Here is a 52,913-nt window from a genome sequence, read left to right as displayed (position 1 = left end):
CCCTAACCCTAACCCTAATTTTTTTTTTTTCCCTAACCCTAACCCTAACCCTAACCCTAACCCTAACCCTAACCCTAACCCTAACCCTAACCCTAACCCTAACCCTAACCCTAACCCTAACCCTAACCCTAACCCTAACCCTAACCCTAACCCTAACCCTAACCCTAACCCTAACCCTAACCCTAACCCTAACCCTAACCCTAACCCTAACCCTAACCCTAACCCTAACCCTAACCCTAACCCTAACCCTAACCCTAACCCTAACCCTAACCCTAACCCTAACCCTAACCCTAACCCTAACCCTAACCCTAACCCTAACCCTAACCCTAACCCTAACCCTAACCCTAACCCTAACCCTAACCCTAACCCTAACCCTAACCCTAACCCTAACCCTAACCCTAACCCTAACCCTAACCCTAACCCTAACCCTAACCCTAACCCTAACCCTAACCCTAACCCTAACCCTAACCCTAACCCTAACCCTAACCCTAACCCTAACCCTAACCCTAACCCTAACCCTAACCCTAACCCTAACCCTAACCCTAACCCTAACCCTAACCCTAACCCTAACCCTAACCCTAACCCTAACCCTAACCCTAACCCTAACCCTAACCCTAACCCTAACCCTAACCCTAACCCTAACCCTAACCCTAACCCTAACCCTAACCCTAACCCTAACCCTAACCCTAACCCTAACCCTAACCCTAACCCTAACCCTAACCCTAACCCTAACCCTAACCCTAACCCTAACCCTAACCCTAACCCTAACCCTAACCCTAACCCTAACCCTAACCCTAACCCTAACCCTAACCCTAACCCTAACCCTAACCCTAACCCTAACCCTAACCCTAACCCTAACCCTAACCCTAACCCTAACCCTAACCCTAACCCTAACCCTAACCCTAACCCTAACCCTAACCCTAACCCTAACCCTAACCCTAACCCTAACCCTAACCCTAACCCTAACCCTAACCCTAACCCTAACCCTAACCCTAACCCTAACCCTAACCCTAACCCTAACCCTAACCCTAACCCTAACCCTAACCCTAACCCTAACCCTAACCCTAACCCTAACCCTAACCCTAACCCTAACCCTAACCCTAACCCTAACCCTAACCCTAACCCTAACCCTAACCCTAACCCTAACCCTAACCCTAACCCTAACCCTAACCCTAACCCTAACCCTAACCCTAACCCTAACCCTAACCCTAACCCTAACCCTAACCCTAACCCTAACCCTAACCCTAACCCTAACCCTAACCCTAACCCTAACCCTAACCCTAACCCTAACCCTAACCCTAACCCTAACCCTAACCCTAACCCTAACCCTAACCCTAACCCTAACCCTAACCCTAACCCTAACCCTAACCCTAACCCTAACCCTAACCCTAACCCTAACCCTAACCCTAACCCTAACCCTAACCCTAACCCTAACCCTAACCCTAACCCTAACCCTAACCCTAACCCTAACCCTAACCCTAACCCTAACCCTAACCCTAACCCTAACCCTAACCCTAACCCTAACCCTAACCCTAACCCTAACCCTAACCCTAACCCTAACCCTAACCCTAACCCTAACCCTAACCCTAACCCTAACCCTAACCCTAACCCTAACCCTAACCCTAACCCTAACCCTAACCCTAACCCTAACCCTAACCCTAACCCTAACCCTAACCCTAACCCTAACCCTAACCCTAACCCTAACCCTAACCCTAACCCTAACCCTAACCCTAACCCTAACCCTAACCCTAACCCTAACCCTAACCCTAACCCTAACCCTAACCCTAACCCTAACCCTAACCCTAACCCTAACCCTAACCCTAACCCTAACCCTAACCCTAACCCTAACCCTAACCCTAACCCTAACCCTAACCCTAACCCTAACCCTAACCCTAACCCTAACCCTAACCCTAACCCTAACCCTAACCCTAACCCTAACCCTAACCCTAACCCTAACCCTAACCCTAACCCTAACCCTAACCCTAACCCTAACCCTAACCCTAACCCTAACCCTAACCCTAACCCTAACCCTAACCCTAACCCTAACCCTAACCCTAACCCTAACCCTAACCCTAACCCTAACCCTAACCCTAACCCTAACCCTAACCCTAACCCTAACCCTAACCCTAACCCTAACCCTAACCCTAACCCTAACCCTAACCCTAACCCTAACCCTAACCCTAACCCTAACCCTAACCCTAACCCTAACCCTAACCCTAACCCTAACCCTAACCCTAACCCTAACCCTAACCCTAACCCTAACCCTAACCCTAACCCTAACCCTAACCCTAACCCTAACCCTAACCCTAACCCTAACCCTAACCCTAACCCTAACCCTAACCCTAACCCTAACCCTAACCCTAACCCTAACCCTAACCCTAACCCTAACCCTAACCCTAACCCTAACCCTAACCCTAACCCTAACCCTAACCCTAACCCTAACCCTAACCCTAACCCTAACCCTAACCCTAACCCTAACCCTAACCCTAACCCTAACCCTAACCCTAACCCTAACCCTAACCCTAACCCTAACCCTAACCCTAACCCTAACCCTAACCCTAACCCTAACCCTAACCCTAACCCTAACCCTAACCCTAACCCTAACCCTAACCCTAACCCTAACCCTAACCCTAACCCTAACCCTAACCCTAACCCTAACCCTAACCCTAACCCTAACCCTAACCCTAACCCTAACCCTAACCCTAACCCTAACCCTAACCCTAACCCTAACCCTAACCCTAACCCTAACCCTAACCCTAACCCTAACCCTAACCCTAACCCTAACCCTAACCCTAACCCTAACCCTAACCCTAACCCTAACCCTAACCCTAACCCTAACCCTAACCCTAACCCTAACCCTAACCCTAACCCTAACCCTAACCCTAACCCTAACCCTAACCCTAACCCTAACCCTAACCCTAACCCTAACCCTAACCCTAACCCTAACCCTAACCCTAACCCTAACCCTAACCCTAACCCTAACCCTAACCCTAACCCTAACCCTAACCCTAACCCTAACCCTAACCCTAACCCTAACCCTAACCCTAACCCTAACCCTAACCCTAACCCTAACCCTAACCCTAACCCTAACCCTAACCCTAACCCTAACCCTAACCCTAACCCTAACCCTAACCCTAACCCTAACCCTAACCCTAACCCTAACCCTAACCCTAACCCTAACCCTAACCCTAACCCTAACCCTAACCCTAACCCTAACCCTAACCCTAACCCTAACCCTAACCCTAACCCTAACCCTAACCCTAACCCTAACCCTAACCCTAACCCTAACCCTAACCCTAACCCTAACCCTAACCCTAACCCTAACCCTAACCCTAACCCTAACCCTAACCCTAACCCTAACCCTAACCCTAACCCTAACCCTAACCCTAACCCTAACCCTAACCCTAACCCTAACCCTAACCCTAACCCTAACCCTAACCCTAACCCTAACCCTAACCCTAACCCTAACCCTAACCCTAACCCTAACCCTAACCCTAACCCTAACCCTAACCCTAACCCTAACCCTAACCCTAACCCTAACCCTAACCCTAACCCTAACCCTAACCCTAACCCTAACCCTAACCCTAACCCTAACCCTAACCCTAACCCTAACCCTAACCCTAACCCTAACCCTAACCCTAACCCTAACCCTAACCCTAACCCTAACCCTAACCCTAACCCTAACCCTAACCCTAACCCTAACCCTAACCCTAACCCTAACCCTAACCCTAACCCTAACCCTAACCCTAACCCTAACCCTAACCCTAACCCTAACCCTAACCCTAACCCTAACCCTAACCCTAACCCTAACCCTAACCCTAACCCTAACCCTAACCCTAACCCTAACCCTAACCCTAACCCTAACCCTAACCCTAACCCTAACCCTAACCCTAACCCTAACCCTAACCCTAACCCTAACCCTAACCCTAACCCTAACCCTAACCCTAACCCTAACCCTAACCCTAACCCTAACCCTAACCCTAACCCTAACCCTAACCCTAACCCTAACCCTAACCCTAACCCTAACCCTAACCCTAACCCTAACCCTAACCCTAACCCTAACCCTAACCCTAACCCTAACCCTAACCCTAACCCTAACCCTAACCCTAACCCTAACCCTAACCCTAACCCTAACCCTAACCCTAACCCTAACCCTAACCCTAACCCTAACCCTAACCCTAACCCTAACCCTAACCCTAACCCTAACCCTAACCCTAACCCTAACCCTAACCCTAACCCTAACCCTAACCCTAACCCTAACCCTAACCCTAACCCTAACCCTAACCCTAACCCTAACCCTAACCCTAACCCTAACCCTAACCCTAACCCTAACCCTAACCCTAACCCTAACCCTAACCCTAACCCTAACCCTAACCCTAACCCTAACCCTAACCCTAACCCTAACCCTAACCCTAACCCTAACCCTAACCCTAACCCTAACCCTAACCCTAACCCTAACCCTAACCCTAACCCTAACCCTAACCCTAACCCTAACCCTAACCCTAACCCTAACCCTAACCCTAACCCTAACCCTAACCCTAACCCTAACCCTAACCCTAACCCTAACCCTAACCCTAACCCTAACCCTAACCCTAACCCTAACCCTAACCCTAACCCTAACCCTAACCCTAACCCTAACCCTAACCCTAACCCTAACCCTAACCCTAACCCTAACCCTAACCCTAACCCTAACCCTAACCCTAACCCTAACCCTAACCCTAACCCTAACCCTAACCCTAACCCTAACCCTAACCCTAACCCTAACCCTAACCCTAACCCTAACCCTAACCCTAACCCTAACCCTAACCCTAACCCTAACCCTAACCCTAACCCTAACCCTAACCCTAACCCTAACCCTAACCCTAACCCTAACCCTAACCCTAACCCTAACCCTAACCCTAACCCTAACCCTAACCCTAACCCTAACCCTAACCCTAACCCTAACCCTAACCCTAACCCTAACCCTAACCCTAACCCTAACCCTAACCCTAACCCTAACCCTAACCCTAACCCTAACCCTAACCCTAACCCTAACCCTAACCCTAACCCTAACCCTAACCCTAACCCTAACCCTAACCCTAACCCTAACCCTAACCCTAACCCTAACCCTAACCCTAACCCTAACCCTAACCCTAACCCTAACCCTAACCCTAACCCTAACCCTAACCCTAACCCTAACCCTAACCCTAACCCTAACCCTAACCCTAACCCTAACCCTAACCCTAACCCTAACCCTAACCCTAACCCTAACCCTAACCCTAACCCTAACCCTAACCCTAACCCTAACCCTAACCCTAACCCTAACCCTAACCCTAACCCTAACCCTAACCCTAACCCTAACCCTAACCCTAACCCTAACCCTAACCCTAACCCTAACCCTAACCCTAACCCTAACCCTAACCCTAACCCTAACCCTAACCCTAACCCTAACCCTAACCCTAACCCTAACCCTAACCCTAACCCTAACCCTAACCCTAACCCTAACCCTAACCCTAACCCTAACCCTAACCCTAACCCTAACCCTAACCCTAACCCTAACCCTAACCCTAACCCTAACCCTAACCCTAACCCTAACCCTAACCCTAACCCTAACCCTAACCCTAACCCTAACCCTAACCCTAACCCTAACCCTAACCCTAACCCTAACCCTAACCCTAACCCTAACCCTAACCCTAACCCTAACCCTAACCCTAACCCTAACCCTAACCCTAACCCTAACCCTAACCCTAACCCTAACCCTAACCCTAACCCTAACCCTAACCCTAACCCTAACCCTAACCCTAACCCTAACCCTAACCCTAACCCTAACCCTAACCCTAACCCTAACCCTAACCCTAACCCTAACCCTAACCCTAACCCTAACCCTAACCCTAACCCTAACCCTAACCCTAACCCTAACCCTAACCCTAACCCTAACCCTAACCCTAACCCTAACCCTAACCCTAACCCTAACCCTAACCCTAACCCTAACCCTAACCCTAACCCTAACCCTAACCCTAACCCTAACCCTAACCCTAACCCTAACCCTAACCCTAACCCTAACCCTAACCCTAACCCTAACCCTAACCCTAACCCTAACCCTAACCCTAACCCTAACCCTAACCCTAACCCTAACCCTAACCCTAACCCTAACCCTAACCCTAACCCTAACCCTAACCCTAACCCTAACCCTAACCCTAACCCTAACCCTAACCCTAACCCTAACCCTAACCCTAACCCTAACCCTAACCCTAACCCTAACCCTAACCCTAACCCTAACCCTAACCCTAACCCTAACCCTAACCCTAACCCTAACCCTAACCCTAACCCTAACCCTAACCCTAACCCTAACCCTAACCCTAACCCTAACCCTAACCCTAACCCTAACCCTAACCCTAACCCTAACCCTAACCCTAACCCTAACCCTAACCCTAACCCTAACCCTAACCCTAACCCTAACCCTAACCCTAACCCTAACCCTAACCCTAACCCTAACCCTAACCCTAACCCTAACCCTAACCCTAACCCTAACCCTAACCCTAACCCTAACCCTAACCCTAACCCTAACCCTAACCCTAACCCTAACCCTAACCCTAACCCTAACCCTAACCCTAACCCTAACCCTAACCCTAACCCTAACCCTAACCCTAACCCTAACCCTAACCCTAACCCTAACCCTAACCCTAACCCTAACCCTAACCCTAACCCTAACCCTAACCCTAACCCTAACCCTAACCCTAACCCTAACCCTAACCCTAACCCTAACCCTAACCCTAACCCTAACCCTAACCCTAACCCTAACCCTAACCCTAACCCTAACCCTAACCCTAACCCTAACCCTAACCCTAACCCTAACCCTAACCCTAACCCTAACCCTAACCCTAACCCTAACCCTAACCCTAACCCTAACCCTAACCCTAACCCTAACCCTAACCCTAACCCTAACCCTAACCCTAACCCTAACCCTAACCCTAACCCTAACCCTAACCCTAACCCTAACCCTAACCCTAACCCTAACCCTAACCCTAACCCTAACCCTAACCCTAACCCTAACCCTAACCCTAACCCTAACCCTAACCCTAACCCTAACCCTAACCCTAACCCTAACCCTAACCCTAACCCTAACCCTAACCCTAACCCTAACCCTAACCCTAACCCTAACCCTAACCCTAACCCTAACCCTAACCCTAACCCTAACCCTAACCCTAACCCTAACCCTAACCCTAACCCTAACCCTAACCCTAACCCTAACCCTAACCCTAACCCTAACCCTAACCCTAACCCTAACCCTAACCCTAACCCTAACCCTAACCCTAACCCTAACCCTAACCCTAACCCTAACCCTAACCCTAACCCTAACCCTAACCCTAACCCTAACCCTAACCCTAACCCTAACCCTAACCCTAACCCTAACCCTAACCCTAACCCTAACCCTAACCCTAACCCTAACCCTAACCCTAACCCTAACCCTAACCCTAACCCTAACCCTAACCCTAACCCTAACCCTAACCCTAACCCTAACCCTAACCCTAACCCTAACCCTAACCCTAACCCTAACCCTAACCCTAACCCTAACCCTAACCCTAACCCTAACCCTAACCCTAACCCTAACCCTAACCCTAACCCTAACCCTAACCCTAACCCTAACCCTAACCCTAACCCTAACCCTAACCCTAACCCTAACCCTAACCCTAACCCTAACCCTAACCCTAACCCTAACCCTAACCCTAACCCTAACCCTAACCCTAACCCTAACCCTAACCCTAACCCTAACCCTAACCCTAACCCTAACCCTAACCCTAACCCTAACCCTAACCCTAACCCTAACCCTAACCCTAACCCTAACCCTAACCCTAACCCTAACCCTAACCCTAACCCTAACCCTAACCCTAACCCTAACCCTAACCCTAACCCTAACCCTAACCCTAACCCTAACCCTAACCCTAACCCTAACCCTAACCCTAACCCTAACCCTAACCCTAACCCTAACCCTAACCCTAACCCTAACCCTAACCCTAACCCTAACCCTAACCCTAACCCTAACCCTAACCCTAACCCTAACCCTAACCCTAACCCTAACCCTAACCCTAACCCTAACCCTAACCCTAACCCTAACCCTAACCCTAACCCTAACCCTAACCCTAACCCTAACCCTAACCCTAACCCTAACCCTAACCCTAACCCTAACCCTAACCCTAACCCTAACCCTAACCCTAACCCTAACCCTAACCCTAACCCTAACCCTAACCCTAACCCTAACCCTAACCCTAACCCTAACCCTAACCCTAACCCTAACCCTAACCCTAACCCTAACCCTAACCCTAACCCTAACCCTAACCCTAACCCTAACCCTAACCCTAACCCTAACCCTAACCCTAACCCTAACCCTAACCCTAACCCTAACCCTAACCCTAACCCTAACCCTAACCCTAACCCTAACCCTAACCCTAACCCTAACCCTAACCCTAACCCTAACCCTAACCCTAACCCTAACCCTAACCCTAACCCTAACCCTAACCCTAACCCTAACCCTAACCCTAACCCTAACCCTAACCCTAACCCTAACCCTAACCCTAACCCTAACCCTAACCCTAACCCTAACCCTAACCCTAACCCTAACCCTAACCCTAACCCTAACCCTAACCCTAACCCTAACCCTAACCCTAACCCTAACCCTAACCCTAACCCTAACCCTAACCCTAACCCTAACCCTAACCCTAACCCTAACCCTAACCCTAACCCTAACCCTAACCCTAACCCTAACCCTAACCCTAACCCTAACCCTAACCCTAACCCTAACCCTAACCCTAACCCTAACCCTAACCCTAACCCTAACCCTAACCCTAACCCTAACCCTAACCCTAACCCTAACCCTAACCCTAACCCTAACCCTAACCCTAACCCTAACCCTAACCCTAACCCTAACCCTAACCCTAACCCTAACCCTAACCCTAACCCTAACCCTAACCCTAACCCTAACCCTAACCCTAACCCTAACCCTAACCCTAACCCTAACCCTAACCCTAACCCTAACCCTAACCCTAACCCTAACCCTAACCCTAACCCTAACCCTAACCCTAACCCTAACCCTAACCCTAACCCTAACCCTAACCCTAACCCTAACCCTAACCCTAACCCTAACCCTAACCCTAACCCTAACCCTAACCCTAACCCTAACCCTAACCCTAACCCTAACCCTAACCCTAACCCTAACCCTAACCCTAACCCTAACCCTAACCCTAACCCTAACCCTAACCCTAACCCTAACCCTAACCCTAACCCTAACCCTAACCCTAACCCTAACCCTAACCCTAACCCTAACCCTAACCCTAACCCTAACCCTAACCCTAACCCTAACCCTAACCCTAACCCTAACCCTAACCCTAACCCTAACCCTAACCCTAACCCTAACCCTAACCCTAACCCTAACCCTAACCCTAACCCTAACCCTAACCCTAACCCTAACCCTAACCCTAACCCTAACCCTAACCCTAACCCTAACCCTAACCCTAACCCTAACCCTAACCCTAACCCTAACCCTAACCCTAACCCTAACCCTAACCCTAACCCTAACCCTAACCCTAACCCTAACCCTAACCCTAACCCTAACCCTAACCCTAACCCTAACCCTAACCCTAACCCTAACCCTAACCCTAACCCTAACCCTAACCCTAACCCTAACCCTAACCCTAACCCTAACCCTAACCCTAACCCTAACCCTAACCCTAACCCTAACCCTAACCCTAACCCTAACCCTAACCCTAACCCTAACCCTAACCCTAACCCTAACCCTAACCCTAACCCTAACCCTAACCCTAACCCTAACCCTAACCCTAACCCTAACCCTAACCCTAACCCTAACCCTAACCCTAACCCTAACCCTAACCCTAACCCTAACCCTAACCCTAACCCTAACCCTAACCCTAACCCTAACCCTAACCCTAACCCTAACCCTAACCCTAACCCTAACCCTAACCCTAACCCTAACCCTAACCCTAACCCTAACCCTAACCCTAACCCTAACCCTAACCCTAACCCTAACCCTAACCCTAACCCTAACCCTAACCCTAACCCTAACCCTAACCCTAACCCTAACCCTAACCCTAACCCTAACCCTAACCCTAACCCTAACCCTAACCCTAACCCTAACCCTAACCCTAACCCTAACCCTAACCCTAACCCTAACCCTAACCCTAACCCTAACCCTAACCCTAACCCTAACCCTAACCCTAACCCTAACCCTAACCCTAACCCTAACCCTAACCCTAACCCTAACCCTAACCCTAACCCTAACCCTAACCCTAACCCTAACCCTAACCCTAACCCTAACCCTAACCCTAACCCTAACCCTAACCCTAACCCTAACCCTAACCCTAACCCTAACCCTAACCCTAACCCTAACCCTAACCCTAACCCTAACCCTAACCCTAACCCTAACCCTAACCCTAACCCTAACCCTAACCCTAACCCTAACCCTAACCCTAACCCTAACCCTAACCCTAACCCTAACCCTAACCCTAACCCTAACCCTAACCCTAACCCTAACCCTAACCCTAACCCTAACCCTAACCCTAACCCTAACCCTAACCCTAACCCTAACCCTAACCCTAACCCTAACCCTAACCCTAACCCTAACCCTAACCCTAACCCTAACCCTAACCCTAACCCTAACCCTAACCCTAACCCTAACCCTAACCCTAACCCTAACCCTAACCCTAACCCTAACCCTAACCCTAACCCTAACCCTAACCCTAACCCTAACCCTAACCCTAACCCTAACCCTAACCCTAACCCTAACCCTAACCCTAACCCTAACCCTAACCCTAACCCTAACCCTAACCCTAACCCTAACCCTAACCCTAACCCTAACCCTAACCCTAACCCTAACCCTAACCCTAACCCTAACCCTAACCCTAACCCTAACCCTAACCCTAACCCTAACCCTAACCCTAACCCTAACCCTAACCCTAACCCTAACCCTAACCCTAACCCTAACCCTAACCCTAACCCTAACCCTAACCCTAACCCTAACCCTAACCCTAACCCTAACCCTAACCCTAACCCTAACCCTAACCCTAACCCTAACCCTAACCCTAACCCTAACCCTAACCCTAACCCTAACCCTAACCCTAACCCTAACCCTAACCCTAACCCTAACCCTAACCCTAACCCTAACCCTAACCCTAACCCTAACCCTAACCCTAACCCTAACCCTAACCCTAACCCTAACCCTAACCCTAACCCTAACCCTAACCCTAACCCTAACCCTAACCCTAACCCTAACCCTAACCCTAACCCTAACCCGACACCCTAACCCTAACCCTAACCCGACACCCTAACCCTAACCCTAACCCGACACCCTAACCCTAACCCTAACCCGACACCCTAACCCGACACCCTAACCCTAACCCGACACCCTAACCCTAACCCGACACCCTAACCCGACACCCTAACCCTAACCCGACACCCTAACCCTAACCCTAACCCGACACCCTAACCCTAACCCTAACCCGACACCCTAACCCTAACCCGACACCCTAACCCTAACCCTAACCCGACACCCTAACCCTAACCCTAACCCGACACCCTAACCCTAACCCTAACCCGACACCCTAACCCTAACCCTAACCCGACACCCTAACCCTAACCCTAACCCGACACCCTAACCCTAACCCGACACCCTAACCCTAACCCGACACCCTAACCCTAACCCGACACCCTAACCCTAACCCTAACCCGACACCCTAACCCTAACCCTAACCCTAACCCGACACCCTAACCCTAACCCTAACCCTAACCCGACACCCTAACCCGACACCCTAACCCGACACCCTAACCCTAACCCGACACCCTAACCCGACACCCTAACCCTAACCCTAACCCTAACCCTAACCCTAACCCTAACCCTAACCCTAACCCGACACCCTAACCCGACACCCTAACCCGACACCCTAACCCGACACCCTAACCCTAACCCTAACCCGACACCCGACACCCTAACCCGACACCCTAACCCGACACCCTAACCCTAACCCGACACCCTAACCCGACACCCTAACCCGACACCCTAACCCGACACCCTAACCCTAACCCGACACCCTAACCCGACACCCTAACCCGACACCCTAACCCGACACCCTAACCCTAACCCGACACCCTAACCCGACACCCTAACCCGACACCCTAACCCGACACCCTAACCCGACACCCTAACACTAACCCTAACCCTAACCCGACACCCTAACCCGACACCCTAACCCGACACCCTAACCCGACACCCTAACCCTAACCCAACACCCTAACCCTAACCCTAAACCCTAACCCGACACCCTAACCCGACACCCTAACCCTAACCCGACACCCTAACCCGACACCCTAACCCGACACCCTAACCCGACACCCTAACCCGACACCCTAACCCGACACCCTAAACCCTAACCCGACACCCTAACCCTAACCCGACACCCTAACCCTAACCCGACACCCTAACCCTAACCCGACACCCTAACCCTAACCCGACACCCTAACCCTAACCCTAACCCGACACCCTAACCCTAACCCGACACCCTAACCCTAACCCGACACCCTAACCCTAACCCGACACCCTAACCCTAACCCTAACCCGACACCCTAACCCTAACCCTAACCCGACACCCTAACCCTAACCCGACACCGTAACCCTAACCCGACACCCTAACCCTAACCCTAACCCTAACCCGACACCCTAACCCTAACCCGACACCCTAACCCTAACCCTAACCCTAACCCTAACCCGACACCCTAACCCTAACCCTAACCCTAACCCGACACCCTAACCCTAACCCGACACCCGACACCCTAACCCGACACCCGACACCCTAACCCGACACCCGACACCCTAACCCTAACCCTAACCCGACACCCTAACCCTAACCCTAACCCGACACCCTAACCCGACACCCGACACCCTAACCCGACACCCTAACCCGACACCTGACACCCTAACCCGACACCCTAACCCTAACCCGACACCCTAACCCGACACCCTAACCCAACACCCTAACCCTAACCCTAACCCTAACCCGACACCCTAACCCTAACCCGACACCCTATCCCGACACCCTAACCCTAACCCTAACCCTGTACCAACACCCTATCCCACACCCTAAACCTAACCCACACTCTTCACACCCTCAACCCTACACTTACCTTTTGAGGTACATACCTGCATCATCTTCAATTTCGGCTCTTCACATGCATAACAAAAGACAGGGGAGTAATATTTAAACATGGGACCAAGACCCATTACCTGTATAACAGGAATATAAACACTCTGAACACATTATTTAAATGACTCGCATCACCAAAATATCTCTCCACCACATTTCCAATGGATAAGAGTGGAAGACACGTTTGTGATACATATTGTAACATAGTAGTCTAATACCGAACAGTAATCTGGCTAATTATATACACAAGATATATTTAAACCACAAATAGTTCTACAAATTCCAGTTTCTACAATCGTTTCAATCTTCACAAAGGTAGGATTAACAGCACATTTTTCCGTAGGATCCGAGGCATGGCGCAAAATGACAGTACAAATGTCATGCTCATCATTGACAATGAAAATCTTAATTATGACTGTCGGAAGAAAGGTCAGCATGGTTGCTCTAACAGATTTTTCAGTGTTCCAATACAAGTTCTACCCAAATCCATAAAGAAAGACATACGCATAGGAAACTACACATTGAAAGCAAGTCTATTCAGATAAATATTGGACATCATCTGTATCAATATTTAAGGCATAAACAACTTCAAACATTCTTCAAATTCACAGAATGACAACAAGAAAGTATGGCTACACACAGTCCGTTCAGTTTTATAAACTGCCAATGAATAACCTCCCATGGAATTTAAAGGCTGGTGACCATTTCAAATGTCATTTTCAATTTTTAATAGCTTTGATCTATGAGCAAAACTGTAAGACAGAAAATTAAACAAGTATGACCGAAATAAATGAAGTAAATCCTCAATAGATATGAAAACATTCCATGGTAGTGAAATCAATTCACATAGTTATTAGGACTTTAATGCACAGACATATCTCCAGATTCAATGTGATCAGAATTCATATCTGGCAAAGATACAAAAGCTGATTTTAACACTCATATTATTTTTCTTTGTACCCCTAAAAAGAAAAACAACCTTCAAAAGCAAAATCGAACTTGGAGACTCACATTTCCCTATGTCATATGTCAGTATACAAAGCAACAGCATATCAAACTTTGCAATACTACCATGAACATACGCATTTAACTGAAATTGGCTGAAATACCCCAAAATAAACACATACTTCTAGACTCAGTGTTTCACAGGGCAGATAACATTCAATTAATGAAACTGAGAGGGTAACAGACAGGAAGGCCAGGGGTCTCCAAAGGGAGGAATTAGGCTGCAAATGTCAGACATTTTTTCTCTCTCTCTCTTAAGAGGCAGGAGGAAACAAGCTAGTGCTATCTTTTTTCCCCTTCTCTACACAAATTTAAAAAGAGGTTTTCTCTAAAAAATCTGTGTTCCTATAATGACACCTGGTTCCACCTGAACTTAACTTTTCTCAAACCATGAGCGAACCAATGCATTTTTCTTTTGGAAATGTTTGCTTTAAGCTATGTGAATGTACTATGTATTTACCCTAGACTCTATCTTCAAGTAGGTTCTGCCTAAAGGCTCAAAACTGACTTGACAAACCAATATGCTTTATTCATACACTGTCCTCCTAATCTATGGGAATGAAGCTATATATTTGCTCATGTCAAATGTTTTATGGCGCAGGATGACTCACCCGGTGCCAGGGTTATCTCCATGTAGCTTGTGGGTGAGGGGCCTGCTGCCATTCCTTTCTCTAATTAGTAGACTGCTAGTAGCTATATAACATCTAGCTAAAGACGAGCAGGGGGAGTACTCTCTTGCATTGGCAGGTGGGTTCTTTACCACTAGCACCACCTGGGAAGCACCAAGACACATGAACATCAGTGGATTTTGGGATCCACGGGGCATATACAGAACCATTCCTCAGAGAAAACTGAAGAAGGACTTTAACATCTCAAACAAAACATAAGTAGACGTGTTCACAACCTTGACGTAGCAAGGGTTTCTTCAATCTGACAAGTGCCATGGACCGATGAAGCACTATGTGAAGAATACTTCAAAGTCTATTCGGCAAACACAGCATAAGTTGGCTATATTTAGTCCTCAAGTGAATGAAAATGTCATTAATAGTGGTCATTTCAAATAGGTAGCGTGGGAAGCTGTTTACACTTATTCTGATTCGCGGTATACCACATTCACAAATTTCAGTGGCATTGGTGCAAAATCTATACATTTCTCAGTGGAAGCTTCTACATGGACTGTTGGGATCAGAGCTCTAACTCATACAGGCATACTTTTACTTGTAAAATGATCCTGCATGATAATCAAACAAAACACTGGATGAACACCTAGACAGTGTTTGAGCTCTGCACTAAATGATTTTAAAGCTAGTTGATGGAATGTACTGATGAGGAAGACTATGAACGAGTCACGTTCTTCAACTTGGTCAAACTGCTGATAGTCATACAAGTTAATGAAAAGTTAAGCCTGTTGTCATTAAATCGGTTCAAAAGAAATAGAATAATAAAACAAAGTAGTAAATCTTGTTTTCTTAATAAACATTGTATTATTTCTGGACAGCTTTGTTACTGGCATTAATAGAATACCTTAAATAATAACTTGACACAGTGAAACGGATCCACATCTTTAATTGATGCCATTGCTGTTTGATACTATTGCTTGAATGAACAGCATGATTCACACTGGCCAACAAACAGAAGCAATCTAAGTGTTCATGGCAGCCAATTCCATAAACAAACTGTGGTATACACACAATGCAATATGATTCATCCCTTCAAAGTCGGTCATTCTGACAATGCTACAATGTGGACGAACCTTATGGTCATTATATTAAGTGAAATAAACCAGACCAAAACGGGACAAACGTTCTGTGATTCCACTAGTATGAGATAGCCAAACAAGTCAAATCCAAAGCCAGAAAAAGCAGAAAGTGATTCCCAGGGATGGAAGACAGTTCATGTTTCATGGACCCCACCCAGTTTCCCTTGGGGAAACTGACTTCCCATGACATCGCCAAAACCAATTATACAAATAACTGAAAGCCATATCCAATCAAATGAATGTAGACATAATTTTACAGTGTACACCAACCTCACTCAAACTTCTCGATAGACAAAAGCCAAAACTGTATCTATGGTACCTCAGCTTTGCTTAAAACTGTATCTACAGTACCTCAGTTTTGCTTATGAAATTTAACAACAAAAAAAACCACTAAAGTCTATCCAAAAAAGGATATAAAACATATATAACATGAACTTTAAAAAATTAGAAGTTTAAACTGTGAAAAACCTTATTCACAAAACTTAAACACAAACCACATAAAAATACATTTACAAAATACATATCTGATCAAGGATTGTACTCCAACTATAACAAAAAATCTGGAACAAACAACCTCATTAAAAATGTATAAATCTGAACACCTGGCCAAAGAAAATATAGAGATAGTAAATAAGCATGTTAAAAATACTCAAAATCATATATCATTAGGAAATTACAAACTAAAACAACAGTGAAGTAGCACTGCACATCTGTTAGATCCAGTAAACTCAAAAAAGGGCTGGGGGGGGCACTTCTCTGGTGGCTCAGTGGTAAGGAATCTGCCTGACAATGCAAGAGACTCAAGTTCGATCCCTTACCCAGGAAGATCCCACAGGCCACAGAGAAACATAGCTGGATTTTTCCACAGCTAAACAAGGCTCACCTGTGACCCGAACACTACACATCTAGTACTTAGCAAACAGCTTTGAAAAAGTGTCCAGGCAAAAACTATCACACAATTATACACAACAGCTCTACTTGTAATAGCTAAAAACTTTCAAATATCACGATGTCTTCAGTAGATGACTGTGTCAACAAATGGGGATACTTCCAAAGTGAAGGGGGGCAAATGCTACCCCAAAATATACCGCTTCAGCATGAGAATTAGTTGGACCTAATTAACTTTTTTTTTTAAGAGGACACATGATCATCTCTGAAACCGAAGTTCAAGACGGCTCTTCTGTGAGTCACATTTACCAGAGAAATCTCATTTCAAAGAAATCTTCTGTATATACCAGATAGAAGGATGACAGTCTGTGAAACTATTTTTTATCAATAGGGAAAGCTAAGACGTAAATCTGTACAACAACCAAACCCTTCCTTTCCTTTGGTTTTATTTTTTTAATATTTATTTGTTTTTTATTTGGCTGTGCCAGGTCGACCTTCGTTGAGGCAAGCCAGATATTTAGCTACAGCATGCAAACTCTTCGTTGTGGCATGGGAGATCTAGTTCCCTGATCAGGGATTGAACCTGGGCCTCCTTCTTTGGGAGTGTCCAGTCTTAACCACTGGACCACCAGGAAGCCCCGGTTTTGTTTTTAGATGAAGATAGTACCTAAGGTGATATCTTGGGCCACTTCAGTCACTGGCTCAGTTTCCTGAGTTTCTCCAAAGCACACACAAGGTACACATTATTAAACTGGTTGGCAAAACAAGTAAAGGTAGTTCATACTACAACACTGTATGCTTACAAAGATCTAAATGGTAAATGGCATGTTATTTATTTTTATTTACTATGGGGAAAAAAGAATGCAGTATTCGTACATGTCACAACATGAATAAACGTTAAAACCATCTTTAGTGGAAAAAATCCATATAGAAAAGACCACCCAGATCCCATATTCACCATGTCTGCTTTAAATCCATCAAGTTTGTCCAAATACCTGAAAATCTCAGTAACACTCTAAAGAAAGAAAAAAGGATGAGGATGGAAAAAAAGATATAGTCATACAATTGAACAATTGCTGAAAGTGGAAGTGGGGTTGTGGATTACATTATAATGGAGAAACCATATGATTTCCTGACTTTGAAGGTTATGTGCTGGTTCTGCAAGAGAATGCACCCATTTTGGATAAAACACATAGAGCATTTCAGATGATGCGGCAAATGTGAGTACTTTTTCCCATTGCTAGGAGTTTTCTGTACATTTTAAATTACCAGAAAGTAAATTATGTTTCAAAACAACCATGTCAACACCACAAAAGAAAATTAGATCAGACAGGCATGAAACTTTCTTATACAGACCAACACTTACCCAGACGAGGTTCAAGGGAAGCAGTGATGCTCACTGCCATTGTAGGAGTCCACATGGAATGAAGAAGCACTGTGGAAAGTCTATTAGTAACCACCATGTCTTGGGTCCTCTGCATGACCTACTGCAGGAGAAACAGATTTTACAAATAAACTTTTCCACATAACTTCACAAAAAGTTGTTAGACTATATTCAGTAAAGCTGAATAATTTTGCATCAATTTACAATCATATAAAATATTATAATTTACAATCCCAATCAATATGCAAAAATCAGTTGCGTTTCTGTACACTAATAACAATCAGAAACAAAATAAAGAAAATCCCACTTATATTTGCATCAAACAGAATAAAACATCTAGCAACAAACTTAATCAAGGACATAAAAGACCAGTAGTCAGAAAACTAGAAAGCACTAATAAAGAAACCAAGAAAACATAAATACACAGAAAACTCTTCCACGCTCATGCACTGGAACAATGAGGAATTAAAGTGTTCATTCCAGCCAAAGCCATCAACAAATACACTGACTGCAATCACAAAATAATATTCAATGGCATTTTTCACAGAAATAGAAATATGCCTAATATTAGGCTGCTAATAATATTGAACAGGAGTTTAAACAGCCAACAAGACTGAGAAAAAAGAACACAGCTGGAGGTATCTTCCTCTCTGACTTCAAACTACATCACAGAGCTGTAGTAACCACCACAGTGAGGAACTGGCACGAACACAGACACACGGACTCGAGGAAAGAACAGAGAGCCCAGGAGTGAACCCACATGTACTGGTCAGTTCATGAAAATCAAACCAGGAACGAGTGAAGAGGAAAGGACAGTCTTCTCGAGAGACAGTGACAGGAAAACTGGCCACCTACACTGAAGAACATCACTGGTCACCCTCTAGATCATCTAACAGAAATCTAACTAAAAATCCACCATTTTGCACATGGAGCTCTTTCCCCCCTGAGTCCTCTGAGATGGACCTCCGCTCAGCGCTCAGCTGGACACAGGAAATGTCTACTTCACCCTCATTTTTCCCTCTTGCAGCACCTCCCTGCTGGCGGGCACTGAGACGACCCCGCTCCTCTCAGCCTGGACGCAGCCCCGTTATCCAGAAGCCAGAGCCCTGACGGCCCTGAGGAGACAAACCTCCCGCCAGTTGGTCACCAATCCGAGTCTGAAGGCAAAGTGTCCTGTGCCCGCGGGTCAGAGGAGCGTATGGTGCCCACTGTGGGCCGCCAGAGAAGATCGGGCAGCCCCGCGCTCACAGAGCCCAGAGGGCTCAGCCAGAAGCAGCTGTGCTGTGAGCACTCAGACTGGAAGCCCAAACTGAAATGGAGCAGAATATCTCCATGACCCTCCTCAAAACAAGTCTAAGGAACAATTAGAGCCTAAGGAACACATTTGAGTCAGTTCTAATGAAGTGGATGGATCTAGAGCGTATTAAACAGGGAAGTCAGTCAGAAAGAGAAAAATATGGAATCTAGAAGGACGGTACTGACGAATCTGTTCACACAGCAGCAATGGAGATACGGACATAGAGAACAGACTTACAGACAAGGGTGGGGAACAAGAGGGAGAGGGTGGGATGGATGGAGAGAGTGGCATGGATGCATGTGCACCAACATCTGTAAACAGACAACCAATGGGAATTTGCGGTATGACTCGGGGAACTCAAACTGGCGCTCTGTAATAACCTAGAGAGGTGGGAATGGGTGGGACGTGGGACGGAGATTCAAGAGCAAGGGGACACACATACACCTACGGTTAATTCATGTTGATGTACGACAAATGAAACCAATATTGTAAAACAACGATCAATCAACTAAAAATAAATAACTTAAAAAAACATATGGAATGAAATGAACATAAACACAAACTTTACAACACTGTAATTCAATTTTACAAACTATAAAAATTTTAGAAAACAACAAAAGACCTACATGACCTTTGGTCTGGTAATGAGTTCTAACACACAACAAAAAAGCCAACTTACCAAATTATTAACATAAATTACTTAAAACATTGACTTTTACAATTTTATACAATTACTCTGTGAAGGACCTTACTCGAGAGAACCAAAAGACAAACTGTTAAACGAACCACTGACCACCCGCCCTTGACAGGCCACAGAGAAGAGGAAACGCTTGCAGGAGTCGTCTTACAACAGGAGTTCCTGGTAAGGAGCCAGGAACTAACCAGCTACCACCAACCAGGATTCTGGAGAGGTCAAAAGGAGATGGGAGACTCCAGTCCAGAGGTCCTACCAACCTCCCAGGATCCTCCTCGCTGGAATCCATCTCAGCTGAGGGACGCGTATGCCCCCAGGAAGGATCCCAATTCAGAATGACGGGCAACAGACAAACCAGAAACTAACCCAATGACCATAAAACCTGAGACTGTGAGCCGCGTGGCAGAGCAGTTGTCTCCGTTTCCCTCGCCCTCCCGCCCTCCGCCCCGGCAGCCCTTCCCAATAAAGCCTCTCACTTGGACAGCACTCCGGCCTCGGACAACTCACTTCCAAGTGTCAGACAAGAACCCACTCTCAAGCCCCGGAAGGGATCCCCTTTCCTTCATCAAAACCAATATCCAAGAGAAAATATCTTCAAAATGCTGTCTTGTGGAGAAGGAAATGGCAACCCCTCCAGTATTCCGGCCTCAGAAATCCCGGGGACAGAGGAGCTTGGTGGCTACAGTCCAACAGCAGGGCATTTCTGAGGGGAGGAAACAGCCCCAGGAAAGCTGAGGCGCTCGCCAAAGGCCCCAGAGCTTTTGATAGCACAGCCAGAACTGTGGCTGAGGATTCCCAGCTGCCAGGCCTCTTGATCCTGGCCTCTTTCACCACATACATGTGTGGAAAACTAGAATCTAAAATATGCCCTGGTGGCTCCGTGGTCAAGAATCCGCCTGCCAGTGCTGGAGATGCAGGTGTGATCCCTGGTATGGGACAATCCCACATGCTATGGAGCAACTAAGCCCGTGTGCCACAACTGCTGAGCCTGTGCTCTAGATCCTGGAAGCCACAGCGCAGAGCTCACATACTGCAACTACTGAACCCGTGAGCCTGTGCCCCACAACAAGAGGAGCCACTGCAGTGAGAAGCCCGCACACCACTAACTATGGCCCATGCTCACCAAAACTAGAGAAAAGCCCACACACAAAGACCCAACTCAGCCAAAAATAAATAAAATCATTTTCCTAAAAAATGAATATCTGACAAAGAATCTGTACTCAAATTGTCCAAGAACGCTAGAGCAAACAAGCCCAATCATAGTTGATAAAGACTGAAATAGACACCTGGCCACGGAGGGTATACTGATAGTAAACGATCAGACAAAAACACACTCAAGACACTGGTGGGATGCATGCACAGCCCCCTTTGGAAGACAGTCTTGACAGTTTTTTCAGCAACCCCATCGGACAAGCACTGAATTCTATACATAACAAGTGGTGGAAGTCAGGTATCTTACCATTGGAATGTGACGTTACAGATACACAAAAGGAAAGGTTACAACATCCATGTCATGGTGGATCAGGTTGGAGACATCATCACAAATTACCTTTAACTGAATATGTTCAAAGGTAAGCTGGAATACATGTATATATTTCCATGTATTGTCAGCTGAGTATATGTAGCTCCTACATGTATGTTTTAAATATCATTCTGTAATAAAAAGGAACAGGAAACATCCCTGGTGGCCGGGTGGTAAAGAATCTGCCTACCAATGCAGGGAACACGGGTTCAATCCCTGGTCCTAGAAGATTCCACAGGCCCAGGGACAGCTAAGCTCCCGTACAACTATTGAAGCTCGCATGCTCCAGAGCCCAAGTTCTGCAACCAGAGAAAGCACTGCAATGAGAAGCCATGGGACGGCAACTAGAGGGTAGCCTCTGCTCACTACAACTAGACACCTAGCAACAAAGACCCAGCATAGTCAAAAATAATTTAATGTTAAAAAAAAAAAAAAAGGACAGAAGTTCTTTAAAGAAACGACTGAAGACTAGGGGTGAGACAGTAAATATATAAGCCAGGCTAATCTTAAATTATGAGAAAGTAAAGAATGTAAAGACAACTATCAAGCTGTCCAAACTGATAAAAATGAATGATTACACAGTTGTATCTGTATACACTAGCAAATAACAATCTGAAAAGGAATTTAAAAAAACAATTCCCTTTCAATAATGCCAGCATTAATAAAATACTTTGCCACGGATGTAATGAGGATGACAAGACTGCCACACTGGAAATTATACAATCCAGGGCCAGTGACAAAGCTTGATTGCTCAGGGCTTTTGTGTCATAAAGTTTTATTAAAGTGTAAAAGAGATAGAGAAAGCTGCTGACATAGACATCAGAAGGGGGCAGAAAGAGTACCCCCTGCTAGTCTTTAGCCAGATGTTATACAGCCACTAGCAGTCTGCTAATTAAATAAAGACAACGTATCAGAAAATAGCACCAGGCCCCTCACCCACAACATGCATGAGATAACATTGGCAGCAGGTGAGCCATCCCAGGCCATAAAATGATTGACATGAATCTTGAAGAAAGGCAGATTTCCAAGCAAATATATAGTTTCATTAACGTAGATTAGGAGAACAAGGTATGAGGAAAACATACTGGTTTGTCAAGTCAGTTCTGAGCCTTTAGGAGGAACCGACTTGAAGACAGAGTCTAGGGTAAATACATAGCACATTAACATAGCTTAAGACAAACATTTCCATAAGAAAAATGCATTGCTTAGCTCAAGGTTTGAGAAAAGTTAAGTTCAGGTGGAGCCAGGAGTCGTCATGGCAACACAGGTTTTTAAGAGAAACCTCCTTTTAAATTTGTATCAAGAAGGGGAAAAAATGTAACACTAGTTTGTTTCCTCCTGCCTCTTAAGAGAGAGGTAAAAACGTCTGACACTTGCAGCCTATTCCCTCTGTCTGGAGACCCCTGGCCTTCCTGCCTGTTACCCTCTGAGGCCTTTAGGAAGCAATACACAAGCTGACCCTAACATACACGTGGAGTGACAAGGGACTCCAAGGAGCCAAAACAATCACATGAGTCAGCAGTTCAAAGGTCCTCCAGTGTGCTGTGTTAAGTCGCTTCAGTCATGTCTGACTGTCCGAGCCCGCCAGGCTCCTCTGTCCATGGGAATTTTCCAGGCAAGGATACTGGAGTGGGTTGTCGTGCCCTCCTCCAGGGGATCTTCCCAACCCAGGGATCGAATTCCTGCATTGGCAGGTAGGTTCTTTGCCACTAGCACCACCTGGGGCTGCTGCTGCTGCTGCTGCTAAGTCGCTTCAGTCGTGTCCGACTCTGTGCGACCCCATAGACGGCAGCCCACCAGGCTCCACCGTCCCTGGGATTCTCCAGGCAAGAATACTGGAGTGGGTTGCCATTTCCTTCTCCAGTGCATGAAAGGGAAAAGTGAAAGCGAAGTCGCTCAGTCGTGTCCGACTCTTAGTGACTCCATGGACTATAGCCTACAAGGCTCCTCCGTCCATGGGATTTTCCAGGCAAGAGTACTGGAGTGGGGTGCCATTGCCTTCTCCGCCACCTGGGGCAAAAGTGCCTAAATGGAGATCAGGGAAACCCAGCTAGGAGATGAGAGGAGGCTCAGAGAAAAGGAAGTGAGGGAAGGAGACTCCTAGTCACATTCAGAGAAGCCCAGCAGGTAGTTCTCCAGGAGGTACAGGAGGGGGAAGCAGGCTGGACCTACGTAGAAGATGAAAGAGGAAACTAAAGCAGGGGCCCCCAACCTCTAGGATCTGATGCCTGATGATCTGAGGTGGCGCTGATGAAATAATAATAGAAAAAAGTGTTCGCTCACTCAGCCAACCCTTTGTGACCCTATGGACTGTAGCCCACAAGACTCCTCAGTCCATTGAATTCTTCAGCCAATTCTGGAGTGGGCTGTCATTTCCTTCCCCAGGACATCTTCCCGACCCAGGGATTGAACTCGGGTCTCCGCATTGCAGGCAGACTCTTTACCAACTGAGCCACCAGGGAACAGAAATAGAAACAGAGCGCACGGGAAACGGACGGCACTTGACACATGCTGGGGAGGAGGCTCCTTACAAACCCCGGAGCCAGGGTTCCCGGAAGGATATCCCATTCTCCCCTGGACCGTCCACCCTCTCTGGGTCTCAGTTTCCTCATCTGTAAAATCACGGACAACTGACTATAATTCATTCCTGGAACCCAAGCCCATTGAGAGGGATGGGAAATATTACTCCAAGGCCTGGATGATAGACCAGATTTAAAGAAAAATATGGCATTGCTGCTTTTCAGTCAAACAGACAAATACAACCAAGGAAGGAGTCCCTGGCCCTGCGGGATTTGCCTAGGGGTCTAGTCTGGGAAATTCTTACACATCAGGAGATGGCTCCGAGCTGGATTTCCACAAACAAGAATATCCATGCGAAGGACAAGCCTGTAGAGCTCTGTGCCCATCAGCCACGGGAAGAGACTGCCTCCCGACAGCCAGCAGCATTTACGAGTGACCTCCTAAGGCCTTCACCAAACTACAGGGGCACCTCTGGGTTTTCTGTTTCCCTCACTTTTCTGACTCTTTTCTTAAAAACACGCACATTTCTTCATAGAATGCCACAGTGGAAGGAAAATAGGCCTTCAATTTTTAGACCTCAATTTGCAAAAAACTTGGAGCTTTTTTGTTTTTTTTTAATTAAAGCACCACATAATTTAAAAATTTTACACGTTCTAATTATTCAGTTCCAAAACACCACACTTATTGTACAGGGTCCCCATGGAAAGGCCCCCTCTCAGCAGCAGGACAGCCACAGATGCCACCATGAAAGGGCAGCCAGGTGCCCTCCTCCCTTCTTTTCCGCCTGGGTGGCCGCCAGGTTTTTAAATCCACGCACCCTACTAAGTTTCTAGGGTGCAATACGTGGACCCCTCCCTTTCCCATCCCAGAAGGTGGTCAAGGGCCCGCTGGGCTGCAAACTGCCGGAAGCAGGGCTGGGCCAGCCGGCCAGAGGAAGGGTTGTGGAGCCCCAGCAGGTGAAATCACCAGGCAGGATAAATCCCTTGGACTTCCTGGGGACCTCGCTGCGGGCACTAGGCTGCTTGGGAAAACCGCGCGGGTCTGAGCTTTAGGCGACGGGGTAAAGTGGTAAAGGCCCTAACCCTAACCCTAACCCTAACCCCAACGGCGAGGCCTTTCTGCGACCGCCAGGTTAGGGGGCTCCGAGACTGTGCCAACAGAGAGGGCGGAATACGTGGTTCCCTGCTCCACCCTGCGCCAGAGCCGCAGTTCCTTACCTGTGGTCCGCAGCCCTCCGCTGCGCTCACTGGATGCCAATCCATGCGGACCCAGGAGCCCACGAAATGGGCGTTCCCAGCCGCAATGGAGACCCCTGAGACCCGGGACCCACTACCTAGGAGCTCGGAGGAGGCGCGCTCCGCCCCCGACGCGGCCAGGTGTGCTCCGCCCACACGCCCGCTCCCAGGAGAGGCCCGCGGGCCTCACTACTGCCGCCAGGTGACATCCATCCACGGGCAAATCCACCCCACCGAGACGACCCGAGCTTTCTATCCGCTGATCTGTCTATAATTCAGGGATAAAACTGTGACTACAGAAAGGAAAGATGACCTGACCTAGGATGGCCATGATATTCTATAGAACCAGAGAAAATTGGTTAAAAAAAAAAAATTTCTTGGAAATTGTAAAGCTGGTTGTTTTGCATATGCAATTAAGAACAATTAGCTTGTTAAAAGGCCTGCCTAGGGCAAAGCTTGAAGTTAACCCTTTCCTTGAAAAACACTGCCCACTTTGCCTGAGATCTCAGCCTTGGGCAAATGAGAACTTCAAGCCCCCCTCCCCCCCAAAAAAGGAGGTCAAAGAGATATTTTAAATCTTAGGCGGAAAACTACAAGATCTGTCTGTCTGTCTGTGTGGATTTATGTATGTCTCAGTGTGAGTCTTCTGTTTTTTGATAATATTGCTGAAGTTGTGAGTTCTTATTTAAATAATCTAAAGAAAAGGAAGCCCTTACAAATCAAACAGTTCTAAATACAGCAAAAAATTGACCTAAATGAATTTTAGATTCATGTGAACTGGGAAATAGTCAATATTAAATATCTAGTATTTTTTTTTTGCTACTCTAGTATAGACATATCTAAGAGTCATTAACATTAAGCATAAAATTTTTATAGTGTCTAGGATTATTATAAGTTAAATATTGCTATATTGTTATATCTGTCACAAGCTTGTCAACAAAGAAAGTACCTCTAAAAACAAACAAACAAAAAACTCCTAAAAAATGTAAATGCGATATGAGCTTTTAGATAAACTATTAAAAATAATTATGCTTTAAAATATCTGTCTATAATAGTCTTGATTGAAGGCAGAGGAGAAGGGGAGGACAGAGGATAAGATGGTTGGATGGCGTCACTGACTCGATGGACATGAGTTTCAGCAAGCCCAGGGAGTTGGTGATGGACAGGGAAGCCTGTTATCTTGCAGTCCGTGGGGTCGCAAAGAGTCAGACACGACTGAGCAACTGAACTGAACTGAATTTACAATAGTTTCTCCAGATTTTGGTTACCTGAATTTCTATCGTTGTGCTAAACTAAGTGATGACAGTGTATTGAATAGCTAGGTCATTTCCAAATAAATTAAGGTTCTGAAACATTCACTACTTGACAGGACCTTCCTCTTACGCAGAAACTAAAGAGATGTTTGACTATCCATGAACAGCGTCTGGTGCCATCCTGAGATGTTCACTATAAGAAAGCAAAATTTTTTTTAGATAGTATCACTGATATGTATGTTCACCAATCTATAGAATGCCAATATAAAAGTCAGTTCTTGGTTGCTTAAGGAAAATGTATGTCTTGTTATTAAAGAAGGTATGAGGAATGAAATCACATTTTATGAAGGAAAAAGAAGTAGTTCTGACTTACAGGTGGCAGTTTCAGGATGGGAGAAGCAAAGGAATGTGTACACAAAAGGATAAGGAAGTTTTATGGAAGGTGGACCCCCAGAAAAGAGCTTTGTGTGTAGTATAAGTTTTCCTGAGATGTTGAACTGCCTTTGCTGATGGATTTTAAGTTTCTTTACCTCTTAAGTGATCTGTTCTAGGTTTACCTTTGAAATCTTTTGTTTACTTTGGCTAAGTGGCTAAGTATTGTTTCACAGTGACTTATGTGATTCCTACCTGACTGTTATAAACCCTTTGGATATTTATGAACAAGCCGTCCTAAATAATTGACTTCTAGCTAACTTTGGGATGCTTCAAAGGGCCCCTGAGACCTCCCAAAGAGATATATTAAACAAGCTGAGTTCATTTAACATGTTAAACTACATGGGAAGTGTTGTCAGAAGGAGTGATGAATCTTCTCAAATTACATTGTATGGTTGATGATACTAATATAGATATCCTAGAAATTATGTGACATTCATGAAAATCTGATATGTTCTGGTAAAATGCTGTCAGTTATAATTCTAGTTATCATATTAAAGTGTTTCAAGTCACAGCAATGACGAGATTACTTTGTCAATTTCAATTTAATCAGGTTTTAAACATGCCTTCTATGATTTCGCATGGATGCCTTTGCAAAAATACTGCTACTTCAAGATATATGGAAAAGACTTTTCTAAGCTTACCCGTAAACAACTTTTTTGTTTGTTATCTGGTAAGCTGGTACCAGACTGGAATTTAGCCTAGTCTCTAGGTTAAGAGAACACAGTTTTCTTAGAATGCAGCTTTCGATCACAGATTATGACTTTCTTTACCTTTCAGTGATTTATATTTGTTTTTATCATCTTTTTTTTTACTTCTGTAAAGTAAATAAGCATTATTTTAAGATTATGGTACATGTAGGATGGACCAAGCTTTCCCCACTCCTGCAAATTCCCTTAAGCCCTCAGATTCTTCTGATGGGACCAAGGTCTCACTTCCCTCCAGAGGGACAATCTAAGCTTTTTATCAGCTGACCTGCCCCTGATAGCAGAGTCAATTTGAGCACTATTTGGTCTATAATTTAGGCATGAAACTATGACTACATAAAGGAAAGATGACTTTTTGATGCAGGATGGCCATGATATTCTTTGGACTTAAGAGAAAATTGGTTAAATTGACACTTTTTCTCTTGGAAACTGCAAAGCTGGTTCTTTTAGCATATGCAATTGAAAACATCTAGGTGGTTTGGTCAGTTTTCATTCCAGTCCCAAAGAAAGGCAATGACAAAGAAGGTTCAAACTGCCGCACGATTGCACTCATCTCATACGCTAGTAAAGTAATGCTCAAAATTCTCCAAGCCAGGCTTCAACAATACATGAACTGTGAACTTCCAGATATTCAAGCTGGATTTAGAAAAGGCAGAAGAACCAGAGACCAAATTGCCAACATCCACTAGATCAAGGAAAAAGCAAGAGAGTTCCAGAAAAATATCTATTTCTGCTTTATTGACTATGCCAAAGCCTTTGACTGTGTGGATCACAATAAACTGGGGAAAATTCTGAAAGAGATAGGAATACCACACCACCTGACCTGCCTCTTGAGAAATCTGTATGCACGTCAGGAAGCAACAGTTAGAACTGGACATGGAACGACAGACTGGTTCCAAATAGGACAAGGAATATGTCAAGGCTGTTTATTGTCACCCTGCTTATTTAACTTTTATGCAGAGTACATCCCGAGAAACACTGGGCTGGATGAAGCACAAGCTGGAATCAAAATTGCCGGGAGAAATATCAATAACCTCAGATATGCAGATGACACCAGCCTTATGGCAGAAAGGGAGGAAGAACTAAAGAGCCTCTTGATGAAAGCAGTTGAATCCATGCAGGCTGAAGAGCACCAATGACAGCAGAGAGAAATAGTTCTTGTATTGCTTCCTACCAAAAAAAAAAAGAGAGAAGAAAACTTGTAACTCTTTTTCTGACACTCAGATCACAAAAGGGAGAAACTGCTATGAGTATGTGGATGGAAAGGACACCTCTTTGGCCAACTGGATGAGGTGAGTGCTGTGAGTCTGTAGTTTGTAGATGTCGGTCTTCCCTCAAGCCCACACCCCTTTATTTCTCAACCTATCTCCCTCAATAGCTTTCACATCTTCTTTCCTCTTTTCCCTCCATATCACACTCTCTCATTTCAAACGACATTAGAAAGAAAGAACTAAAAATATAGCATGTGCCCTCAAAACACAAGTCTATATGCTGGGGGACTTGAAAACAACTTGAGGAGTCTAGATTCACCAGGGACAGTTTAACTCACTTAATTGACACTTACCAAGCACTTTATGTTTCAGTTTAGACAGTGAACTTCATTACTGAAGCATATCACACAACCCATGTCCTTTTGGAGAACATACTGCAGAGAGACATTAGCCAATTGATTTTAGGAACTGCAAGAAGATCCAACCAGTCCATCCTAAAGGAGATCAGTCCTGGTTGTTCATTGGAAACACTGATGTTGAAGCTGAAACTCCAATACTTTGGCCACCTCATGCGAACAGTTGACTCATTGGAAAAGACCCTGATGCTGGGAAGGATTGGGGACAGGAGGAGAAGGGGACAACAGAGGATGAGATGGTTGGATGGCATCACCGACTCGATGGACATGGGTTTGGGTAAACTCTAGGAGTTAGTGGTGGACGGGGAGGCCTGGCGTGCCGCAATTCATGGGGTCGCAAGGAGTCGGACACGACTGAGCAACTGAAATGAACTGAACTGAACTTTAATTTTTCTATCTTTGAGTAACTGCACAGCACCAGGATAACCTAACATGGGAGACCTTGAGCCTATGTGGGCAACAAGCTCCCCAGGCTCGGTTCCAGTGAGAAGTGAGCCCTGAGGCCTGGGAAGGAATGAGGGGCAGGATGGCCATGAGCATGGCCATTCTCTGCGGGCCTCTCCTTTCATCAGGGCAGGCAGAAAGTGAATAAACTATTACTGTTCTGGGTCTCAAGCTATGTCAGAGCACTCTCCAAGTTTCAATGGGAGAGGGTGGGCAAGTAAATAGGACCCTGGATACACGTGGGGAGATTGAAGAAAAGCCTCGAGAGAGAAGGCAGGCTGGGGTGAGCGCTGAGGGCTGTGTGTTAGCCTAGAAGCACCAAGTCCTGTGGAATGAAAGAGAACTTAATTTAGAGTTTAGGGGAGCTGGAGGTCACTAGCCTCATGGACAGTCCAGGTGGAGACGAGTCTGGAACTGGGCTCTGGAAAATGGCTAATTAGGTAAGGAGAGAAAAGCATTCCAGCCAGGAAGAGGACCAGAAACAGGATCTGGAAATAGGAATTCATACGGCCTGGTCGAAGGTGTGAACAGAAGGTCCCCATGAGGGGCGGTGGGAGAGGCCCACGGCGGCCTCAGAGCCTGAAGGCAAGGAGCTGGGCATGGCCCGACCGTGGAGGGCACTCGTCACCTGAGGTTTCTTTCCCTCTCCCGGCCTCGACCCCAGGTATGTGAACTGTGCCCGGGACGACAAGGAGCAGAACCTGGTGGCCTTCCAGTATCACAGGCAGATCTTCTACCGAACCTGCCAGGTGGTCAGGCCAGGCTGTGAGCTGCTGGTCTGGTATGGGGACGAGTACGGCCAGGACCTCGGCATCAAGCGGGACAGCGGGGGGAAGAGCGAGCTCGCGGCCGGGAGAGGTGAGCGCCACCCCTCTTCCAGCGCCCCAGCCCATCCTGGGGAGCCTCCCTGGTCCGATTCCGAAGCAGAGTACAATTCAGTCTACAGTCAGTCAAGTCGCAATTAAAATGCCTCAGAATTTGATTCATTTCATATGACTGTTAGGAAAGATTTCTATATTAAAAATGTTAGTTCTACTTTTCAATATTTCACGCAAAAACTATGCCACATCACCTTCTGCTGAAAGGCTCAGAGACAAACAGCAAGTTTCCCAGCACCGACCCGCCCCCTCACCTCTCCCTGTTTCTCCCTCATTTCCTCCCATTTCTAAGCAACACGTGGACAGTGATTTGCATTCAGTCACTGTTTCAGTTTGTGGTCATGTGAGCTCATACTCTGTGCCAGACAGGGCTCCACGCACCGAAACAGACAGAACCACTGCCCTGGGGCAGCACGGGCTTCATACCAGACAGGGGCTGGTGCTCTGAGGAAAGCAGCGCAGGAAAAGTGCCTCGGATCAGCGTGAGCAGAGGGTGGGGTGTGGCGCAGGACGGTGGGGCAGGGTCTCTGCAGAGATAACACCCCTGGGAAAGGATTCAGGCAGGGGAGCAGCCAGTGCCGCAGCCCCAGGGCCGGGAAAAGAGCCCATGCCAGTGGTCGCAGGAGGAAGCACAGAGGGCGAGGAAGGAGCTGGATGGGACACGGAAACCTCAGGGCCCGTGTCCACGTGCAGGCCCCAGGGCTCTTCCTGGGTGACACAGAACAACCGTGCGGCTTTCAGCTGCAAGCGGCATGGTCTCTGTTCTGTGACGATGCTTTGGTTTGCTTTTGGGAAGAGACAGCAGCAGGGAGTCCCCCCAGAAGTCAGTTCACTCCCAGACATGAAGGGAGAGTGGGCTGGCTGAAGATGCACGGGAGTGAGGGTGTGAGGAGTCTGGCTGGAGGTGTATTTTTAAACAGGAATTCCTAGTGCATGTTAAATGGACTAAGACTGAATGAAATAAATGAGGTATGAATACAGGTGAGGCTTGAGAAAGGATATGCCTTTATTTTCTGATTTGTGGAAAACTCAGAGAGGAGCAATTTGTGAACCAGTTGGGGCAGCACGAGCCAGAGATCTGTAGTCAGTGGGAACTGGGCCACTCGGTCTCATCCAGTCTGAAACCCACTTCCTGAAGAGATCGGCACAATGGCTGCTCTTTGAACCAGGAGCTGCAAAGTCACCTTTATTCACACCTGCTGAAACCACCCCCTGTGCTGCCTCCCATATGCAGAGAGCTTCAGGCCAGGCGCCCCTAACTTAATTGACCCTTTCCCCTCACAGGGAGCCACTCAGGAAGATTCTACCTAAGTCATCAAGAGTCTTATCTCTCAGTAGGGTAAAATACCTGTGGCCACGGTGACATGACTTTTCAGATACTTACACGCAGGGAAAGGTCCCTGCAGATCCACCTCTCTCAGGAAAGACGCTGCCTCTGATGCTGTTGGAAGGTCCCTAGTCTGAGTGATATGTAGAAAAGGCTGTTGACACAGGCTTCCTGGATTTCTGTAGATGTAGAGAATAAGAATAGAATGGAAAAGTGGACTGTAAAGACACACTTGATGGGAGACAAATCGTGCGCTGTCAACACTAAGATGATTAGTGGGCAGGCCTTACCATGGCAAACCAGCTACCTGACCAAAAGCTTCCTCTTTCAGCAAAACCGGAGCCCAATATCCACTCATGTGCCTCCTGCTCTCTGGCCTTCTCCAGTCAGAAATTCTTCAGCGAACACGTCCAACACAGTCACCCCTCTCAGACACTCCTGAGATCATCTGAAAGAGACCATCTCCAAGCAGAGGATCTCTGCCCAGGGAATCAAAATCAGCAGCAGCGATATTCCGATCCACACAGCCCGAGTGACAAACCTGAGGGTCACGAGGCAAAAAAAAGGCCCCAACCTTTGCTGAAAAGCATAAGGCTGAAGAGGATTTCAAGGGCCTCTTCCTACTCACCCAGAGGGCAAGTGGGGGGTTCTGGGGTGCATGAGAGAATGACAGAAGAGCCCAGCACAAGCCAGAAACTGAATCCAGAGGACACAGGCAAATTATTCATGGGGGCAGGAGTCTCAAGGATTATAAAAGCCAAGCACGGAGAGTGTGGGCAAGTCTCCAAGGATAGGTCAAGTCTCATCACAAACCAGAGGACATACACAGGGGAGAAGCCCTATGTTTGCAGGGAGTGTGGGCAAAGCTTCAGTCGTAAGTCCCATCTCATCACACACCAGAAGACACACACAGGGGAGAAGCCCTATGTGTGCAGGGAGTGTGAGTGAGTCATGACCAACAAACCACATCTTAGCCACAGGAAGATTACTGCAGCCACCCCATGCCTCAGCTCTAAGGGGCCTCAGAGGAGGTCTATGACCCGTTACTGTCCCCAAGAGTATGAGGAGAGACTTCCCAGGTGGTCTAGTGGCCAAGATTCCAATGCAGAGACCCATGTTCAATACCTGATTGGGGAACTAACTCCCACATGCTACAACTAAGACGTAGTGCAGCCGAATAAATAAATACATAAATAAACATTTTAAAGAAAGAGTGTGATAAACACAGAATTGATTAAATAGACCTTCCACTTTCATGACAGGAGAGGAAGTAGATAAACAGCAGAGGGTTTCTTAAGTGTCAATTGCCTTCATGGTTTTTTGTACTCCTAATAAATTTTGTCTCCAAACAAATCTGAAGCCCAGACTACGTACTTATTCCCCACTTATTACTGAGAGCAGTGGGCTCCAGTGGTAGCTGAACCCCTGGGAAGGCATAATTCTGGAGCCAACTCAGTTAGGTCATGGGACAGTCGGTTCCTGGGTCCAGGGAGAGGAATCTAGGGTTTGAGACAGACTCACCAGGGAAGAGAATTCCTCGGCCTCCTGGGAAGTGTGGTCTCTCCTCCTTATAGACCTCGACTCTCCTTTGGCCTCTCCTGGTTGTCCTCTGGTTTCCTCTGACTTCTGTGGCCTCAAAGGTGAAGGCCTCATGCATGTGTGTGTGTGTGTGTGTGTCTGTGTGTGTGTGTGTGTGTGTGTGTGTGCCTTGCTCAGCCTGGACCATCTGGTCTTTGCCACTCCCTCAGGGTCATCACAGCATCTGGACTCCAGATTCAACCACAGGGATCCAGTTCTCAGCCCTGCCCTCAGCAGCTCTGTGACCTGGGGCAAGATGCTCAGCCTCTCTGTGTCTCTATTCTTATCTGTGATACGCGGTGGAGTCAGCAGCATTTTAGTCTGATGCATGAGCACAAGGAGAATCTGGCAGAGGCTGGCTGAGAATGCAAACCCCACCTTTGCTGTTCTTTGTGTTTTTTTCTTTAACTTTTTCTAATTTTTTAATTGAAGGATAATTGCTTTACAGAATTTTGTTTTCTGCATGTCCTTCAGCCCCCACACCTTCCAGGTCTTCAGAGCTAGATGAGGAAGGGGCCGTTTAGGCACTTGGCTGCCCTGATGAGTGGGTGTGAAGTCAGGGCTGCTAAGGGAGGGTGACCTCCCTTCCCACCACTGCCGTTCCTGCTGAGCTGGGCAGCCCCAGAGCCCCTCCACAGACAGGCAGTGCCGACAGTCGTCCGCCTGCCAAGAACAGAGCCTGGAGCCGCGTGTGTCCGACCCCCATCCCACCCCCACACGAAAGGTCCTCAAAGCCCACACAGCGGCTTCTCTATGCACGGGCCTCGTACCTGTGTCCACATGCTCTGGCCAACGGTGTCATGACCTTGAAATTCTTAACTATGGAATAGTTCATCCTTACACGTCCCTTTTATGAGTGAAGTCTGATGGACCCCGGGGTGTGCTGTGAGCAGAGCAGATACGCACAGCACGGGTCCCAGGGGTGACCAGGCTGCACGAAGGGACAAGGTGGACACAAAGGCCCCCCGGTGAGTGAAGGTGGGGACCGCATCAGGAAGCCACTCTTGCTTAGACCCAGAACTGAGCTCCGACACAGAGTGGAGACAATGGCGATCTAAAGAGTCAACCACACCCTCCCCTCTGTGAATGACCTCTGCCCTGGCCTCATCCTTCCAGGATGTGTTTAGGAGGCTGAAGTCCGCCCAGTCACCAGAAGACACCAAGGGGAGAGTGGGCCACAGGACAGGGGGCGGAGGGTGCAAACTCCAGGACTGGGGGCGACGGCCCTCAGTTCCCTCCCTGTGCCAGGCTTCTGAAGCGTCTCTACATGAACCATGTCAGTAATAACCACCCATTATTATTTTCTCGTTTCTTTCATGCTTTCTCAAAGGAACACGTTTGTCTGTGGCTTGGTTTCCCTACAGGAAGGGAAGCCATATAGACTCCCCATCTTCTGCGGCTTTAGGCAGGGGCCACGGGAGGGAGAGTTAAGGGTGGTGCAGGCAGAGGGGCTTCAACTGAAATACGGTGGGGACCGAGCAACTTGCAGGGGCTTCTCACCTGCACCTCCCACCGGAGCTGAGCCTGGAATCCCCTGGGAGCCTGAGCAATTCATAGCTTCTCCCTCCCCTCTGCTCCCCTCTCTTCCCCTCAAAAAGCTGACTCCTGGGCCAGCCCACAACACCCCCAAATCCCCCATCACCCACAGCCCCGCACAGGCCCTCCCTCACAGAAGTGGGACGACCTGCATGGTGGTGGGGACGGTGTGTGACCCCAGAGCTTTGGGTCTCAGCTGACCTTGAGCAATGGGACTGGTGCTTTACACAGCCTCCCAGCCCAGGGAGCTGCCAGCAGCCACAAGCCACGACCTGAAGCAGGGGTGGGGTGGGGTGGGGATGTGAGCTGTCTGAGGTCCCATCCTGTCCCCACGACAGCGGCCAGGCCTCACCTGACACCGTGACTGCCCTGCACGGGCACACAGAACAGCAGCAGTCACGGGGACGGACAGCCAGCTGCCTCCGCCGCAGGCTCCACTCTGACTGCAGCGGTCCCACGGCTGTACCAGCCCCGCCTGCGCGCCGCTCTGCTTGGCTGCCAGGGCTCAGGGACCCTGCGTGAGTCGGTGAGGGCAGAGGTCCAGAAGCCAAGCCTGTCTTCAGCCACCAGACCCACCATGGTTGCCAGACTCATGAGCCCAACCGGTATCTGAAGCCTTTGGGAGAATGACACCACAGACTCTGACCTCAGAGCTCAGACCCCTGAAAACTTACTAAACAGGTAGCTTTTAGTCTTTTTTTAAAGGAGGAGGTTGGCAGGAAGGAGGGAGGGGAATGACTTCCTTGGTGGTTAAGAATCCACCTGCCAATGTAGGAGACATGGGTCCAATCCCTGATCTGGGAAGATCCCACCTACCATGGAGCAACTAAGCCCATGCACAACTACTGCAGCCATGAAATTAAGATGCTTTCTCCTTAGAAGAAAAGTTATGACCAACCTAGCATATTAAAAAGCAGAGATATTACTTTGCCAACGAAGGTCCATCTAGTCAAGGCTATGGTTTTTCCACTAGTCATGTATGGATGTGAGAGTTGGACTATAAGGAAAGCTGAGCACCAAAGAATTGATGCTTTTCAACTGTGGTGTTGGAGAAGGCTCTTGAGAGTCCAGTAGTCTTCAAGGAGCATGAACCAGTCCATCCGAAAGGAAATCAGTCCTGACATATTTATTGGAAGGACTGATGCTGAAGCTGAAACTCCAATACTTTGGCCACCTGATGCCAAGAGCTGACTCATTTGAAAAGACCTTGATGCTGGGAAAGATTGGAGGTGGGAGGAGAAGGGGATGACAGAGGATGAGATGGTTGGATGGCATCACTGACTCAATGGACATGAGTTTGAGTAAACTCCGGGAGTTGGTGATGGACAAGGAGGCCTGGTGTGCTGCAGTCCATGGGGCCACAAAGAGTCGGACAAGATTGAGCAACTGAACTGAACTGAACTGATTCTTAAAGATCTTATTCAGAAAATCAAAAGACAAGCCACAATCTGGGAGAGAAGTATTTGCAAAACTCATATCTGATGAAGGATTTGGACTCAAAATAGACAAAGACCTCTTGAACAGCCCCATAAAAAACGAATAAAGATCTGAACAGACACCCAGCCAAAAAAAGATATACAGATAGTCAAAAACAAAAACATGCTCAACATCATACACCATTAGGGAATTATAAATTAAAATCATGAGATATCACATCACACATATTACTAGGACTGTAAATTCTAAATATATGACAATATCAATTACTGGAGGCTGAGGAACAGCAGGAATGCCCCCTCACTGCTGGTAGGATGCATGCATAGCCACTTTGTAACACAGTTGGGCAGTTTTCTCCGAAGCTAAACAAACCTCACCTTGGGATCCAACAATCATTATTTCCAGTATTTAAGAAACTGCTTTGAAAAATCCATGCCCAAATGCAAACAAAGATGAACTTAGGTACAGCAGCGCTATTCATAATAGTCAAAAACTTGAAGGCAAGTAGAGTAGGCCACCCCAAAATAAGCCTCTCTGGTGTGAGGATTATTTACATCGGCTTCAAGGGGAAAAAAAGAGGACTCCCAGTAAACTAAGTAGCAATTGCCTTTTGTGAAGGACATTTACAACAGAGAAATCTCTGCATTTAAGGGTTGCCCCTGTTTGCACCAGAAATAGAAGGATAATTAACTCAAGTAACTTATCAATGGAAAGGTCCTATCTTAAATCTACCAACAATCATCCTTCTTTACTGTGTCTTGATGATAACCTTCCATAACTGGCTTCTCTCATTCCCCAAGGTCTTACTTCTGTTTTCAGCTGAAGATGGTATTTAAGGTGATGACTTAGGACATTTCAGGGACTGACTCAGTTTTCTTTGGTAGCTCCCCTGTATACAGTAGGCATTTGTTGTTTTAGTCACTAAGTCATGTTCAACTCTGGGATCCCATGGACTGTAGCCCCCCAGGCTCCTCTGTCTATGGGATTCCTCAGGCAAGAATACTGGAGTGGGTTGCCAACTTCTCCAGGGGATCTTCACAACCCAGAAATCAAACCCATCTCCCCTGTTTTGCAAGCCATCAGGGAAACATAGAGGAGGTATGCTTCTGTTTTTTCTCCTGGTGATTTGTCTTTTATTATGGAAGGGCAGAATGAAAATTGTTTTTCTTCCCATACACATGCAATGGAGTATTACTCATCAGTAGAAAGGAATGAACCACCAACCCTCAAAAGGCATGGTTAAATCTCACGTGCATATTACTCAGTGAAAGAACGCAGTCTGAAGAGACAGCGTGAAGCCTGACCTCATTGATGAGGGATGGGCTGGGTTTGGTGGGTCCTCCTGTTTCCTGGATCTCAGAGGGAGCAGGCTCCAGGGGGCCATGGAGCAGATATGTGCAGTTCTGCTGCAGATAAGAAATTCAAACTGAAATAGAGATGAATATCTTATGATTTCTCCAAAATAGTTACAGAACAATCAACTGGAAACCATATGAAATGAAATGACTGTAAACACAAACTGTAAAACTTACACCAAATTCACTCAGATTCATTAACAGACATGTAAAATGCAAAACAATCAAAATTACTTGTATATATAAGAAAATATACATGACCTTGGCTTTGGTCTGCAGATCATGAGCTTTGAGTTGTAACACAGAAAACACCAATATACAAAAGAAAAAAATATGTGGACTTTATAAAATAAAAGATTTCTCCTCTGAAAGACCTTATTCAGAAAGTCTAAAGACAAGCAACAAACTGGGAGAATAATATTTGCAAACACATATCTAATAAAGGATTTGGACCTAAAATAGACAAAGACCTCTAAAATAGCCCCAGTTTAAATTAAAAAAAAAATGGGTAAGGATCTAAACAGAAACACCTGGCCAAAGGAGATATGCAGATGCTCAATATCATAGAAAAATTATACAAAAGTATCATACTACTAGGGAATAACAATTAAAATCATGAGTAAACACACTGCACCTATTAGCACTGCTGAGCTCCGAATATATGACAGTAGCGATTGCTGGAGTGTGAGGAACAACAAAAGCTCTCCTTCATTGCTGGTGGTGTTGAAGGAAGGGGGACCCCTTCCAGGCCCCGAAATTGGGCTCTTGTCTAACACTCGGAAATGAACTGTCCGAGGACACACACGTGCTGACAAAGAAAGAGATTTTATTGGGAAGGGCGCCCGGGTGGAGAGCAGTAGGGGAAGGGAACCCAGGTTTTATGGTGATGGGATTAGTTTCCAGGTTGTCTTTAGCCAATCATTCTGACTCAGAGTCCTGCCTGGTAGTGCTGAAGGAGGAAAGTAGGCCAAACAGATTCCATCTTGAAAATCAGTCTCCGTCATGAAACCACTGTGAAATTTGGACTATATGCCTGGGTGCTCACCCGATGGACACTAAATTATATGCCCAGTATCCATGGAGACGACGTATCAATTGGAAAACTGACCCCCGGATAAAAGGCCTTCAGGACTGTCACCAAGGGAGTGTACTAATTTACCCCAAAGCAAAACAAATTATCTGTACAATATCTATTAATATATGTTACCCTGTTTATCCAACTAAGACTTACTGCATATAAATCACAGCTAGCCTTGATTATATCTCTCCTTTACACTATCCAGACTAGTTTCAAGGAATCTGGGGATGTGGGTTTAGACACGTACACTTATGGTATATAAGGTTGTCACACAAACTGGTCAGGGTCCTTGGCTAAGAGGAGACTCTGTAATAAATTGCACTCCACTATTTGCGTTGTCCTTCTGAGTGAGTTTGCTTCCCGGAGAACATGGCTACAACAGTGCACACCCTGTTCAGCCAAGATGGATGCCAGCGAGGATTCTAGGAGGTGGTTGGACATATGGTGTCTCCTTTTGACCTTTCCCGAACTCTTTCGGTTGGTGGTGGCTTATGAGTTCCATGTTCCTTACCAGGACCTCCAGTCATAAAACAACTCATGCAAATGGTTACCATGGTGCCTGGGCAGGGTGGGCGGTCTCAGTCAGTGTGCTTCCCCTAACAGTGGGATGCCAGTACAGCCACTTTGTAAGACAGCTGGGCATTTTGTTCCAAAGCTAAACAAGTCTCACCTTGGGATGCTCAGTATTTACTCAACTGCTTTGAAAACCTATCTCCAAATTCAAACAAGGAGGAAATTATGCACAGCAGCACTATTAATAATAGCTAAAAACTTGAACAAATAAGGATGTCCTTGAATGCACAAGCAAAGTGGGATACATCCATGTCAAGGCAAACAGAATACGCCGCCCCAAGAAATGCCTTTCTGGCATAAGGAATATTTCAGTCTCATTAAAAAAAAAAACAAACAGGAATCTCAGAAAACTGTATGGAGATGAAGTACATTTACAATAGAAAAATTTCCATATATAAGGGCTATCCCTCTTTGCACCAGAAATGGAAGGATGATTAAACCTCAAGTAGCTCTTTTCAATGATGGAGCCCTGACTTAAATCTGCAAACAATCATACATTTCTTTACTGTGTTTTGCGTGATAACCTCCCCCAAGGACTTTCTCCTATTGTTTTTATCTGAAGATAGTATTTTAAATAATGGCCTTGGACGTTACAGGGAGTACCTCACTTTTTCTGGGTAGCTCTTGTATATACAGGAGGTAGGTGCTTAGTCGCTCAGTCATGTCCGACTCTTTGCGACTCCATGGACTGTAACCCGCCAGTCTCCTCTGTCCAGGGGGGTTCTCCAGGCAAGAATACTGAAGTGAGTTGCTGTGCCCTCCTCCAGGGGATCTTCCCAACCCAGGGATCGAACCCAGGTCTCCCACATTGCAGGTGGATTCTTTACCATCTGAGCTGCCAGGAAAACCCATACAGGAGGTATACAGGTTATTAAACTTCTGTTTTTCTCCTGGTAATCTGTTTTTTCTTTTTTACAAGGGAAGTCTCTACCAAAAATCTGGAAGGGTAAAAGGAAAATTGTTTTTCTTTACAAGCATAAGCAATGCAACACCACTTAGCAATAGAACGGAATGAACCATCAGCTCATACACTGTTAGTGAAAGAATCCAGTGTAAAGAAGCTGCACACACTATTGAACTCAACGAGGCAGCAGTTGTAACCAGGGAGGGTTAATTTTAAATTTACACTGGCTCTGCTTCTATGACTGTAACTCTTTTTTGTTATAATAAATATACATAATGGCCTGCCTCTGGGAGATAATCTGAGCCCCCTATGAAGGACTGTAAGCAAGTGAGACTAACACATCCCCCTGCCTGAGGCTTGCCATTCTAGGAGACATCTGCAAGGATTGAAAAGTCTTCTTGCTGTGTTTCCTCACCTGCCCCCATTTCTGATCCATAAAAGAGCCTGGCTACCAGGCCCTGACAAGATGGATATTTTGAGGCACTAGCCTGCCGTCTTCTCAGTCAGCTGGCTCCCCAATTAAAGTCTCTTCATTGCCTCGACACCTTGTCTCTTGGATTCATTGGCCTGTTGTGCGACGAGCAGAGTGAGCTTGGACTTGGTAACACAGTGAGCAGGGCATGAAGCAGGATCTTAATTCCCTGCCTAGGAACTGACCCCGGCCAGCCTGGATGAAACCCAGGAATCCTAGACACCAGAGCAGCAAGGGCTACAGGCTAGAAGATGTTTTCCCTTGACTCTTTGTCCCAGGGGAAAATGCATTTATCCTGGAGGCAGAGACTGTAAATGCAAGTATAAAATTCATTATCATAGACATAGCGTACCAACAAGTGGTAGAGCACATAGAGAAACCATTTGTTTAGTTGAGACAGAAGCAAGGCAGAGACGCGCATCCGGAGAGAAAGTGTGTGGGCAGGCCCCCCCCCCCCCACCGGGGAGGAGCAGCGCAGTAAAGAGACGGTTAAGTCATTCATACAGGTCGGATCTTCCGGTTCTTTGTCTTCCTTCAGCCAGTTATCTGGTTTCTTTTTCAACCTGATCTATGCTGGGACCCTCCCCTTGGTGTGCACACACCCCTCAGCCAAGATGGACCTCAAAGTGAGGGGAGGCGCAAGACTCATTATGGCCTGGCACTGTCCCCAGACTTTCAACCCACAAAGAGCCTTCCTGTGCATGTGGAGTATCTCCTTTGTCCCAAAAGACGGGGAGCAGCAATTCCTGAATCCTTTTCTCACACAGGGTTTTGCCCCTCTTTGTCCTTGCCTTGACTATTACCTTGACTATTGCCATAACTGTTACTTGAACGTGTTTCCAAGAGACAAACCCTGGCTATTTACCCTGTTTCTGTTGTTACTTCCATTTCAGAAGGCAAAAGAGGCTGATTGTAAATGCCTTAACTGGCGTCCAGCTATCTCTTGTCTCAGGAAATGCTAACGGTTGTGAGTATCCAGCTGAAGCCCACTTCTTCATGCCCTGTGAAATGCAAACAGGAGGCCAGTTGCTAGTGTCTAACCTGGAGCCCAGCTATCTCCTACATCACTGTGACCCCATTTATGACATCCTGGATGAGGCAAAGCTACACAGATAATAAGCAGATCATGGGGTGGGGGTTTAAAGGAGTCCATGTGATACTTTCGAATGGATACCTGTCACTATGCATTTGTCTGAGCCTGCAGATGTGTATAGCCCAAGGGGTCGATTATAATCTATTTGATTTTAGTTATTTTGGGTGTAGGAGTGGAACACACAATGGGACACCGCATCTGACTGTAATAGAACTACATAGAAAAACCTCACCGTGCGGGATGAGGCAAAAGGCGCTGACAGCTTTGGAAATGAGCAGAATCTGTAGACTAAAGGCAAAATGGAGCTTTCATAAACAGTGGGCTTGATTTTACAGAGGTCTCTCCAGGGTGTGGCAGCTGAGAATGCTCAAACCTCTGAACTGTCATCTGGAAAGGAGCAGCACACAGAGAAACGGCGGAGGGTGGGCACCGGGTTCCTCACTGTGGGACTGACAGCTACACATAAAGGGAGAGAGGGCCCCTGCCCTGGTGACCCTGGGTCTGGGCTTCCTGGGAGGATGACGTGGGGAGCTGACTGGCTGGGGAAACGCACAGACCTCTGCACTGGGAAGGCCCTGCACACGCAGGAACCTCACGCCCCATGGTTTCCCCATACCCGCTGGAAACACTCAGCCCTCCATGATATGCGAGGTGCAGATTTTAAGACATTCTTGACCCCAGGCAGGTACAGGAGTGTGAGGGTCTTCCTTACCCTTAAACTATCACAGAAGCCAGGCGCTGGAGCCTGGAGCCAGGATGGGGATGCCTGGGCCTCTAACCAGCAGCTGGTTGGAAGGAGGAGCCAGTCCTGAGGGCAAGAGCTCCCTGTCGTCTGTGAGCCTCGGGGCCCTGATGGGGCTCATCGCCAGTGAGGACACGGGCAGGGCCGGCAGTGGTTCTGTTTTCCCAGGGACCCTTTGATGAAAAGGCTTCCCGGGTGGCTCAGTGGTAAAGAACCCACCCGCCAATGCAGGAGACACAGGAGAAGGGGATTCGATCCCTGGGTTGGGAAGATTCTCTGGAGGAGGAAATGGCAGTCCACTCCAGCATTCTTGCCTGAAAAATTCCAAGGGCAGAGGAGCCTGGCAGGCTACAGTCCCCAGGGTCAGACATGACTGAGCATGGTCACATGCCCTTTGATGAAACCATGCAACACTGGGCTCAGAAGTCTCCTGACAGGGTTTCAGACTGACATGGGGGTTTTATAGGAACAGAGAAAGAAGCTGAGCTCCTGACAGGCAGCCCTTTCTGGCTGTGAGTTGATTCCACCAGGACTGCACCACAGTCACCCGCGTGGAGTCTGCTATGACCCACATGCGCCTGCCCGGCCTCTCCTCTTCCTGCAACGATTCCAGTGATATTTCCAGCCTGGACCCTCTCCCAGACCAGGTGCATCTGTCCAGCCACCGCATCCCCGTCTCACCTTGAGGGCCAAGAGGCCTCACAGAGGACTGTGACCCTGCTGCACCCACACCCAGGAGGCAGCCTGACCTCCCCTGGTTGCTGAGCCCAGACGCCCAGGGCCTCCCAGTCTTCCACTTCCTTGTGCCCCAGCGACTGCCAGTTCCCCCTCCAGAGCCTATGGCCAGTCCCCACACTGATTTCCCTCTAGGGCCATAACCTTGGCTCAAGCCTGATCCCTCCATCAGGCCCTAACAAAGCTCCCTGCCCCCACGGTGAATCTTACACCCCATCTCAACATGGTCTTTCTAAAGCATAAACTATGGAACCACATGCTGGGGTCATAGGGCAATATTTCCAGAATTAGCTAAGCTCCATGGCAACCACTGTCATGGGCCATTCTATTTGTCATTCGTCATTCTGGCCCTTGGACTTCCCTGGTGGCTCAGAAGGTAAACTGTCTGCTTACAATGTAGGAGACCCAGGTTCAATCCCTGGGTCAGGAAGATCTTCTGGAGAAGGAAATGGCAACCCACTCCAGTTTTCTCGCCTGGAAAATCCCATGGACAGAGGAGCCTGGTAGGCTACAGTCTATGGGGTCGCGAAGAGTCAGACACGACTGAGCGACTTCACTTCACTTTTCACTTCACATTCTGTCCCTAAATAGCAAGTTCCAACCTCCATATTAGGCAAGGTGGACAATCAAAAGACCCCCAACCAATGAGAACACCATCCCATTTCATAGGAACTTTCTTTGTCCTGAGACTATAAAAATTAGCTCAAGCCCATGAAAGAGATCAGCTCTTCCTGGTCGGTCAGGAAGTCTGCCCGCTGTCTCATCAGTGGCCCTCCCTACCTCAGTCCTCTGTTCTCAGCAAATTCTCTCTAAAAGACTGTCTGCTCTGCCTGTGTTTCTCTCTGTCTCTCTCCCTGCCCTGTAAGGACACAGTGTTGCACATCTTATCCTTTGCTTATACTCACAACACTCCCTTTCCCTTGTAGTTACATATCAGAAAGGCCATAGAGTCACTTAACTGCTAGACTCAATTACTGGGCTATTGACACCAGCCCAGGACTGTTTTTGACAAGATCCTAACACCTCTGTTCCCCATCTCTAAGTCCTGACTGCAAGCCCTCGTCTTATATAAGCCCCTGGACTCCTCATGGGAGGGGGTGCAGTTCTCAAAGCATGACCCTACAGGGTTTCCCTCTTCATTGGCTGGAAATTTCTTTTAGGAAGTTCTATGTTCTGTAACTTCAGAGTTAAATTTTTATGCCTTCAAAGATTGTATAAGGTATTCAGCACAGACCTTTTTCAATTTATAAATCGAGCCAAAGCAAAATTCCTATTTTTAAATAAGAGGTTCTGGGATCACCAGAGTAGGGTAAAGCTGAGGAAGTCAGGCCCTTTTTGCCTCAGTTTCGTTCAGTTCAGTCACTCAGTCATGTCCGACTCTGCAACCCCATGGACTGCAGCACATCAGGCCTCCCTGTCTATCACCAACACCTGGAGCTAACTCAAACTCAAGTCCATTGAGTCGGTGATGCCATCCAACCATCTCATCCTCTGTCATCCCCTTCTCCTCCTGCCTTCAATCCTTCCCAGCATCAGGGTCTTTCTCAGTGAGTCAGGATTCGCATCAGGTGGCCAAAGTATTGGAGCTTCAACTTCAGCATCAGTCCTTCCAATGAATATTCAGAGCTGATTTCCTTTAGGATGGACTGGTTGGATCTCCTTCCAGTCCAAGAGACTCTGAAGAGTCTTCTCCAACACCACAGTTCAAAAGCATCAATTCCACAGCGCTCAGTTTTTTTAAGGTCCAACTCTCATGTCCATACATGACTACTGGAAAAACCATAGCTCTGACTAGACAGACCTTTGTCAGCAAAGTATGTCTCTTCTTTTTAATGTGCTGTCTAGGTTGGTCATAGCTTTTCTTCCAAGGAGGAAGCGTCTTTTAATTTCATGGCTGCAGTCACCAACTGCAGTGATTTTGGAGCTCAAGGGAAAAAAAAAAAAAAACACTCTCACTGCTTCCACTGATTCCGCATCTATTTGCCATGAAGTGATGGGACTGAATGCCAAGATCTTCGTTTTTTCAATGTTGAATTTTAAGCTAGCTTTTTCACTCCTCTTTCACTTTCATCAAGACGCTATTTAGTTCTTCGCTTTCTGCCATAAGGGTGCTGTCATCTGTGTAACTGGGGTTATTCAGGCAGCCTCTCCCTCTCTTGGTGCTGGGAAACCCAGTTCCAGCCTCCTGCCTGAGAATGCAGCCTTCTAACTCCTGAGAACCCCCAGCAGTGCACTGTGGACCCTGAAGGGACTCGTCTAGAAGGGCTGTTTGTGAGATGCTGTAGGGGGAAAGGGGTGAGACTCAGGCCAATCTTCTTTGCTCAGGCACATCCCACTCATTTATTACACAGCCAGGAAGCCAGCTGGCCCTAAGGCTCCGCTTGCCCCCAGGATCCAAAGGTGGGCATGGGAAAGTGCTACCACCTTGTGGCCATTTTCTGTAACTACAACATGACAACAGGAACCTCAGCTCAATCCACAAGGCCTGGGCTTCCCTTCCAGCCAGCTGCCCCCACGGAATGGCAGCTGATGTTTAGAAAGCCAACTGCCAAAGGAAAATCGCCCTGACACCCTTAAAGGAGAAGAAAGAAAGAAAAAACCAGAAAGCACAGACGCACTCAACCTCCCCCACCAAACAAGGCGCTCATCATCCCTGATTAACGCAGGAATGCCAATGGAAAGGACAATGGGAAGTCACATTGCAACACTCACAAATGCCAACATGGCAAGGCTATAGGCAATCAACATGGCAGAGAGTCTGGAGGAAGAAGAACCACCCTGGACTGTGGCTGGGAGCACCCATTGACAGCAGCCGCTAGAAGGGAGACAGCAGACTCTGAACGCCTGAAAGAAACACTCTCAAGTCAGGCCTTATGTCATTCCCACACCTTGGCCTGTATCCTGAGAGCTCCATCGATCAAAAGGCACATGCACCCCAACAGACCGCCACCACTGCTTCCTTCAGGAGCCTAGATGTGCAACCTGCAAAATCCCCAACGAGAGACTGAAGCTTAAAGAAAACGTTGTACACAGTTCCTGTAGACGGTTTCTCACTCACAGAAAAAAAAAGATATGGAAAGTAGGGAACTCCAACCCTGGGAGACACGGATGGATGGCCCATGAAGGATCAGAGGCCAAGAGTAGTCAGGCAGGCAGAGGAAGAACTGGGTATATGAGGTGTAGTCTAGGCCAAGTGAGGACAGAGAGAGAAGGCGACAAACTGACATCCCAGGAAGAGATGCTGAGAATTTGAAGTCAAAAAAAGGGTTTTGGAAAGAAAGAAAGAGCACGGCCTGGAACAAATTAGCAAGTAAGTACCCAAAGCGAAAGCAGATCTGTACCTGTAATGAATCACCCACGTGGGCTGTACCCTTTCCTCCTCCCTTCCAACCACACAGACATACAACTCTGTAGCTCTAAGAGATGATCCATACCAGTTATCTGTTATCTTCCTGCTTTCCATTGGCAAAAAAAAAAAGAAAGAGTACCTGAAGTATAAAAGGCATGAAGACCTGATGCTCACCACTAAGCTCGACCTCCTAAGGCAGATAGTCTCCCCAACACCATAGAGAAAACCCATAGATGATTTCATACCTGAATCAGGCGACTGTGCAGTGACAACCGTCACAGCAAGTCAATTGGACTATGCTGCGGGTAGTATTGGTAAGATGTTAAAGAAAGGGGAAGGAAAGCAGTGTCTACTGTATGACGTTGGACCTCCCTAAGTTGGGACGCTACCGCATCCCTGGAGGCCGAGAAGGCTTGAGTCCCACTGCTAAACTGGGGTGGGGTCAAAACAGTCTGGCAGTGAACAATTTTTAAAGGTTTAGTGTGTGCTGTGTCAGGCTGGGACAAAATTACATTGTGGGATCGAGGCCGCTAGAAATTTCAAGGCAAAATTTAGCCAGTCTTCACCTCTGCTGGTCCTGGGGATCTTAGCTCAAGCCTCCTTCCTGACAACGCTGCCTCCTGGCATAGAAGCACCCTCAGTAGTGTACTGTGGACCCTAAAATGATGAGTCTGGATTGGGTGTTTGTGTGATGCTTTATGGGGAAATAGTAGCGAGACTCAAGGCCTTTTCTGTTTATTCAGGTAGAATCCAGATAGATAGTTCAGGTAGAATCCAAAACACAGAAAACTAATTAAACTGATCACAACAACCACAGCCTTGTCTAACTCAAAGAAATTATGAGCCATGCCATGTAGGGCCACCCGAGACAGACAGGTCATGGTGGAGAGTTCTGACAAAATGTAGTCCACTGGACAAGGGAATGGTAAACCACTTCAGTATTCTTGCCTTGAGAATCCCATGAATGGTACAAAAAGGCAAAAAGATAGGACACTGAAACATAAACTCCCCAGGTCAGTAGGTGCCCAACATGCTGCTGGAGAAGAGGAGAGAAATAGCTCCAGGAAGAATGAAGAGATGGAGCCAAAGTGAAAACAATGCCCAGTTGTGGATGTGACTGGTGATGGAAGTAAAGTCCCATACTATAAAGAGCAATACTGAATAGGAACCTGGAATGTTAGGTCCATGAATCAAGGTAAATTAGAAGTGGTCAAACAGGGGATGGCAAGAGTGAACATCAACATTTTAGGAATCAGTGAACTAAAATGGACTCTAATGGGTGAATTTCACTCAGATGACCATTATATCTACTACTGTGGGCAAGAACCCCTTAGAAGAAATGAAGTAGCCCTCATAGTCAATGGAAGAGTTGGAAATGCAGTACTTGGGTGCAGTCTCAAAAATGACAGAATGATTTCTGTTCGTTTCCAAGACAAACCATTCAATATCACAGTTCCATGTCTAGGCCCCAACCAGTAATGCTGAAGAAGCTGAAATTGAATTATTCTATGAAGACCTACAAGATGTTCTAGAATTCACACCCAAAAAAGATGTCCTTTTCATCATACGGGACTGGAATGCAAAAGTAGGAAGTCAAGAGATACCCGGAGAAACAGGCAAAATTGACCTGGGAGTACAAAATGAAACAGGGCAAAGGCTAACAGAGTTTTGCCAAGAGAACGCACTGGTCATAGCAAACACACTCTTCCAACAACACAAGAGAAGACTCTACACATGGACATCACCAGATGGTCAATACCGAAATCAGATTGATTATATTCTTTGAGCCGAAGGTGGAGAAGCTCTATACAGTCAGCAAAAAACAAGACCGGGAGCTGACTGTGGCTCTGATCATGAACTCCTTATTGCCAAATTCAGACTTAAATGGAAGAAAGTAAGGAAAACCATTAGACCATTCAGGTATAACCTAAATCAAATCCCTTACGATTCCACAGTGGAAGTGAGAAATAGATTCAAGGGATTAGATCTGATAGACAGAGTGTCTGAAAAACTATGGATGGAGATTTGTGACGTTGTACAGGAGACAGGGATCAAGACCTTCCCCAAGAAAAAGAAATGCAAAAAGGCAAAATGGTTGTCTGAGGAGGCCTTACAAATAGCTGTGAAAAGAAGAAAAGCGAAAGGAAAAAGAGAAAAGGAAAGATATACCCATTTGAATGCAGAGTTCCAAAGAAGAGCAAGCAGAGATAAGAAAGCCTTCCTCAGGGATCAATGCAAAGAAATAGAAGAAAACAATAGAATGGGAAAGACTAGAGATCTCTTCAAGAAAATTAGAGATACCAAGGGAATATGTCATGCAAAGATGGGCTCAATAAAGGACCAAAACGGTATGGACCTCAGAGAAGCAGAAGATATTAAGAAGAGGTGGCAAGAACACACAGAAGAACTATACAAAAAAGATCTTCATGACCCAGATAACCATGATGGTGTGGTCACTCACCTAGAGCCAGACATTCTGGAATGTGAAGTCAACTGGGCCTTAGGAAGCATTGCTACAAAAAGCTAGTGGAGGTGATAGAATTCCAGTTGAGCTATTTCAAATCCTAAAAGATGATGCTTTGAAACTGCTGCACTCTATATGCCAGCAAATTTGGAAAACGCTGCAGTGGCCACAAGACTGGAAAAGGTCAATTTTCATTCCAATCCCAAATAAGGGCAATGCCAAAGAATGCTCAAACTACCACACAATTGCACTCATCTCACATGCTATCAAAGTAATGCTCAAAATTCTCCAAGCCAGGCTTCAACACTACATGAACTTTCAGATGTTCAAGCTGGATTTAGAAAGGCAGAGGAACCAGAGATGAAAGTGCCAACATCCATTGGATCATAGAAAAATCAAGAGAATTTCAGAAAAACATCTCCTTTATTGATTACGCTAAAGCCTTTGACTGTACAGATCACACCAAAATGTGGAAAATTCTTCAAGAGATGGGAATCCCAGACCATCTGAACAGTCTCCTGAGAAATCTGTATGCAGGTCAAGAAGCAACAGTTAGAACCAGACATGGAACAATGGACTGGCTTCAAATGGGGAAAGGAGTACATCAAGGCTGTACATTATCAACCTGCTTATTTAACTATATGCAGAGTACATCGTGTGAAATGCTGGGCTGGATGAAGCACAAGCTGGAATCAACATTGTCAGGAGAAATATCAATAACCTCAGATATACAGATGACACCACCCTTTTGGCAGACAGTGAGGAGGAACTAAAGAGCCTCCTGATGAAAGTGAAAGAGGAGAGTGAAAAAGCTGTCTTAAAACTCAACATTCAATTAACAAAGATGATGGCATCTGGTCCCATCACTTCATGGCAAATAGATGAGCAAACAATGGAAAACTAACAGATTTTATTTGGGGGGGCTCCAAAAATCACTGCAGATGGTGACTGCAGCCATGAAATTATAAGATGCTTGATCCTTGAAAGAAAAGTTACGAGCAACCTAGACAGTGTATTAAAAAGCAGAGACAATATTTTGCCGACAAAGGTCCATCTAGTCAAAGCTATAGTTTTTCCAGTAGTCATGTATGGATGTGAGAGTTGGACCATAAAGAAAGCTGAATGCCAAAGAACTGATGCTTTTGAACTGTGCTGTTGGAGAAGACTCTTGAGAGTCCTTTGGAATGCAAGGAGACCAAACAAATCAATGCTAAAGGAAATCAGTCCTCAATATTCTTTAGAAGGACTGATGCTGAAGCTGAAACTCCAATCCTTTGGTAACATGATTCAAAGAACTGACTCATTGGGAAAGACCCTGATGCTGGGAGAGATTGAAGGCAGGAGGAGAAAGGGACGACAGAGGGTGAGATGGTTGGATGGCATCACCAACTCAATGGACATGAGTTTGAGCAAGCTCTGGGCATTGGTGATGGACAAGGAAACCTGGCATGCTGCAGTCCATGGAGTCACAAAGAGTCGGACACGACTGAGCAACTGAACAACAAGATGTGCTGCATGTATACGGTAGACTATTTCTCACTCATATAAAACTGCTGCTGAAGTTAGGGAATTATGACACTGGTAGTCACAGGGATGGCGTTTGAAGGATCACACACTAAGGCAGAGGTAGAACATGGTGTATGAGGTATTGTCCAGGTAAACTAAAAAAAAGATGTACAAGTCAACCAATTTCCAATTCTGAAAGAGACTCTGAGAATTCAAATCAAACAAATGGTTCCAGAAAAAAATTGAAGTGAAGGGATGGGATGCATTAGGAGGTCCATACATAAATTGACAAGAAATCAATATATGTAACAAGTAATCCACAAGGAAAATCCTCTGCCTTCCTTCCTTCATTCCTTCCTTCGACGTATGCACAGAAATCTTTGTCTCTAAGAGATAATTCATAAAATTTATCTCCTATCTTTCTGTTCATAATCACAGAAAACTGTATCTGATATAAATAACTCACAAGGACCTGATGCTCACCCCTCTGCTCAACCTTCTAAGGCAAAAAGTCAGGGGAAAAAAAGTAGAGATTTCATAGATAACTTGTATTCCAGTCCCTATGATGAAAAGGACATCTTTTTTTGGTCTTAGTTCTGGGAGGTCTTGTAGGTCTTCATAGAATTGGTATTTCAGCTTCTTCAGCATTAGAGGTTGGGGCATAGACTTGGATTACTTTGATATTGAATGAGTTGCCTTGTAAATGAACAGAGTTCATTCTGTTGTTTTTGAGACTGCAGCTAAGTACTGCATTTCACATTCTTTTGTTGACTATCAGGGCTACTCCATTTCTTCTAAGGGATTCTTGCCCACAGTAGTGGATATAATGGTCATCTGAATTAAATTCACTCATTCCCATCCATCTTAGTTCACTTATTCCTCAAATGTTAACGTTCACTCTTGCCATCTCCTTCTTGACCACATCTAATTTACCTGGATTCATAGACCTAACATTCCAGGTTCCTATGCAATATTGCTCTTTACAGCATCAGACTTTACTTCCTCCCCCAGACAAACCCACAACTGTTTCCATTTTGACTTTAGCCTTTTCATTCCTTCTGGATTTATTTCTTCACTCTTCTCCAGTAGCACATTGGGCACCTACCAACTAGGGGAGTTCATTTTTCAGTGTCATATCTGTTTGTCTTTTCATACTGTGCAGCTGAATATTAAATGCCAGCTGAATTGCTAGGCAGTTAATATTCAGGAAGATCCAGGTTTTTGTAGTTGTTCAGTTGCTAAGTCATGTCTGACTCTTTGTGAACCCATGGGCTGCAGCACGCTAGGCTTCCCTGTCCCTCACTGTCTCTGGGAGTTTGCTCAAACTCATGTCTGTCGAGTGGGTAAAGCCGTCCAACCGTCTCATCCTCTGCTGCCCCTTCTCCTCCCATCCTCAATCTTTTCTAGCATCGGGGTCTTTTCCAATGAGTCGACTCTTTGCCTCAGGTGGCCAAAAGATTGGAGCTTCAGCTTCAGTCCTTCCACTTCCAATGAATATTCAGGGTTGATTCCACAAGAACTTTCTCTCCAACACATACAAATTAGTAGTACACCTCAGCTAAAAAAAAAAAAAAAAAAAAAAAACCTCAACAAAAAAAATCAGCTAAAGGTCTAAATGCATGTTTCTCTAAAGAAGTCATAGAGACGGTCATAAAGCACATGAAAAGATGCTCAGCATCACTAGTTCTTTGAGAAAGGCAAATCAAATGTACAATGAGGCATCACCTCACGTTGGTCAGAATGGCCACATCAAAAACCTACAACAATAAATTCTGCAGAGGGTGTGGAGAGAAAGAAACCCTCCTGCACTGTTGGTGGGAATGTAAACTGGTACAGCAATTAGGGAGAACATTATGGTGGTTCTTTTAAAAACTAAACATAGAAGTACCCGGTGACCCAGAAATCCAACACCTAGAAGGAGATCCAGAAAAA

General features: G+C 46.5%; 1 protein-coding gene and 1 long non-coding RNA gene across 2 annotated transcripts; one reads left to right on the top strand and one right to left on the bottom strand.

The window, feature by feature from the left end:
- The first annotated feature begins 25,558 nt into the window (after positions 1–25,558).
- LOC145545744 (histone-lysine N-methyltransferase PRDM9-like) lies at positions 25,559–33,107 on the top strand. Its single transcript, XM_081590537.1, has 4 exons — positions 25,559–25,693; positions 29,108–29,175; positions 30,619–30,812; positions 32,491–33,107. Exons 1-4 carry the CDS (start codon positions 25,559–25,561, stop codon positions 33,105–33,107), a joined length of 1,014 nt encoding a protein of 337 aa, XP_081446663.1.
- Positions 33,108–42,474: 9,367 nt separating this feature from the next.
- Positions 42,475–43,904, bottom strand: LOC145545881 (uncharacterized). The gene is made up of 2 exons (XR_014082268.1): positions 42,898–43,904; positions 42,475–42,572 (listed from the first exon to the last, which is right to left on the bottom strand). It is a non-coding gene; the product is annotated as an uncharacterized LOC145545881 (long non-coding RNA).
- Positions 43,905–52,913: the final 9,009 nt, after the last annotated feature.

This window comes from Giraffa tippelskirchi, chromosome 4 (genome assembly GCF_054371585.1).
Source record: "Giraffa tippelskirchi isolate mGirTip1 chromosome 4, T2T-mGirTip1v1.2.pri, whole genome shotgun sequence".
Taxonomy (NCBI): domain Eukaryota; kingdom Metazoa; phylum Chordata; class Mammalia; order Artiodactyla; family Giraffidae; genus Giraffa; species Giraffa tippelskirchi.
This window is presented reverse-complemented; position numbering and strand designations above follow the sequence as displayed.

What these genes read in the sequence shown, in the direction of transcription:
- LOC145545744 (XM_081590537.1), top strand. Translation starts at nt 25,559, where the DNA reads ATGGAGACCCCTGAGACCCGGGACCCACTACCTAGGAGCTCGGAGGAG. An exon ending in TCTTTGGCCAACTGGATGAG is followed by an intron (nt 29,176 to 30,618) that starts GTGAGTGCTGTG and finishes CCTCGACCCCAG; the next exon opens with GTATGTGAACTGTGCCCGGG. An exon ending in CGAGCTCGCGGCCGGGAGAG is followed by an intron (nt 30,813 to 32,490) that starts GTGAGCGCCACC and finishes TTCCTCTTTCAG; the next exon opens with CAAAACCGGAGCCCAATATC.